The sequence below is a fragment of the Lithobates pipiens genome, unplaced genomic scaffold (assembly GCF_037356315.1).
Source record: "Lithobates pipiens isolate NorthernLeopardFrog02 unplaced genomic scaffold, aLitPip1_a1.2 Scaffold_18, whole genome shotgun sequence".
NCBI classification, from domain to species: domain Eukaryota; kingdom Metazoa; phylum Chordata; class Amphibia; order Anura; family Ranidae; genus Lithobates; species Lithobates pipiens.
The window spans coordinates 30,936,954-30,989,105 of NW_027507758.1; the positions used below are offsets into that span (position 1 = coordinate 30,936,954).

General features: G+C 45.2%; 7 non-coding genes across 7 annotated transcripts; all 7 read left to right on the forward strand.

The window, feature by feature from the left end:
- The first annotated feature begins 7,335 nt into the window (after window positions 1-7,335).
- On the forward strand, window positions 7,336-7,407 carry TRNAN-AUU (transfer RNA asparagine (anticodon AUU)). Its single transcript has one exon. It is a non-coding gene; the product is annotated as a tRNA-Asn (tRNA).
- Window positions 7,408-23,949: 16,542 nt separating this feature from the next.
- TRNAN-AUU (transfer RNA asparagine (anticodon AUU)) lies at window positions 23,950-24,021 on the forward strand. Its single transcript has one exon. It is a non-coding gene; the product is annotated as a tRNA-Asn (tRNA).
- A 2,006-nt stretch (window positions 24,022-26,027) lies between these two features.
- On the forward strand, window positions 26,028-26,099 carry TRNAN-AUU (transfer RNA asparagine (anticodon AUU)). The gene has a single exon. It is a non-coding gene; the product is annotated as a tRNA-Asn (tRNA).
- A 1,982-nt stretch (window positions 26,100-28,081) lies between these two features.
- On the forward strand, window positions 28,082-28,153 carry TRNAN-AUU (transfer RNA asparagine (anticodon AUU)). The gene has a single exon. It is a non-coding gene; the product is annotated as a tRNA-Asn (tRNA).
- A 2,006-nt stretch (window positions 28,154-30,159) lies between these two features.
- On the forward strand, window positions 30,160-30,231 carry TRNAN-AUU (transfer RNA asparagine (anticodon AUU)). Its single transcript has one exon. It is a non-coding gene; the product is annotated as a tRNA-Asn (tRNA).
- A 2,908-nt stretch (window positions 30,232-33,139) lies between these two features.
- Window positions 33,140-33,211, forward strand: TRNAN-AUU (transfer RNA asparagine (anticodon AUU)). Its single transcript has one exon. It is a non-coding gene; the product is annotated as a tRNA-Asn (tRNA).
- Window positions 33,212-42,222: 9,011 nt separating this feature from the next.
- Window positions 42,223-42,294, forward strand: TRNAN-AUU (transfer RNA asparagine (anticodon AUU)). Its single transcript has one exon. It is a non-coding gene; the product is annotated as a tRNA-Asn (tRNA).
- The last annotated feature ends 9,858 nt before the right edge of the window (window positions 42,295-52,152 follow it).

Consider the following 52,152-nt stretch of genomic DNA (forward strand, 5'->3'; position numbering starts at 1 on the left):
TAGCTGACTGTACCTCACTCAACCCTATGTACTGTAGCACCCTAGACCTTACCAGTCCTTATAAGGACCTTTGTGGAGCAAGTAGGTTGTGACTGATTAGCAGACTGTACGTCAGTCCCTATACTGATGAAGGACTGCTGCAGTATAGGGCAGCGGTCAGCAGTAGTGCACTTCAACCCTATGTATTGTGGACCTATACCAGTCCTTATGGAATAGCAGACTGTACCTCACTCAACCCTATGTACTGCAGCACCCTAGACCAAGTTACCAGTCCTTATAAGGACCTTTGTGGAACAAGTAGGTTGTGACTGATTAGCAGACTGTACGTCAGTCCCTATACTGATTAAGGACTGCTGCAGTATAGGGCAGCGGTCAGCAGTAGTGCACCTCAACCCTATGTATTGTGGACCTATACCAGTCCTTATGGAATAGCAGACTGTACCTCACTCAACCCTATGTACTGTAGCACCCTAGACCTTACCAGTCCTTATAAGGACCTTTGTGGAACAAGTAGGTTGTGACTGATTAGCAGACTGTACGTCAGTACCTATACTGATGAAGGACTGCTGCAGTATAGGGCACGTACGCAGTAGCGCTGGGGAAAATCGCATGCTATTCGGACAGGAATCGCACCACATTCCTGTTCGAAACGCATGTGATTCTTTGCAGTGCGATTTCCGCTCATTCATTTTGTATTGATGCGAATCGCACCATAAAGTATTGGTATCGGGAGCATTTGGGCGAGTACTGATACTCACGCAAATGCTTGGTATTGGCACCATTACCTATATCATTGCATTCCTAATAGTAATGATAATAAATAATAATGGTAATATAATCATGATAATAATGATGGTAATATAATATTAACCACTTTGCGCCCGCGCTATGGCCAGAAGACGTCTACAGCGCGGACACTAACTGCCGGGAGGGCGTCCCTGGACGTCCTCCCGTTTACTCCCCCTCTGCTCGCCGCCGCGAACGCACATCAGGGAAGTTCTGTGTCCCTGTGGACACAGCCAATCACAGATCGTGATAAATGGCCAATCACAGCGGCCATTTAGCACTCGGTCGGCGTGTCTAATGAGAGGTGATCTCATATGTAAACATGTGAGATCATCTCTCATCACCGTCTCTCCCTCCTCACACAGAGACAGCGTGTGAGGAGGGACAGATGAACGGCTGCAGCATCATTGAAAAGTAAGAACACACACACACATGCCCACCTGTCCCCAGTGCCACCTGTCAGTGCCATGTGTCTCCAGTGCCACCTATCAGTGTCATCTGTCCCCAGTGCCATGTGTCAGTGTCACCAGTGCCACATATCAGTGCCACCTGTCAGTGCCATCTGTCATCAGTGCCACGTGCCATCAGTGTCTCGTGTCATTGTCCTGGTGCTCCAGGGCCTTCAAAAGTGTAATAGGTAGTCAACAAGTTAGATGTGTCATTTATGCTCCTAGAACACCTGAGTGCGCTCCCTGCATGTTGGGCCTCTCTATGTGGCCAGGCTGTGAAAAAGTCCCACACATGTGGTATTGTAATACTCAGGAGTAGCAGAATTTATTTTGGGGCGTCATTTGTGGTATACACATGCCATGTGAGAGAAATAACCTATTACAATGACAATTTTGTGGGGGGAAAAAAATACATTAAAAAAAATCTTCATTTTGCAAAGAATTGTGGGAAAAAATGACATCAAAAAGCTCACCATGCCTCTTACTAAATACCTTGGAATGTCTACTTTCCAAAAAGGGGTCATTTGGGGGGTATTTGTACTTTCCTGGCTTGTTTGGGTCGCAAGAAATGAGGCCACTGCACCACAACTTGTAGACTCTCTAACTTTCACAAAGACCAAATAATATCCAGGAATTTGTGTTATTTTTACCAAATATATGTAGCAGTATAAATTTTGGCCAAAATTCATGAAAAAAAAATGAATAATTTGCAAAATTTTATCCCAGAAACAAAGAAAAATGCATTTTTTTTTCAAAATATTCTGTATTTTTTCATTTATAGCGCAAAAAATAAAAAACCCAGAGGTGATCAAATACCACCAAATGAAAGCTCTATTTGTATGAAAAAAAAGGACAAAAAATTATTTGGGTACAGTGTTACATGACTGAGTAATTGTCATTCAAAGTGTGAGAGCACCGAAAGCTGAAAATTGGTGTGGGCAGGAGGGGGGTTTAAGTGCCCAGTAGGCAAGTGGTTAATAATGGAATAATAATAATAATAATGGTAATATAATAACAATAATAATGATAATATTAATGGTAATATAATGATAAAATGAATGGTAATAATGATAATATAATAATGGCAATATAATTATGATAATAATAATAATAATGGTAATATAACAATGATATTAATGGTAATGATGATAATATAATAATGGTAATATCATTATGATAATAAAATAATAATAACAATAATGGAAATATAATAATAATGAAAACATAATATGGTAATAATATATTAATAATATGATAATAATGGTATTATAATTATGATAATAATCATGGTAATATAACAATGATAATATTAATGGTAATAATGATAATAATGGTAATATAATTATGATAATAAAATAATAACAATAATGGAAATAAAATAATGGTAATATATTAATAATATTAATGGTAATATAATAATGAAAATATATTAAGTATAATAATGGCAATATAATTATGATAATAATATAACAATGATATTAATGGTAATAATGATAATATAATAATGGTAATATAATTATGATAACAAAATAATAATAACAATAATGGAAATATAATAATAATAATAATGGAAACATAATAATGGTAATATATTAATAATATGATAATAATGGTAATATAATCATGCTAATAATGATGGCAATATAACAATAATAATGGTAATATAATAATAATCATAATATTAATGGTAATATAATGATAATAATAATGGAATAAAATAATGATAATATAATATAATAATGGTATTATAATTATGATAATAATAATCATGGTAATATAACAATTAATGGTAATAATGATAATATAATAATGGTAATATAATTATGATACTAAAATAATAACAATAATGGAAACATAATAATGGTAATATATTAATAATGATGGTAATATAATAATGGAAATATATTAAGTATAATAATAATAATGGCAATATAATTATGATAATATGTATAGTAATGTAATGATAATAATGGAATATAATAATGGTAACATAATATAATAATAATAATGATAATATAATTAATAAAATATAATAATATAATAATGACAATAATAAAATAATAACAATAATGGAAACATAATAATAATGGTAATATATTAATGTAATATAATAATAATAATAATGGTAATATGATAATAATGGAAATATAGTAATGATAATATAATAATAATGTTTATACAATTGTGCTAATATGTATAGTAATGTAATAATAATATTAATGGTAATAACGATAATAATGGAATATAAAATAATAATGGTAATATAATATAATAATGACAATATAGTAATAGTAATATAATAATAATATGAAAATATAATAATAATAATAATAATAATAAATAGGTAATGAAGGGAAATATATAGAATTTGGTACTAAACGGGTTAAATGTCACTTTTTTTTCCCCTCTGGTTTACATTAGAGTCTCTACATCGCCACCTAGTGGTCAGTCCCGGCGAGAACACGTGGCACCCCGCACACGCCGCTATCCCCACACATAGAAAAAGCGGCCCCGCCCCCCGCAGGGTGACACCCAGCTCCTGGAGGTATTCCTGCAGATCATCGCGCAGACTGGCGGACATACTTCCTCTCCACCGGTGTTGTGCCGAGAATGGTTTCCCTGTCGAAATCTGTCCCCCCCCCACCCCCCTCTCGGCTCAGATCGGAACCCCGCCTGTCCCGCCCTCTGCACTGCGGCTCCTCCCACTCTACCCCGAATGCAAATCACACTTCTACCGTCCCCGCCCCGCAACAGTAAGACTCCGCCTTCAGGGCTCAGGGGGAGGAGATACCGAAGACGCTCTCTGGCTGCTCTCTCGCTCCTGCAGGCGGACTCAGAGCGCTGTTGCTAGGCGCGGGGCGGCCATAGCAACCAGTTCGGCAATGTTTATTGCCACAACACCGATCATCCCACCGGGCACTTCTCCTCACACTGCACTCACCGATTGAATCAACTTTATTACACCGCGGACAATGAGTGTACAGGTGAGCGACCAGTATTATGATGTAATGGAAGTGATGTGTGGGACGTCACCCTCATCTGACGGAGCACCGGCGCCATCTTTGTTAAAGGCAATAGCCATTTTAAAATGATAAAATTGAATAAAACGAAATAGATAAATAAAGATCTCCGCACTGTATAAAAGATTCTCCTAATATTTATTGCATCCAATAGGAAACATTCCAGTTGTATCAATATGTAGTATTACAGTCTATAGGATTTCATTATAATGAAGATATCGGATCATTTCCAGTTCTGCTGGATCCCCAAAATCAGATCCATCCTGTGCACAGTGCCTGGCGCAGCCCAGATGATACATTTTGCAGCAGCTGTAAAGTGAAGTTGCTAATTTTGCAGCAGCTGTAAAGTGAAGTTTCTCTCTTGCAGCTTAACAACGCTATGATGTCATAGTGACACTGATGTGGCTATATAAGGAACAGCAGCAGTTGCAGAGTGTCAGTTGGTCTTTGATCTCAGCTGAGACAGGTGTGTCTGGAAGGAGCTCCAGGTATTTTCTCACTGAATTTCAAAGCTTTCTTTTTCCATATTGGTTTTGTTTATTCAAAACCTTCTATTGATAGCGAGCAGCAAGCGCAGATTTCTATCTTTATTTGTTGTAGTAACTAACATTTCTTGTCAGTTACTAATCTTTACAAAAATGAGGAATCAGATCATTGCCGTCATTTTTACTCTACTGTGCACATGGGTAGGAGTACGAGAGGTCACCAAACCCTCTCCAGAGATCTCCATGCCCCTCAAGGAAGAGAACATCAATGCTCCGGTGCAGATAGTGGAGGAATTAGGCAAAGGAATTGAACGTGACCCCCCAGAGATTTATATGAAAGAGGAGGAGACTGTACAGTCAATAGGGGGGCCAGGGGAGAGTTCATGCGTTTTTAAACCATTCTCATGGTCACAAAAGCAAAGAGACTCACAAAAAGAGACAGACATCCACATTCCGGTGGAGGAGTCCAAGATTGAGTCCACAGGGCAGCAAGTGGAAGACTTGGGCAGAGAAACAGATAATGACCCCCCAGAAAGCCACCTTCTGGTGGAGGAGTCTGAGATAAAGTCCACAGGGCAGCAAGTGGACGACTTGGACAGAGAAACAGATAATGACCCCCCAGGAAGCCACCTTCTGGTGGAGGAGTCTGATATAAAGTCCACAGGGCAGCAAGTGGACGAATTGGACAGAGGAAGGGAAAATGACCCTCCAGAGATCCAGGTGGTAGAAGAGGAGACAACAGAGAGGCTAGGGGAAATTCCATGGATTTTCAAAATATTCTATCCATGGTTAGTAAAGAAAAAAGTCTCCCAAAAAACCCCAGATACCCACATTCCGGTGGAGGAGTCCACGGAGCAGCAAGTGGAGGAGTTGGACAGAAAAACTGAAAATGACCACCCGCCAGAGATCTACGTGATAGAAGAGGAGACTGTGAAGACAATGGAGAGACCAGGGGAAATTCCATGGGTTTTTAAAATATTCTATCCATGGTTAGGAAGGCAAAAAGTCCCCCAAAAAATCCCAGATACCCACATTACGATGGAGGAGTCCAAGATCAAGTCCACAGAGCAGCAAGTGGAGGACTTGGACAGAAAAATTGAAAATGACCCCCCAGAGATCTACGTGATAGAAGAGGAGACTGTGAAGACAACGAAGAGGCTAGGGGAAGTTCCATGGGTTTTTAAAATATTATATCCATGGTTAGAAAAGCAAGAAGTCTCCCAAGAAACTCCAAGTACCCACATTCCGGTGGAGGAGTCCAAGATCGAGTCCACGGAGCAGCAAGTGGAGGACTTGGACAGAAAAATTGAAAATGACCCCCCAGAGATCTACGTTATAGAAGAGGAGACTGTGAAGACAACGAAGAGGCTAGGGGAAGTTCCATGGGTTTTTAAAATATTATATCCATGGTTGGAAAAGCAAGAAGTCTCCCAAGAAACTCCAAGTACCCACATTCCGGTGGAGGAGTCCAAGATCGAGTCAACGGAGCAGCAAGTGGAGGACTTGGACAGAAAAATTGAAAATGACCCCCCAGAGATCCATGTGATAGAAGAGGAGACTGTAAAGACAACAGAGAGGCCAGGGGAAATTCCATGGGTTTTTAAAATATTATATCCATGGTTAGGAAAGCAAAAAGTCTCCCAAGAAACCCCAAATACCCACATTCCAGTGGAGGAGTCCAAGATCATGTCCACGGAGCAGCAAGTGTAGGACTTGGACAAAGGAAGGGAGTATAACCCTCCAGAGATCCAGAAGCTAGTGAAGCAGTTACGCAAAAACTCAACAGAGCAGGAAGTGGACGGTATGGTAAAAGGAACGGCAAACGGGCCATCAGAATCCTCCAGCTGGATTTCATTACTGGCCACCAGTGCATTCTGGTGTAAGATAACACTCCTGATAATTATCATCATTCTGAAATACATCCTGCGGAGAAATGACCTGGCCAGGATATTAGGACAATATTTGATTTTCCTGAATCTGATTGAAGTCATTTATGATGGGCTGGGCAACTTCAGCTTTCTATGGGCAAGCGAGTGGGCGGCTTAGTGAATAGAGGACCACCCCTGCTTACAAGCACTGGTGAAGAATATTGTTGGTCAGAACTATTTTCACTTTAAAGAGGTGGGGAAAACAGTTTGGGTTTGCAGTGCACCTATAAGGAGAGAAGGATTAAGTCTGAGCGCCGATGCATTCATAGTTTATAGTGTGTGTGGGGGGGGGGGATGGCTGACATATATGCAGGTTTGTGTGTTTGGGAGGGTGGCTGACATATATGCAGGTTTGTGTGTGTGGGGGGGTGGCTGACCTATATACAGGTGTGTGGGGGGGGTGGCTGACCTATATACATGTGTTTGGGGGGGTGGTTGACCTATATACAGGTGGGGGGTGGGTGGAGAGACACTGCTCTCAGGCACAGCGCTAGATTGAGATCAAGCTCAGGTAAGTGGGTGGGGGGGGGGGGTTGGAGGGTGGGGGGGGTGGAGGGCGGTGGGGGATGGTGGAGGGTGGGGGGGGATGGAGGGCGGTGGGGGGGTGGAGGGTGCTGGGGGGAGCTGCAGATAGTTTTTTTCCCTTCACACTCCAAAGACATGCCTCGCGTTGGTGGTGCAGTGGTGAGCATAGCTGCTTATTCAGCAGCTGACCCGGGTTCGATTCCCGGCCAATGCAATTACCAAGATGGCTGCCTTGACTGCTAACTGCTTTGTGTCCCCAGGGAGAATTCTGCTGTACAATTTAAATCCTGATGGAATAAAATGTAAACCACAGTGAATGTGTCCTATATTTGTATGTATTTTGTTAAACACTTTTGAATACTGTTTTTTGCAGAAAGATATTTTTTTGTATTCTAAATTTCAGCCAGTAGGTAGAACACTTGCCTGTAACCCCAATACTAACCCTCCCTATATGCACAAGAATATTCCCCCTGTAACCCCAATACTAACCCTCTCTATAGCCCCAAGAATAACCCACCCTATAACCCCAATACTAACCCTCCCTATAGCCCCAAGAATAACCCCCCTGTAACCCCAATACTATCTCTCCCTATATCCCCAAGTAGTGATGGACGAACTTCCGACGGGACGTTTCGCGAACGCGGCCGATAGTTAGCGAACCGTAACGTTCGCGGCGGGCCCCATTGACTTCAATGGGAGGCGAACTTTGCAAACCTACAGGTCAAATTTGCAGCCACAAAATAATTAATAGCTGTGCAAACATAGTCCTACCACATGGCCAATGACATAACACATGTATGAGGTGAATCTGGGATCGACAACTACAAACATTCTTTTTTTATATGGGAAATTGTTGTGACAATTAAGGACTGTGGAGCGCATGAAGGCAATGGAGGAGAGGGAAGGTCAGGGTAGGCAAAGAAGAGGGTGCAGGAGATGATCACCAGCAGCGTGACATACAGCAATGACACCTGCACCGTGATAGAGTCATCTGACACCAGCACCGTGCTAGAGAGCACTGACATCAGCAGCGTGACATACAGCAATGACACCTGCACCATGATAGAGAGCACTGACAACAGCACCGTGATAGAGAGCACTGACATCAGCAGCGTGACATAAAGCGCTAACACCAGCACCGTGATATACAGCACTGACAGCAGCACCGTGATAGAGAGCACTGACATCAGCAGCGTGACATACAGCAATGACACCTGCACCGTGATAGAGTGATCTGACAACAGCACCGTGATAGAGAGCACTGACATCAGCAGCATGATATAAAGCACTAACACCAGCACCGTGATATACAGCACTGACAGCAGCACCGTGATATAGAGCACTGACATCAGGAGCGTGACATACAGCAATAACACCTGCACCGTGATAGAGTGATCTGACACCAGCACCGTTATAAAGCACTGACATCAGCAGCGTGACATAAACCACTAACACCAGCACTGTGATATACAGCACTAACAGCAGCACCGTGATAGAGAGTACTGACATCAGCACCGTGATATACAGCACTGACACCTGCACCGTAAGCAGCCCCAGGAGGAAGTCAGCATAGCACAGGGATGGTGGGAGCCCCTCATAATGAGCATAGCACAGGGATGGTGGGAGCCCCTCATAATATGCACAGCAGAGGTACAGCCCCAGGAGGAAGTCAGCACAGCACAGGGATGGTGGGAGCCCCTCATAATAAGCAGCCCCAGGAGGAAGTCAGCATAGCACAGGGATGGTGGGAGCCCCTCATAATGAGCATAGCACAGGGATGGTGGGAGCCCCTCATAATGAGCATAGCACAGGGATGGTGGGAGCCCCTCATAATAAGCATAGCACAGGGATGGTGGGAGCCCCTCATAATATGCACAGCAGAGGTACAGCCCCAGGAGGAAGTCAGCACAGCACAGGGATGGTGGGAGCCCCTCATAATAAGCAGCCCCAGGAGGATGTCAGCATAGCACAGGGATGGTGGGAGCCCCTCATAATAAGCAGCCCCAGGAGGAAGTCAGCACAGCACAGGGATGGTGGGAGCCCCTCATAATAAGCAGCCCCAGTAGAAATATGACACCGCTCAACCTCTTCAAAGAGGAGGGTACGGGCATATAGTACGGTGTGCTTTTTTTGGACGGGAAGGAAGTGAGCCAAATGAAGAAAGAAGGTCTGTGTGCTCGATTAAAAAAATTGTTTATAGACATATACATGGTCTACTGGTCACATGTGTTGAATTCCTCTAAGATACATGCCTCATTCATTTTTAGAAATGTGAGGTAGTTAACACTGTCGTGAGCTAGGCGAGTACGCTTATCGGTCACGATCCCCCCTGCTGCGCTGAACGTCCTTTTGGACAGGACACTGGATGAGGGGCAAGCCAACAGTTCGATTGCAAATTGGGCAAGCTCTGGCCAGAGGTCAAGCCTGCCCACCCAGTAGTCCAGGGGTTCATCACTCCTCAGAGCGTCCACATCGGCCGTTAACCCGATGTAGTCGGACACCTGACGGTCTAGGCGTTCCCTGATGCTGGATCCGGATGACACCTGTCGATGGGTCGGCTGAAAGAATGACCTCATATCCGAAGTCACCAACACATCTTCAAACCGGCCTCTTCTTGCAGGCGCTGTTGGATTGGTACCCACAACTCCTTCTCTGGGAGTGGGAATTGCTCCTCTGCCAGCGCACGCAAAAGCAGAATGCAGCATTTCTCGAAGCAAGGCCTGGAAGTGCTCCATTCTGCCAGCCCTCTGTGACGGCGGTAACATTTCCGCCATTTTGTGTTTGTACCGGGGGTCTAAGTACGTTGCCACCCAGTACTGGTCCTTGACCCTTATGCTTTTTAATAGGGTCCCTATTAAAACACTGGAGCATGAAGGCCCCCATTTGCACTAAACTGGAAGCGGTGTGGTGGCCTGGCTCCTGCTCATCATCCAGGATAATGTCGTCCTCTTCATTCTCCTCTCCCCATCCACGCACAACAACAGGGATCCCAGAAAGGTTTAAAGCATGCTCTTCTTGCTCCTCCTCATCCGCCCCAGCACCATCCTCCTCTGACTCCTCTTCAGACTCCTGTTGTTGACTTGTCTCAGATAGAGTAGCCACCCCTGGGAATTCATCCAGCATTGAGACTTCCTCATCTTCCCGCTCCTGCTCCTCCACAGCTTGATCAATGACACAACGCAATGCACGCTCCATAAAGAAGGCATAAGGTACCATGTCACTGATGGCGCCATGGCTGCGACTGACCAGTTTGGTGATCCAGGTAGTCTGCATGCGTCGCGCATGAGCAGCCACTGGCGCAGTGAAAAAAAAAACAGCTCCCCAGAACCTGTTCTGCCGCAGAGTTCATACAGGTAGACGTTAACTGCACGTTTCTGCTGGAGCAGCCTATCAAGCATATAGAAGGTTGAGTTCCATCGCTTCGGGCAATCGCAAATAAGATGTCTGACCGGCAGATTGTGTCGCCGCTGAATGTCAGCCATGCATGGCACGTGCGTGATTTTGCCCTGTTTCAATGCGCTAAGCAGATTTGCACCGTTGTCACACACCACTTTACCAACTGTCAAATTGAGCGGTGTTAGCCACTGATCTGCCAGTGAACACAAAGCTGAAAGGAGTGCCGGGCCAGTGTGGCTCTTGGCTTCCAGGCACAACAGACGCAGCACGGCATGGCGTCTCACCTGGCATGTCGAATAGGTTCTGGGGAGCTTGGGCAGCGCAGTGGAAGAGACGCTAGCAGCGGAAAAGGAGGAGGAGTCAGCCGAGGAGGAGAGGGAGGAGGATGGAGTAGGAGGAGAAGGAGAAGAAGGGCCAGGCCTGCATGCAATCCGTGGCGGTAAAACCAAATCTACACGGGTTACATGCTTGACGGCCCTCAGAAGGTTCACCCAGTGGGCAGTAAAAGTGATATACCTTCCCTGCCCGTGTTTGCTAGACCACGTGTCTGTGGTCAGATGTATCTTGGCACCGACACTGTGTTCCAGAGATACATTCACTTGCCGCTGAACATGGCCATATAGCTCTGGGATACCCTTCTGTGAGAAATACTTCCTTCCTGGGACCTTCCATTGTGGTGTGCCAATGGCCACAAATTTGCGAAAAGCCTCCGAGTCCACCAGTTTATATGGCAGTAGTAGGTGGGCTATGAGTTCTGACAAGCCAGCCGTCAACCGTTGGGCAATAGGGTTATCCTGCGTCATCATTTTTTTACGCTCGAACATTAGGCCCACGGAAGCCTGCCTTTTTGCAGAAAAACGTGAGCTTGGCGTGATGGAAGGTGGAGTGGAGGACAATTGTGAGGAGAGAGGAGAAGGAGAAGTAGAAGACGAGGCTGGGCGGTGAGAGCCTGGAGTGTGGCTTTGTGTGTTCCGTTGCTCCCACTGGACTCGGTGATGGCTGCTCATGTGCCTTCTTAAGGCGGTCGTCCCTAGGTGAGTGTTGGGCTTACCGCGACTAATGGGTTGACTGCAAAGATTGCAGATGGCAACGCTATAGTCAGCAGCGGACACGTTAAAAAAAGCCCACACTGCGGAGCCATGTGCCAGCGTCCTGGGAGCGCCAGATGTGACCGTACATGGTCGATGACTCGCTCCTGATACATTTGCAGTCTACTTTGTCCCTCCTGTGCAATGTAAGTTATTCCTGCTTCTCCTCCCTATCTGCTGGTCCATATCTCCCTCTGATCTCCCCTCCTCTTCCTCTCTTGTGGGCACCCACGTGACATCACTAGACACGTCATCATCGACGTCACCTTCCCCACCGCTATAGAGATCTTGGAGTAGGCAGCAACACCGGCAACACCGGGGACCAACCTCCTCCTTGGGCTGATCTGGGTACTGTCGTCAGACTGCTGAGTAGCGGTTGTTGCTACCTCCTCTTCCTGATCCAATACCAAGAGTGGCTGCACATCAGAAATGTCTTGATATGGATCGGAAAATAATTCCTGTGACTCAAGCGGAAGGTATGTGGTGGTGGTGGTGTTGTTGGTGGTAGTGTCTCTGGGGGTGCACATAGCAGAGAGTGAAGAAGAGGGTGCAGATCGAGAGGATGAGGAGGGTGCAGAAGAGTAAGGCTGAGTGAGCCACTCAACCAAGTCTGGTGCGTCCTTTAAATGAATTGAACGCACCTTCTGTAACTTCCCACTTTGGCTCAAGCCTGTTGCTCCTGCCCTACCCCTACCACCCCTGCGGAAGGGCCTGCCTCTTCCTCTGCCTGTCATTTTTTAAATGACCCTGTGACAAAACTCTCAGTTCCTATACTGATGAAGGACTGCTGCAGTATAGGGCAGCGGTCAGCAGTAGTGCACCTCAAGCCTATGTATTGTGGACCTATACCAGTCCTTATGGAATAGCAGACTGTACCTCACTCAACCCTATGTACTGTAGCACCCTAGACCTTACCAGTCCTTATAAGGACCTTTGTGGAACAAGTAGGTTGTGACTGATTAGCAGACTGTACGTCAGTCCCTATACTGATGAAGGACTGCTGCAGTATAGGGCAGCGGTCAGCAGTAGTGCACCTCAACCCTATGTATTGTGGACCTATACCAGTCCTTATGGAATAGCATACTGTACCTCACTCAACCCTATGTACTGCAGCACCCTAGACCAAGTTACCAGTCCTTATAAGGACCTTTGTGGAACAAGTAGGTTGTGACTGATTAGCAGACTGTACGTCAGTCCCTATACTGATAAAGGACTGCTGCAGTATAGGGCAGCGGTCAGCAGTAGTGCACCTCAACCCTATGCATTGGGGACCTATACCAGTCCTTATGGAATAGCTGACTGTACCTCACTCAACCCTATGTACTGTAGCACCCTAGACCAAGTTACTAGTCCTTATAAGGACCTTTGTGGAGCAAGTAGGTTGTGACTGATTAGCAGACTGTACGTCAGTCCCTATACTGATGAAGGACTGCTGCAGTATAGGGCAGCGGTCAGCAGTAGTGCACTTCAACCCTATGTATTGTGAACCTATACCAGTCCTTATGGAATAGCAGACTGTACCTCACTCAACCCTATGTACTGCAGCACCCTAGACCAAGTTACCAGTCCTTATAAGGACCTTTGTGGAACAAGTAGGTTGTGACTGATTAGCAGACTGTACGTCAGTCCCTATACTGATGAAGGACTGCTGCAGTATAGGGCAGCGGTCAGCAGTAGTGCACCTCAACCCTATGTATTGTGGACCTATACCAGTCCTTATGGAATAGCAGATTGTACCTCACTCAACCCTATGTACTGTAGCACCCTAGACCTTACCAGTCCTTATAAGGACCTTTGTGGAACAAGTAGGTTGTGACTGATTAGCAGACTGTACGTCAGTCCCTATACTGATGAAGGACTGCTGCAGTATAGGGCACGTATGCAGTAGCAGTGGGGAAAATCGTATGCTATTTGGACAGGAATCACACCACATTCCTGTTCAAAACGCATGTAATTCTTTGCAAGGCGAGGTCCGCTCATTCATTTTGTATTGATGCGAATCGCACCATAAAGTATTGGTATCGGGAGCATTTGGGCGAGTACTGATACTCACGCAAATGCTTGGTATTGGCACCATTACCTATATCATTGCATTCCTAATAGTAATGATAATAAATAATAATGGTAATATAATCATGATAATAATGATGGTAATATAATATTAACCACTTTGCGCCCGCGCTATGGCCAGAAGATGTCTACAGCGCGGACACTAACTGCCGGGAGGGCGTCCCTGGACATCCTCCCGTTTACTCCCCCTCTGCGCGCCGCCGCGGACGCACATCAGGGAAGTTCTGTGTCCCTGTGGACACAGCCAATCACAGATTGTGATAAATGGCCAATCACAGCGGCCATTTAGCACTCGGTCGGCGTGTCTAATGAGAGGTGATCTCATATGTAAACATATGAGATCATCTCTCATCACCGGCTCTCCCTCCTCACACAGAGACAGCGTGTGAGGAGGGACAGATGAACGGCTGCAGCTGCAGCATCATTGAAAAGTAAGAACACACACATGCCCACCTGTCCCCAGTACCACCTATCAGTGCCACCTGTCAGTGCCATGTGTCTCCAGTGCCACCTATCAGTGTCATCTGTCCCCATTGCCATGTGTCAGTGTCACCAGTGCCACATATCAGTGCCACCTATCAGTGCCATCTGTCATCAGAGCCATGTGCCATCAGTGTCTCGTGTCATTGTCCTGGTGCTCCAGGGCCTTCAAAAGTGTAATAGGTAGTCAACAAGTTAGATGTGTCATTTATGCTCCTAGAACACCTGAGTGCGCTCCCTGCATGTTGGGCCTCTCTATGTGGCCAGGCTGTGAAAAAGTCCCACACATGTGGTATTGTAATACTCAGGAGTAGCAGAATTTATTTTGGGGCGTCATTTGTGGTATACACATGCCATGTGAGAGAAATAACCTATTACAATGACAATTTTGTGGGGGGGAAAAAAATACATTAAAAAAAATCTTCATTTTGCAAAGAATTGTGGGAAAAAATGACATCAAAAAGCTCACCATGCCTCTTACTAAATACCTTGGAATGTCTACTTTCCAAAAAGGGGTCATTTGGGGGGTATTTGTACTTTCCTGGCTTGTTTGGGTCGCAAGAAATGAGGCCACTGCACCACAACTTGTAGACTCTAAGGCCGCGTACACACGCGCGGACTGTTCGCCCAACCTTGTCCGCTGAACAGTGTTTGGGCGGACAGTCCGCTCGTGTGTGGGGCTTCAGCGGACAGTTTCAGCGGACAGTTGGACGAACAAGGTCTTACGGAAATTCCGAAAAACTGTCCGCTGAAACAAGGTTTCAGCGGACTGTTCGCTCGTGTGTAGGCTTGTTCGGCCAACTAAGTCTCGCGCATGCTCAGAAAGGATTTCCACGTCGGAAGGTTGCATTGCAGTGTATTGGACGTCGAAATTTTCGATCCGTCGTGCGTGCCGAAACGTCATCGCGCACGGTTTCAGCAAACTGTTCGTCCGTCGTGTGTGGCCATGTCCGTCCATGCTAAGTTTGAGCGGACTGTTTGCCGAAACTGTTGGACGGACAAAGTTGGGCGAACAGTCCGCGCGTGTGTACGCGGCCTAACTTTCACAAAGACCAAATAATATCCAGGAATTTGTGTTATTTTTACCAAATATATGTAGCAGTATAAATTTTGGCCAAAATTCATGAAAAAAAAAAAAAATGAATAATTTGCAAAATTTTATCCCAGAAACAAAGAAAAATGCATTTTTTTTTCAAAATTTTCTGTATTTTTTCATTTATAGCGCAAAAAATAAAAAACCCAGAGGTGATCAAATACCACCAAATGAAAGCTCTATTTGTATGAAAAAAAGGACAAAAAATTATTTGGGTACAGTGTTACATGACTGAGTAATTGTCATTCAAAGTGTGAGAGCACCGAAAGCTGAAAATTGGTGTGGGCAGGAGGGGGGTTTAAGTGCCCAGTAGGCAAGTGGTTAATAATGGAATAATAATAATGGTAATATAATAACAATAATAATGATAATATTAATGGTAATATAATGATAAAATGAATGGTAATAATGATAATATAATAATGGCAATATAATTATTATAATAATAATAATAATGGTAATATAACAATGATATTAATGGTAATAATGATAATATAATAATGGTAATATCATTATGATAATAAAATAATAATAACAATAATGGAAATATAATAATAATGGAAACATAATATGGTAATATATTAATAATATGATAATAATGGTATTATAATTATGATAATAATCATGGTAATATAACAATGATAATATTAATGGTAATAATGATAATAATGGTAATATAATTATGATAATAAAATAATAACAATAATGGAAATAAAATAATGGTAATATATTAATAATATTAATGGTAATATAATAATGAAAATATATTAAGTATAATAATGGCAATATAATTATGATAGGCACAAAGTTAAAAACAGGAGCTGAGCGGGACTTTAAATGAAGTACGGGGTTAAAAAAGACAAATTGGTTAAGGAAAAATTTTATTATTCGTTTTTCTAACAAGACATAATAACATGTATATTGGAGAGGTGCGCGGGCAGACACATTATTGACATTAACATTTTGCTTTATACAATCATCATGACCGATACAGAATAAGTTAAAAAAGCGCACCTCCATTATATACATGGAATAACCAAATATAGTAATAGATTAGACGAATAATACAGTATAGGCAACAACTTTGAATCTATGACTTCTTGGTTGTTGCAATAAATTAGTAAAAAGAACATAATTAATGCAGTATTTCAAAAATTAATGCTGGTTAGAGTTGGGGTACCAAAATGCACGGCAACTATTAGCTCTACGCATTTTGCGGCTTACTGCCGCTCATCAGGAGAAAACTCGTGATTGGTCTGAAAATACAGAATAGTAGTAAATTAATTTTTGCAGTGATGGAACATAGGGAGGTTGAAAAACCCACCTAGTGGTCACTTACACATAGCCATACAGTCAGAGGAGCAGTCTCGAAAGCCACCAGGCACCCAAAGCGATGGTACGGGAGCTGAGGAGGCCCATCCGGCGGCAAAGAGGCCCGCAGAATGCACACACATGCAATCACCGGGACAACAAGGGCGTTTGATAAGTGACAACAGAATCAGCGTGTAAGTATGAGCCTAGTGGGTGAAAAAATACATGATAAGAGATACAGGTGTTATGTAAATTATATGGGGGAAAAGTGCAATAAAAGGAAGTGGGATGGGTATATGTGAGTGTAAGAGGGGTTGGCAGAGGGAAGGGAAGGGGGGGGGGAGGAGTGGCCAATATATACCATGACCCAATCTGAATTCCAAGTGACAGAGTGATAGTGAAAGGAAAGTGAAAAGAAAAAGGGACACTGAAACTATTAGTGCAAAGATACCTTGTGTGTGGAGAAAGCACGGAAACAAGAGGTAGCAATATATGGTAAGTGATTAGCCCCGGTCGTTCCGGTCCCGCCTGCCGCCGCCAACCACGGACACAACCACACCGCCGCCAGAAGGCCCCCAACGTCACACACTCAGAGACACCATGGGGAGGAGTGGAGAACGCCGGACCCGGGATACAAAAACATTCCGAGCCTGCGTCCACACCCACACTCCAGGTGACGTGAGGATGTAAATCAAACTCGCCGGAAAGGCGGCACCCATCAAAGTGATGCCGCACATCCGGCGGTGAAAGTGTGACGCCGATACGCAGTGGGAGAACGCGCCCCGCCCCCAACCAAAAAAATGGATGAGGAGGGCGGAGGGCGTCCCCCAGTGCGCATCGCAGCTCCCGACCCAGGCAAAAGGGGATGCAAAGGGGCCGACGCCACCAACACCACCCGACTGCACAGGTGTGTCAAGGACCAAACAATACACAAAAAATATGATATGTAAAAAAAGAAAAATATGAAAATTTGGAAAAACACTGTAGTAGCTGCTATAACTAAATAAAAATGATGAATGATAGGGTACTTGAAACGATTTGGTCCAAGAATTTAAGCAAAATTAAACAAAAATAAAGTATAAATAACACCCGTCTTCCATCCCTTATATCAATAATCACATAGTGGGGAAGGGGGAAAGGGGAAAATTTGGGACTTTAAATGAGGTCATAGCCTCCATCCCTATCCATTGTAAGGCACAAAGTTAAAAACAGTAGCTGAGCGGGACTTTAAATGAAGTACGGGGTTAAAAAAGACAAATTGGTTAAGGAAAAATTTTATTATTCGTTTTTCTAACAAGACATAATAACATGTATATTGGAGAGGTGCGCGGGCAGACACATTATTGACATTAACATTTTGCTTTATACAATCATCATGACCGATACAGAATAAGTTAAAAAAGCGCACCTCCATTATATACATGGAATAACCAAATATAGTAATAGATTAGACGAATAATACAGTATAGGCAACAACTTTGAATCTATGACTTCTTGGTTGTTGCAATAAATTAGTAAAAAGAACATAATTAATGCAGTATTTCAAAAATTAATGCTGGTTAGAGTTGGGGTACCAAAATGCACGGCAACTATTAGCTCTACGCGTTTCGCGGCTTACTGCCGCTCATCAGGAGCAAACTCGTGATTGGTCTGAAAATACAGAATAGTAGTAAATTAATTTTTGCAGTGATGGAACATAGGGAGGTTGAAAAACCCACCTAGTGGTCACTTACACATAGCCATACAGTCCGAGGAGCAGTCTCCTTTCCCCCCCCCCCCTTCCCTTCCCTCTGCCAACTCCTCTTACACTCACATATACCCATCCCACTTCCTTTTATTGCACTTTTCCCCCATATAATTTACATAACACCTGTATCTCTTATCATGTATTTTTTCACCCACTAGGCTCATACTTACACGCTGATTCTGTTCTCACTTATCAAACACCCTTGTTGTCCCGGTGATTGCCTGTGTGTGCATTCTGCGGGCCTCTTTGCCGCCGGATGGGCCTCCTCAGCTCCCGTACCATCGCTTTGGGTGCCTGGTGGCTTTCGAGACTGCTCCTCTGACTGTATGGCTATGTGTAAGTGACCACTAGGTGGGTTTTTCAACCTCCCTATGTTCCATCACTGCAAAAATTAATTTACTACTATTCTGTATTTTCAGACCAATCACGAGTTTTCTCCTGATGAGCGGCAGTAAGCCGCGAAACACGTAGAGCTAATAGTTGCCGTGCATTTTGGTACCCCAACTCTAACCAGCATTAATTTTTTAAATACTGCATTAATTATGTTCTTTTTACTAATTTATTGCAACAACCAAGAAGTCATAGATTCAAAGTTGTTGCCTATACTGTATTATTCGTCTAATCTATTACTATAGTTGGTTATTCCATGTATATAATGGAGGTGCGCTTTTTTAACTTATTCTGTATCGGTCATGATGATTGTATAAAGCAAAATGTTAATGTCAATAATGTGTCTGTCCGCACACCTCTCCAATATACATGTTATTATGTCTTGTTAGAAAAACGAATAATAAAATTTTTCCTTAACCAATTTGTCTTTTTTAACCCCGTACTTCATTTAAAGTCCCGCTCAGCTCCTGTTTTTAACTTTGTGCCTTACAATGGATAGGGATGGAGGCTATGACCTCATTTAAAGTCTCAAATTTTCCCCTTTCCCCCTTCCCCACTATGTGAATATAATTATGATAATAATATAACAATGATATTAATGGTAATAATGATAATATAATAATGGTAATATAATAATAATGGAAACATAATAATGGTAATATATTAATAATATGATAATAATGGTAATATAATCATGCTAATAATGATGGCAATATAACAATAATAATGGTAATATAATAATAATCATAATATTAATGGTAATATAATGATAATAATAATGGAATAAAATAATGATAATATAATATAATAATGGTATTATAATTATGATAATAATAATCATGGTAATATAACAATTAATGGTAATAATGATAATATAATAATGGTAATATAATTATGATAATAAAATAATAACAATAATGGAAACATAATAATGGTAATATATTAATAATGATGGTAATATAATAATGGAAATATATTAAGTATAATAATAATAATGGCCATATAATTATGATAATATGTATAGTAATGTAATGATAATAATGGAATATAATAATGGTAACATAATATAATAATAATAATGATAATATAATTAATAAAATATAATAATATAATAATGACAATAATAAAATAATAACAATAATGGAAACATAATAATAATGGTAATATATTAATGTAATATAATAATAATAATGATGGTAATATGATAATAATGGAAATATAGTAATGATAATATAATAATAATGTTTATACAATTGTGCTAATATGTATAGTAATGTAATAATAATATTAATGGTAATAACGATAATAATGGAATATAAAATAATAATGGTAATATAATATAATAATGACAATATAGTAATAGTAATATAATAATAATATGAAAATATAATAATAATAATAAATAGGTAATGAAGGGAAATATATAGAATTTGGTACTAAACGGGTTAAATGTCACTTTTTTTTCCCCTCTGGTTTACATTAGAGTCTCTACAGCGCCACCTAGTGGTCAGTCCCGGCGAGAACACGTGGCACCCCGCACACGCCGCTATCCCCACACATAGAAAAAGCGGCCCCGCCCCCCGCAGGGTGACACCCAGCTCCTGGAGGTATTCCTGCAGATCATCGCGCAGACTGGCGGACATACTTCCTCTCCACCGGTGTTGTGCCGAGAATGGTTTCCCTGTCGAAATCTGTCCCCCCCCACCCCCCTCTCGGCTCAGATCGGAACCCCGCCTGTCCCGCCCTCTGCACTGCGGCTCCTCCCACTCTACCCCGAATGCAAATCACACTTCTACCGTCCCCGCCCCCGCAACAGTAAGACTCCGCCTGCAGGGCTCAGGGGGAGGAGATACCGAAGACGCTCTCTGGCTGCTCTCTCGCTCCTGCAGGCGGACTCAGAGCATTGTTGCTAGGCGTGGGGCAGCCATAGCAACCAGTTCGGCAATGTTTATTGCCACAACACCGATCACCCCACCGGGCACTTCTCCTCCTCACACTGCACTCACCGATTGAATCAACTTTATTACACCGCGGACAATGAGTGTACAGGTGAGCGACCCGTATTATGATGTAATGGAAGTGATGTGTGGGACGTCACAAACTCACCCTCATCTGACGGAAGCAGCGGCGCCATCTTTGTTGAAGGCAATAGCCGTTTTAAAATGATAAAATTGAATAAAACGAAATAGATAAATAAAGATCTCCGGACTGTATAAAAGATTCTCCTAATATTTATTGCATCCAATAGGAAACATTCCAGTTGTATCAATATGTAGTATTACAGTCTATAGGATTTCATTATAATGAAGATATCGGATCATTTCCAGTTCTGCTGGATCCCCAAAATCAGATCCATCCTGTGCACAGTGCCTGGCGCAGCCCAGATGATACATTTTGCAGCAGCTGTAAAGTGAAGTTGCTAATTTTGCAGCAGCTGTAAAGTGAAGTTTCTCTCTTGCAGCTTAGCAACGCTATGATGTCATAGTGACACTGATGTGGCTATATAAGGAACAGCAGCAGTTGCAGAGTGTCAGTTGGTCTTTGATCTCAGCTGAGACAGGTGTGTCTGGAAGGAGCTCCAGGTATTTTCTCACTGAATTTCAAAGCTTTCTTTTTCCATATTGGTTTTGTTTATTCAAAACCTTCTATTGATAGCGAGCAGCAAGCGCAGATTTCTATCTTTATTTGTTGTAGTAACTAACATTTCTTGTCAGTTACTAATCTTTACAAAAATGAGGAATCAGATCATTGCCGTCATTTTTACTCTACTGTGCACATGGGTAGGAGTACGAGAGGTCACCAAACCCTCTCCAGAGATCTCCATGCCCCTCAAGGAAGAGAACATCAATGCTCCGGTGCAGATAGTGGAGGAATTAGGCAAAGGAATTGAACGTGACCCCCCAGAGATTTATATGAAAGAGGAGGAGACTGTACAGTCAATAGGGGGGCCAGGGGAGAGTTCATGCGTTTTTAAACCATTCTCATGGTCAGAAAAACAAAGAGACTCACAAAAAGAGACAGACATCCACATTCCGGTGGAGGAGTCCAAGATTGAGTCCACAGGGCAGCAAGTGGAAGACTTGGGCAGAGAAACAGATAATGACCCCCCAGAAAGCCACCTTCTGGTGGAGGAGTCTGAGATAAAGTCCACAGGGCAGCAAGTGGACGACTTGGACAGAGAAACAGATAATGACCCCCCAGGAAGCCACCTTCTGGTGGAGGAGTCTGATATAAAGTCCACAGGGCAGCAAGTGGACGAATTGGACAGAGGAAGGGAAAATGACCCTCCAGAGATCCAGGTGGTAGAAGAGGAGACAACAGAGAGGCTAGGGGAAATTCCATGGATTTTCAAAATATTCTATCCATGGTTAGTAAAGAAAAAAGTCTCCCAAAAAACCCCAGATACCCACATTCCGGTGGAGGAGTCCACGGAGCAGCAAGTGGAGGAGTTGGACAGAAAAACTGAAAATGACCACCCCCCAGAGATCTACGTGATAGAAGAGGAGACTGTGAAGACAATGGAGAGACCAGGGGAAATTCCATGGGTTTTTAAAATATTCTATCCATGGTTAGGAAAGCAAAAAGTCCCCCAAAAAATCCCAGATACCCACATTACGATGGAGGAGTCCAAGATCAAGTCCACAGAGCAGCAAGTGGAGGACTTGGACAGAAAAATTGAAAATGACCCCCCAGAGATCTACGTGATAGAAGAGGAGACTGTGAAGACAACGAAGAGGCTAGGGGAAGTTCCATGGGTTTTTAAAATATTATATCCATGGTTAGAAAAGCAAGAAGTCTCCCAAGAAACTCCAAGTACCCACATTCCGGTGGAGGAGTCCAAGATCGAGTCCACGGAGCAGCAAGTGGAGGACTTGGACAGAAAAATTGAAAATGACCCCCCAGAGATCTACGTTATAGAAGAGGAGACTGTGAAAACAACGAAGAGGCTAGGGGAAGTTCCATGGGTTTTTAAAATATTATATCCATGGTTGGAAAAGCAAGAAGTCTCCCAAGAAACTCCAAGTACCCACATTCCGGTGGAGGAGTCCAAGATCGAGTCAACGGAGCAGCAAGTGGAGGACTTGGACAGAAAAATTGAAAATGACCCCCCAGAGATCCATGTGATAGAAGAGGAGACTGTAAAGACAACAGAGAGGCCAGGGGAAATTCCATGGGTTTTTAAAATATTATATCCATGGTTAGGAAAGCAAAAAGTCTCCCAAGAAACCCCAAATACCCACATTCCAGTGGAGGAGTCCAAGATCATGTCCACGGAGCAGCAAGTGTAGGACTTGGACAAAGGAAGGGAGTATAACCCTCCAGAGATCCAGAAGCTAGTGAAGCAGTTACGCAAAAACTCAACAGAGCAGGAAGTGGACGGTATGGTAAAAGGAACGGCAAACGGGCCATCAGAATCCTCCAGCTGGATTTCATTACTGGCCACCAGTGCATTCTGGTGTAAGATAACACTCCTGATAATTATCATCATTCTGAAATACATCCTGCGGAGAAATGACCTGGCCAGGATATTAGGACAATATTTGATTTTCCTGAATCTGATTGAAGTCATTTATGATGGGCTGGGCAACTTCAGCTTTCTCTGGGCAAGCGAGTGGGCGGCTTAGTGAATAGAGGACCACCCCTGCTTACAAGCACTGGTGAAGAATATTGTTGGTCAGAACTATTTTCACTTTAAAGAGGTGGGGAAAACAGTTTGGGTTTGCAGTGCACCTATAAGGAGAGAAGGATTAAGTCTAAGCGCCGATGCATTCATAGTTTATAGTGTGTGTGTGGGGGGGGGGGGGGGGGGTGGCTGACATATATGCAGGTTTGTGTGTTTGGGAGGGTGGCTGACATATATGCAGGTTTGTGTGTGTGGGGGGGTGGCTGACCTAAATACAGGTGTGTGGGGGGGGGTGGCTGACCTATATACATGTGTTTGGGGGGGGTGGTTGACCTATATACAGGTGGGGGGTGGGTGGAGAGACACTGCTCTCAGGCACAGCGCTAGATTGAGATCAAGCTCAGGTAAGTGGGTGGGGGGGATTGGAGGGTGGGGGGGGTGGAGGGCGGTGGGGGGGGGGTGGAGGGTGGGGGGGGATGGAGGGCGGTGGGGGGGTGGAGGGTGCTGGGGGGAGCTGCAGATAGTTTTTTTCCCTTCACACTCCAAAGACATGCCTCGCGTTGGTGGTGCAGTGGTGAGCATAGCTGCTTATTCAGCAGCTGACCCGGGTTCGATTCCCGGCCAATGCAATTACCAAGATGGCTGCCTTGACTGCTAACTGCTTTGTGTCCCCAGGGAGAATTCTGCTGTACAATTTAAATCCTGATGGAATAAAATGTAAACCACAGTGAATGTGTCCTATATTTGTATGTATTTTGTTAAAAACTTTTGAATACTGTTTTTTACAGAAAGATATTATTTTGTATTCTAAATTTCAGCCAGTAGGTGGAACACTTGCCTGTAACCCCAATACTAACCCTCCCTATATGCACAAGAATATTCCCCCTGTAACCCCAATACTAACCCTCTCTATAGCCCCAAGAATAACCCACCCTATAACCCCAATACTAACCCTCCCTATAGCCCCAAGAATAACCCCCCTGTAACCCCAATACTATCTCTCCCTATATCCCCAAGTAGTGATGGACGAACTTCCGACGGGACGTTTCGCGAACGCGGCCGATAGTTCGCGAACCGTAACATTCGCGGCGGGCCCCATTGACTTCAATGGGAGGCGAACTTTGCAAACCTACAGGTCAAATTTGCAGCCACAAAATAATTAATAGCTGTGCAAACATAGTCCTACCACATGGCCAATGACATAACACATGTATGAGGTAAATCTGGGATCGACAACTACAAGCATTCTTTTTTTATATGGGAAATTGTTGTGACAATTCAGGACTGTGGAGCGCATGAAGGCAATGGAGGAGAGGGAAGGTCAGGGTAGGCAAAGAAGAGGGTGCAGGAGATGATCACCAGCAGCGTGACATACAGCAATGACACCTGCACCGTGATAGAGTTATCTGACACCAGCACCGTGCTAGAGAGCACTGACATCAGCAGCGTGACATACAGCAATGACACCTGCACCATGATAGAGAGCACTGACAACAGCACCGTGATAGAGAGCACTGACATCAGCAGCGTGACATAAAGCGCTAACACCAGCACCGTGATATACAGCACTGACAGCAGCACCGTGATAGAGAGCACTGACATCAGCAGAGTGACATACAGCAATGACACCTGCACCGTGATAGAGTGATCTGACAACAGCACCGTGATAGAGAGCACTGACATCAGCAGCATGACATACAGCACTAACACCAGCACCGTGATATACAGCACTGACAGCAGCACCGTGATATAGAGCACTGACATCAGGAGCGTGACATACAGCAATAACACCTGCACCGTGATAGAGTGATCTGACACCAGCACCGTTATAAAGCACTGACATCAGCAGCGTGACATAAAGCACTAACACCAGCACTGTGATATACAGCACTGACAGCAGCACCGTGATAGAGAGTACCGACATCAGCACCGTGATATACACTGACACCTGCACCGTAAGCAGCCCCAGGAGGAAGTCAGCATAGCACAGGGATGGTGGGAGCCCCTCATAATGAGCATAGCACAGGGATGGTGGGAGCCCCTCATAATGAGCATAGCACAGGGATGGTGGGAGCCCCTCATAATAAGCATAGCACAGGGATGGTGGGAGCCCCTCATAATATGCACAGCAGAGGTACAGCCCCAGGAGGAAGTCAGCACAGCACAGGGATGGTGGGAGCCCCTCATAATAAGCAGCCCCAGGAGGAAGTCAGCATAGCACAGGGATGGTGGGAGCCCCTCATAATGAGCATAGCACAGGGATGGTGGGAGCCCCTCATAATGAGCATAGCACAGGGATGGTGGGAGCCCCTCATAATAAGCATAGCACAGGGATGGTGGGAGCCCCTCATAATATGCACAGCAGAGGTACAGCCCCAGGAGGAAGTCAGCACAGCACAGGGATGGTGGGAGCCCCTCATAATAAGCAGCCCCAGGAGGATGTCAGCATAGCACAGGGATGGTGGGAGCCCCTCATAATAAGCAGCCCCAGGAGGAAGTCAGCACAGCACAGGGATGGTGGGAGCCCCTCATAATAAGCAGCCCCAGTAGAAATATGGAGGGCGGTGGGGGGGTGGAGGGTGCTGGGGGGAGCTGCAGATAGTTTTTTTCCCTTCACACTCCAAAGACATGCCTCGTGTTGGTGGTGCAGTGGTGAGCATAGCTGCTTATTCAGCAGCTGACCCGGGTTCGGTTCCCGGCCAATGCAATTACCAAGATGGCTGCCTTGACTGCTAACTGCTTTGTGTCCCCAGGGAGAATTCTGCTGTACAATTTAAATCCTGATGGAATAAAATGTAAACCACAGTGAATGTGTCCTATATTTGTATGTATTTTGTTAAAAACTTTTGAATACTGTTTTTTACAGAAAGATATTATTTTGTATTCTAAATTTCAGCCAGTAGGTGGAACACTTGCCTGTAACCCCAATACTAACCCTCCCTATATGCACAAGAATATTCCCCCTGTAACCCCAATACTAACCCTCTCTATAGCCCCAAGAATAACCCACCCTATAACCCCAATACTAACCCTCCCTATAGCCCCAAGAATAACCCCCCTGTAACCCCAATACTATCTCTCCCTATATCCCCAAGTAGTGATGGACGAACTTCCGACGGGACGTTTCGCGAACGCGGCCGATAGTTCGCGAACCGTAACGTTCGCGGCGGGCCCCATTGACTTCAATGGGAGGCGAACTTTGCAAACCTACAGGTCAAATTTGCAGCCACAAAATAATTAATAGCTGTGCAAACATAGTCCTACCACATGGCCAATGACATAACACATGTATGAGGTAAATCTGGGATCGACAACTACAAGCATTCTTTTTTTATATGGGAAATTGTTGTGACAATTCAGGACTGTGGAGCGCATGAAGGCAATGGAGGAGAGGGAAGGTCAGGGTAGGCAAAGAAGAGGGTGCAGGAGATGATCACCAGCAGCGTGACATACAGCAATGACACCTGCACCGTGATAGAGTTATCTGACACCAGCACCGTGCTAGAGAGCACTGACATCAGCAGCGTGACATACAGCAATGACACCTGCACCATGATAGAGAGCACTGACAACAGCACCGTGATAGAGAGCACTGACATCAGCAGCGTGACATAAAGCGCTAACACCAGCACCGTGATATACAGCACTGACAGCAGCACCGTGATAGAGAGCACTGACATCAGCAGAGTGACATACAACAATGACACCTGCACCGTGATAGAGTGATCTGACAACAGCACCGTGATAGAGAGCACTGACATCAGCAGCATGACATACAGCACTAACACCAGCACCGTGATATACAGCACTGACAGCAGCACCGTGATATAGAGCACTGACATCAGGAGCGTGACATACAGCAATAACACCTGCACCGTGATAGAGTGATCTGACACCAGCACCGTTATAAAGCACTGACATCAGCAGCGTGACATAAAGCACTAACACCAGCACTGTGATATACAGCACTGACAGCAGCACCGTGATAGAGAGTACCGACACCTGCACCGTAAGCAGCCCCAGGAGGAAGTCAGCATAGCACAGGGATGGTGGGAGCCCCTCATAATGAGCATAGCACAGGGATGGTGGGAGCCCCTCATAATGAGCATAGCACAGGGATGGTGGGAGCCCCTCATAATAAGCATAGCACAGGGATGGTGGGAGCCCCTCATAATATGCACAGCAGAGGTACAGCCCCAGGAGGAAGTCAGCACAGCACAGGGATGGTGGGAGCCCCTCATAATAAGCAGCCCCAGGAGGAAGTCAGCATAGCACAGGGATGGTGGGAGCCCCTCATAATGAGCATAGCACAGGGATGGTGGGAGCCCCTCATAATGAGCATAGCACAGGGATGGTGGGAGCCCCTCATAATAAGCATAGCACAGGGATGGTGGGAGCCCCTCATAATATGCACAGCAGAGGTACAGCCCCAGGAGGAAGTCAGCACAGCACAGGGATGGTGGGAGCCCCTCATAATAAGCAGCCCCAGGAGGATGTCAGCATAGCACAGGGATGGTGGGAGCCCCTCATAATAAGCAGCCCCAGGAGGAAGTCAGCACAGCACAGGGATGGTGGGAGCCCCTCATAATAAGCAGCCCCAGTAGAAATATGGAGGGCGGTGGGGGGGTGGAGGGTGCTGGGGGGAGCTGCAGATAGTTTTTTTCCCTTCACACTCCAAAGACATGCCTCGTGTTGGTGGTGCAGTGGTGAGCATAGCTGCTTATTCAGCAGCTGACCCGGGTTCGGTTCCCGGCCAATGCAATTACCAAGATGGCTGCCTTGACTGCTAACTGCTTTGTGTCCCCAGGGAGAATTCTGCTGTACAATTTAAATCCTGATGGAATAAAATGTAAACCACAGTGAATGTGTCCTATATTTGTATGTATTTTGTTAAAAACTTTTGAATACTGTTTTTTACAGAAAGATATTATTTTGTATTCTAAATTTCAGCCAGTAGGTGGAACACTTGCCTGTAACCCCAATACTAACCCTCCCTATATGCACAAGAATATTCCCCCTGTAACCCCAATACTAACCCTCTCTATAGCCCCAAGAATAACCCACCCTATAACCCCAATACTAACCCTCCCTATAGCCCCAAGAATAACCCCCCTGTAACCCCAATACTATCTCTCCCTATATCCCCAAGTAGTGATGGACGAACTTCCGACGGGACGTTTCGCGAACGCGGCCGATAGTTCGCGAACCGTAACGTTCGCGGCGGGCCCCATTGACTTCAATGGGAGGCGAACTTTGCAAACCTACAGGTCAAATTTGCAGCCACAAAATAATTAATAGCTGTGCAAACATAGTCCTACCACATGGCCAATGACATAACACATGTATGAGGTAAATCTGGGATCGACAACTACAAGCATTCTTTTTTTATATGGGAAATTGTTGTGACAATTCAGGACTGTGGAGCGCATGAAGGCAATGGAGGAGAGGGAAGGTCAGGGTAGGCAAAGAAGAGGGTGCAAGAGATGATCACCAGCAGCGTGACATACAGCAATGACACCTGCACCGTGATAGAGTTATCTGACACCAGCACCGTGCTAGAGAGCACTGACATCAGCAGCGTGACATACAGCAATGACACCTGCACCATGATAGAGAGCACTGACAACAGCACCGTGATAGAGAGCACTGACATCAGCAGCGTGACATAAAGCGCTAACACCAGCACCGTGATATACAGCACTGACAGCAGCACCGTGATAGAGAGCACTGACATCAGCAGAGTGACATACAGCAATGACACCTGCACCGTGATAGAGTGATCTGACAACAGCACCGTGATAGAGAGCACTGACATCAGCAGCATGACATACAGCACTAACACCAGCACCGTGATATACAGCACTGACAGCAGCACCGTGATATAGAGCACTGACATCAGGAGCGTGACATACAGCAATAACACCTGCATCGTGATAGAGTGATCTGACACCAGCACCGTTATAAAGCACTGACATCAGCAGCGTGACATAAAGCACTAACACCAGCACTGTGATATACAGCACTGACAGCAGCACCGTGATAGAGAGTACCGACATCAGCACCGTGATATACACTGACACCTGCACCGTAAGCAGCCCCAGGAGGAAGTCAGCATAGCACAGGGATGGTGGGAGCCCCTCATAATGAGCATAGCACAGGGATGGTGGGAGCCCCTCATAATGAGCATAGCACAGGGATGGTGGGAGCCCCTCATAATAAGCATAGCACAGGGATGGTGGGAGCCCCTCATAATATGCACAGCAGAGGTACAGCCCCAGGAGGAAGTCAGCACAGCACAGGGATGGTGGGAGCCCCTCATAATAAGCAGCCCCAGGAGGAAGTCAGCATAGCACAGGGATGGTGGGAGCCCCTCATAATGAGCATAGCACAGGGATGGTGGGAGCCCCTCATAATGAGCATAGCACAGGGATGGTGGGAGCCCCTCATAATAAGCATAGCACAGGGATGGTGGGAGCCCCTCATAATATGCACAGCAGAGGTACAGCCCCAGGAGGAAGTCAGCACAGCACAGGGATGGTGGGAGCCCCTCATAATAAGCAGCCCCAGGAGGATGTCAGCATAGCACAGGGATGGTGGGAGCCCCTCATAATAAGCAGCCCCAGGAGGAAGTCAGCACAGCACAGGGATGGTGGGAGCCCCTCATAATAAGCAGCCCCAGTAGAAATATGGAGGGCGGTGGGGGGGTGGAGGGTGCTGGGGGGAGCTGCAGATAGTTTTTTTCCCTTCACACTCCAAAGACATGCCTCGCGTTGGTGGTGCAGTGGTGAGCATAGCTGCTTATTCAGCAGCTGACCCGGGTTCGATTCCCGGCCAATGCAATTACCAAGATGGCTGCCTTGACTGCTAACTGCTTTGTGTCCCCAGGGAGAATTCTGCTGTACAATTTAAATCCTGATGGAATAAAATGTAAACCACAGTGAATGTGTCCTATATTTGTATGTATTTTGTTAAAAACTTTTGAATACTGTTTTTTACAGAAAGATATTATTTTGTATTCTAAATTTCAGCCAGTAGGTGGAACACTTGCCTGTAACCCCAATACTAACCCTCCCTATATGCACAAGAATATTCCCCCTGTAACCCCAATACTAACCCTCTCTATAGCCCCAAGAATAACCCACCCTATAACCCCAATACTAACCCTCCCTATAGCCCCAAGAATAACCCCCCTGTAACCCCAATACTATCTCTCCCTATATCCCCAAGTAGTGATGGACGAACTTCCGACGGGACGTTTCGCGAACGCGGCCGATAGTTCGCGAACCGTAACGTTCGCGGCGGGCCCCATTGACTTCAATGGGAGGCGAACTTTGCAAACCTACAGGTCAAATTTGCAGCCACAAAATAATTAATAGCTGTGCAAACATAGTCCTACCACATGGCCAATGACATAACACATGTATGAGGTAAATCTGGGATCGACAACTACAAGCATTCTTTTTTTATATGGGAAATTGTTGTGACAATTCAGGACTGTGGAGCGCATGAAGGCAATGGAGGAGAGGGAAGGTCAGGGTAGGCAAAGAAGAGGGTGCAGGAGATGATCACCAGCAGCGTGACATACAGCAATGACACCTGCACCGTGATAGAGTTATCTGACACCAGCACCATGCTAGAGAGCACTGACATCAGCAGCGTGACATACAGCAATGACACCTGCACCATGATAGAGAGCACTGACAACAGCACCGTGATAGAGAGCACTGACATCAGCAGCGTGACATAAAGCGCTAACACCAGCACCGTGATATACAGCACTGACAGCAGCACCGTGATAGAGAGCACTGACATCAGCAGAGTGACATACAGCAATGACACCTGCACCGTGATAGAGTGATCTGACAACAGCACCGTGATAGAGAGCACTGACATCAGCAGCATGACATACAGCACTAACACCAGCACCGTGATATACAGCACTGACAGCAGCACCGTGATATAGAGCACTGACATCAGGAGCGTGACATACAGCAATAACACCTGCACCGTGATAGAGTGATCTGACACCAGCACCGTTATAAAGCACTGACATCAGCAGCGTGACATAAAGCACTAACACCAGCACTGTGATATACAGCACTGACAGCAGCACCGTGATAGAGAGTACCGACATCAGCACCGTGATATACACTGACACCTGCACCGTAAGCAGCCCCAGGAGGAAGTCAGCATAGCACAGGGATGGTGGGAGCCCCTCATAATGAGCATAGCACAGGGATGGTGGGAGCCCCTCATAATGAGCATAGCACAGGGATGGTGGGAGCCCCTCATAATAAGCATAGCACAGGGATGGTGGGAGCCCCTCATAATATGCACAGCAGAGGTACAGCCCCAGGAGGAAGTCAGCACAGCACAGGGATGGTGGGAGCCCCTCATAATAAGCAGCCCCAGGAGGAAGTCAGCATAGCACAGGGATGGTGGGAGCCCCTCATAATGAGCATAGCACAGGGATGGTGGGAGCCCCTCATAATGAGCATAGCACAGGGATGGTGGGAGCCCCTCATAATAAGCATAGCACAGGGATGGTGGGAGCCCCTCATAATATGCACAGCAGAGGTACAGCCCCAGGAGGAAGTCAGCACAGCACAGGGATGGTGGGAGCCCCTCATAATAAGCAGCCCCAGGAGGATGTCAGCATAGCACAGGGATGGTGGGAGCCCCTCATAATGAGCAGCCCCAGGAGGAAGTCAGCACAGCACAGGGATGGTGGGAGCCCCTCATAATAAGCAGCCCCAGTAGAAATATGACACCGCTCAACCTCTTCAAAGAGGAGGGTACGGGCATATAGTACGGTGTGCTTTTTTTGGACAAGGAAGTGAGCCAAATGAAGAAAGAAGGTCTGTGTGCTCGATTAAAAAAATAGTTTATAGACATATACATGGTCTACTGGTCACATGTGTTGAATTCCTCTGAGATACATGCCTCATTCATTTTTAGAAATGTGAGGTAGTTAACACTGTCGTGAGCTAGGTGAGTACGCTTATCGGTCACGATCCCCCCTGCTGCGCTGAACGTCCTTTTGGACAGGACACTGGATGAGGGGCAAGCCAACAGTTCGATTGCAAATTGGGCAAGCTCTGGCCAGAGGTCAAGCCTGCCCACCCAGTAGTCCAGGGGTTCATCACTCCTCAGAGCGTCCACATCGGCCGTTAACCCGATGTAGTCGGACACCTGACGGTCTAGGCGTTCCCTGATGCTGGATCCGGATGACACCTGTCGATGGGTCGGCTGAAAGAATGACCTCATATCCGAAGTCACCAACACATCTTCAAACCGGCCTCTTCTTGCAGGCGCTGTTGGATTGGTACCCGCAACTCCTTCTCTGGGAGTGGGAATTGCTCCTCTGCCAGCGCACGCAAAAGCAGAATGCAGCATTTCTCGAAGCAAGGCCTGGAAGTGCTCCATTCTGCCAGCCCTCTGTGACGGCGGTAACATTTCCGCCATTTTGTGTTTGTACCGGGGGTCTAAGTACGTTGCCACCCAGTACTGGTCCTTGACCCTTATGCTTTTTATACGGGGGTCCCTATTAAAACACTGGAGCATGAAGGCCCCCATTTGCACTAAACTGGAAGCGGTGTGGTGGCCTGGCTCCTGCTCATCATCCAGGGTGGAGGGCGGTGGGGGGGGGGGTGGAGGGTGGGGGGGATGGAGGGCGGTGGGGGGGTGGAGGGTGCTGGGGGGAGCTGCAGATAGTTTTTTTCCCTTCACACTCCAAAGACATGCCTCGCGTTGGTGGTGCAGTGGTGAGCATAGCTGCTTATTCAGCAGCTGACCCGGGTTCGATTCCCGGCCAATGCAATTACCAAGATGGCTGCCTTGACTGCTAACTGCTTTGTGTCCCCAGGGAGAATTCTGCTGTACAATTTAAATCCTGATGGAATAAAATGTAAACCACAGTGAATGTGTCCTATATTTGTATGTATTTTGTTAAAAACTTTTGAATACTGTTTTTTACAGAAAGATATTATTTTGTATTCTAAATTTCAGCCAGTAGGTGGAACACTTGCCTGTAACCCCAATACTAACCCTCCCTATATGCACAAGAATATTCCCCCTGTAACCCCAATACTAACCCTCTCTATAGCCCCAAGAATAACCCACCCTATAACCCCAATACTAACCCTCCCTATAGCCCCAAGAATAACCCCCCTGTAACCCCAATACTATCTCTCCCTATATCCCCAAGTAGTGATGGACGAACTTCCGACGGGACGTTTCGCGAACGCGGCCGATAGTTCGCAAACCGTAACGTTCGCGGCGGGCCCCATTGACTTCAATGGGAGGCGAACTTTGCAAACCTACAGGTCAAATTTGCAGCCACAAAATAATTAATAGCTGTGCAAACATAGTCCTACCACATGGCCAATGACATAACACATGTATGAGGTAAATCTGGGATCGACAACTACAAGCATTCTTTTTTTATATGGGAAATTGTTGTGACAATTCAGGACTGTGGAGCGCATGAAGGCAATGGAGGAGAGGGAAGGTCAGGGTAGGCAAAGAAGAGGGTGCAGGAGATGATCACCAGCAGCGTGACATACAGCAATGACACCTGCACCGTGATAGAGTTATCTGACACCAGCACCGTGCTAGAGAGCACTGACATCAGCAGCGTGACATACAGCAATGACACCTGCACCATGATAGAGAGCACTGACAACAGCACCGTGATAGAGAGCACTGACATCAGCAGCGTGACATAAAGCGCTAACACCAGCACCGTGATATACAGCACTGACAGCAGCACCGTGATATACAGCACTGACATCAGCAGAGTGACATACAGCAATGACACCTGCACCGTGATAGAGTGATCTGACAACAGCACCGTGATAGAGAGCACTGACATCAGCAGCATGACATACAGCACTAACACCAGCACCGTGATATACAGCACTGACAGCAGCACCGTGATATAGAGCACTGACATCAGGAGCGTGACATACAGCAATAACACCTGCACCGTGATAGAGTGATCTGACACCAGCACCGTTATAAAGCACTGACATCAGCAGCGTGACATAAAGCACTAACACCAGCACTGTGATATACAGCACTGACAGCAGCACCGTGATAGAGAGTACCGACATCAGCACCGTGATATACACTGACACCTGCACCGTAAGCAGCCCCAGGAGGAAGTCAGCATAGCACAGGGATGGTGGGAGCCCCTCATAATGAGCATAGCACAGGGATGGTGGGAGCCCCTCATAATGAGCATAGCACAGGGATGGTGGGAGCCCCTCATAATAAGCATAGCACAGGGATGGTGGGAGCCCCTCATAATATGCACAGCAGAGGTACAGCCCCAGGAGGAAGTCAGCACAGCACAGGGATGGTGGGAGCCCCTCATAATAAGCAGCCCCAGGAGGAAGTCAGCATAGCACAGGGATGGTGGGAGCCCCTCATAATGAGCATAGCACAGGGATGGTGGGAGCCCCTCATAATGAGCATAGCACAGGGATGGTGGGAGCCCCTCATAATAAGCATAGCACAGGGATGGTGGGAGCCCCTCATAATATGCACAGCAGAGGTACAGCCCCAGGAGGAAGTCAGCACAGCACAGGGATGGTGGGAGCCCCTCATAATAAGCAGCCCCAGGAGGATGTCAGCATAGCACAGGGATGGTGGGAGCCCCTCATAATAAGCAGCCCCAGGAGGAAGTCAGCACAGCACAGGGATGGTGGGAGCCCCTCATAATAAGCAGCCCCAGTAGAAATATGACACCGCTCAACCTCTTCAAAGAGGAGGGTACGGGCATATAGTACGGTGTGCTTTTTTTGGACAAGGAAGTGAGCCAAATGAAGAAAGAAGGTCTGTGTGCTCGATTAAAAAAATTGTTTATAGACATACATGGTCTACTGGTCACATGTGTTGAATTCCTCTGAGATACATGCCTCATTCATTTTTAGAAATGTGAGGTAGTTAACACTGTCGTGAGCTGGGCGAGTACGCTTATCGGTCACGATCCCCCCTGCTGCGCTGAACGTCCTTTTGGACAGGACACTGGATGAGGGGCAAGCCAACAGTTCGATTGCAAATTGGGCAAGCTCTGGCCAGAGGTCAAGCCTGCCCACCCAGTAGTCCAGGGGTTCATCACTCCTCAGAGCGTCCACATCGGCCGTTAACCCGATGTAGTCGGACACCTGACGGTCTAGGCGTTCCCTGATGCTGGATCCGGATGACACCTGTCGATGGGTCGGCTGAAAGAATGACCTCATATCCGAAGTCACCAGCACATCTTCAAACCGGCCTCTTCTTGCAGGCGCTGTTGGATTGGTACCCGCAACTCCTTCTCTGGGAGTGGGAATTGCTCCTCTGCCAGCAAAACAAAAGCAGAATGCAGCATTTCTCGAAGCAAGGCCTGGAAGTGCTCCATTCTGCCAGCCCTCTGTGACGGCGGTAACATTTCCGCCATTTTGTGTTTGTACCGGGGGTCTAAGTACGTTGCCACCCAGTACTGGTCCTTGACCCTTATGCTTTTTATACGGGGGTCCCTATTAAAACACTGGAGCATGAAGGCCCCCATTTGCACTAAACTGGAAGCGGTGTGGTGGCCTGGCTCCTGCTCATCATCCAGGATAATGTCGTCCTCTTCATTCTCCTCTCCCCATCTCCCCATCCACGCACAACAGGGATCCCAGAAAGGTTTAAAGCATGCTCTTCTTGCTCCTCCTCATCCGCCCCGGCACCATCCTCCTCTGACTCCTCTTCAGACTCCTGTTGTTGACTTGTCTCAGATAGAGTAGCCACCCCTGGGAATTCATCCAGCATTGCGACTTCCTCATCTTCCCGCTCCTGCTCCTCCACAGCTTGATCAATGACACAACGCAATGCACGCTCCATAAAGAAGGCATAAGGTACCATGTCACTGATGGCGCCATGGCTGCGACTGACCAGTTTGGTGATCCAGGTAGTCTGCATGCGTCGCGCATGAGCAGCCACTGGCGCAGTGAAAAAAAAAACAGCTCCCCAGAACCTGTTCTGCCGCAGAGTTCATACAGGTAGACGTTAACTGCACGTTTCTGCTGGAGCAGCCTATCAAGCATATAGAAGGTTGAGTTCCATCGCTTCGGGCAATCGCAAATAAGATGTCTGACCGGCAGATTGTGTCGCCGCTGAATGTCAGCCATGCATGGCACGTGCGTGATTTTGCCCTGTTTCAATGCGCTAAGCAGATTTGCACCGTTGTCACACACCACTTTACCAACTGTCAAATTGAGCGGTGTTAGCCACTGATCTGCCAGTGAACACAAAGCTGAAAGGAGTGCCGGGCCAGTGTGGCTCTTGGCTTCCAGGCACAACAGACGCAGCACGGCATGGCGTCTCACCTGGCATGTCGAATAGGTTCTGGGGAGCTTGGGCAGCGCAGTGGAAGAGACGCTAGCAGCGGAAAAGGAGGAGGAGTCAGCCGAGGAGGAGAGGGAGGAGGATGGAGTAGGAGGAGAAGGAGAAGAAGGGCCAGGCCTGCATGCAATCCGTGGCGGTAAAACCAAATCTACACGGGTTACATGCTTGACGGCCCTCAGAAGGTTCACCCAGTGGGCAGTAAAAGTGATATACCTTCCCTGCCCGTGTTTGCTAGACCACGTGTCTGTGGTCAGATGTATCTTGGCACCGACACTGTGTGCCAGAGATACATTCACTTGCCGCTGAACATGGCCATATAGCTCTGGGATGCCCTTCTTTTCCCCTTTCCCCCTTCCCCACTATGTGAATATAATTATGATAATAATATAACAATGATATTAATGGTAATAATGATAATATAATAATGGTAATATAATAATAATGGAAACATAATAATGGTAATATATTAATAATATGATAATAATGGTAATAAAATCATGCTAATAATGATGGCAATATAACAATAATAATGGTAATATAATAATAATCATAATATTAATGGTAATATAATGATAATAATAATGGAATAAAATAATGATAATATAATATAATAATGGTATTATAATTATGATAATAATAATCATGGTAATATAACAATTAATGGTAATAATGATAATATAATAATGGTAATATAATTATGATAATAAAATAATAACAATAATGGAAACATAATAATGGTAATATATTAATAATGATGGTAATATAATAATGGAAATATATTAAGTATAATAATAATAATGGCCATATAATTATGATAATATGTATAGTAATGTAATGATAATAATGGAATATAATAATGGTAACATAATATAATAATAATAATGATAATATAATTAATAAAATATAATAATATAATAATGACAATAATAAAATAATAACAATAATGGAAACATAATAATAATGGTAATATATTAATGTAATATAATAATAATAATGATGGTAATATGATAATAATGGAAATATAGTAATGATAATATAATAATAATGTTTATACAATTGTGCTAATATGTATAGTAATGTAATAATAATATTAATGGTAATAACGATAATAATGGAATATAAAATAATAATGGTAATATAATATAATAATGACAATATAGTAATAGTAATATAATAATAAAATGAAAATATAATAATAATAATAAATAGGTAATGAAGGGAAATATATAGAATTTGGTACTAAACGGGTTAAATGTCACTTTTTTTCCCCCTCTGGTTTACATTAGAGTCTCTACAGCGCCACCTAGTGGTCAGTCCCGGCGAGAACACGTGGCACCCCGCACACGCCGCTATCCCCACACATAGAAAAAGCGGCCCCGCCCCGCGCAGGGCGACACCCAGCTCCTGGAGGTATTCCTGCAGATCATCGCGCAGACTGGCGGACATATTTCCTCTCCACCGGTGTTGTGCCGAGAATGGTTTCCCTGTCGAAATCTGTTCCCCCCCCACCCCCCTCTCGGCTCAGATCGGAACCCCGCCTGTCCCGCCCTCTGCACTGCGGCTCCTCCCACTCTAACCCGAATGCAAATCACACTTCTACCGTCCCCGCCCATGCGACAGTAAGACTCCGCCTGCAGGGCTCAGGGGGAGGAGATACCGAAGACGCTCTCTGGCTGCTCTCTCGCTCCTGCAGGCGGACTCAGAGCGCTGTTGCTAGGCGTGGGGCGGCCATAGCAACCAGTTCGGCAATGTTTATTGCCACAACACCGATCACCCCACCGGGCACTTCTCCTCCTCACACTGCACTCACCGATTGAATCAACTTTATTACACCGCGGACAATGAGTGTTCAGGTGAGCGACCCATATTATGATGTAATGGAAGTGATGTGTGGGACGTCACAAACGTCACCCTCATCTGACGGAGCACCGGCGCCATCTTTGTTGAAGGCAATAGCCGTTTTAAAATGATAAAATTGAATAAAACGAAATAGATAAATAAAGATCTCCGCACTGTATAAAAGATTCTCCTAATATTTATTGCATCCAATAGGAAACATTCCAGTTGTATCAATATGTAGTATTACAGTCTATAGGATTTCATTATAATGAAGATATCGGATCATTTCCAGTTCTGCTGGATCCCCAAAATCAGATCCATCCTGTGCACAGTGCCTGGCGCAGCCCAGATGATACATTTTGCAGCAGCTGTAAAGTGAAGTTGCTAATTTTGCAGCAGCTGTAAAGTGAAGTATCTCTCCTGCAGTTTAGCAATACTATGATGTCATAGTGACACTGATGTGGATATATATGGAACAGCAGCAGTTGCAGAGTGTCAGTTGGTCTTTGATCTCAGCTGAGACAGGTGTGTCTGGAAGGAGCTCCAGGTATTTTCTCACTGAATTTCAAAGCTTTCTTTTTCCATATTGGTTTTGTTTATTCAAAACCTTCTATTGATAGCAAGCAGCAAGCGCAGATTTCTATCTTTATTTGTTGTAGTAACTAACATTTCTTGTCAGTTACTAATCTTTACAAAAATGAGGAATCAGATCATTGCCGTCATTTTTACTCTACTGTGCACATGGGTAGGAGTACGAGAGGTCACCAAACCCTCTCCAGAGATCTCCATGCCCCTCAAGGAAGAGAACATCAATGCTCCGGTGCAGATAGTGGAGGAATTAGGCAAAGGAATTGAACGTGACCCCCCAGAGATTTATATGAAAGAGGAGGAGACTGTACAGTCAATAGGGGGGCCAGGGGAGAGTTCATGCGTTTTTAAACCATTCTCATGGTCAGAAAAGCAAAGAGACTCACAAAAAGAGACAGACATCCACATTCCGGTGGAGGAGTCCAAGATTGAGTCCACAGGGCAGCAAGTGGAAGACTTGGGCAGAGAAACAGATAATGACCCCCCAGAAAGCCACGTTCTGGTGGAGGAGTCTGAGATAAAGTCCACAGGGCAGCAAGTGGACGAATTGGACAGAGGAAGGGAAAATGACCCTCCAGAGATCCAGGTGGTAGAAGAGGAGACAACAGAGAGGCTAGGGGAAATTCCATGGATTTTCAAAATATTCTATCCATGGTTAGTAAAGAAAAAAGTCTCCCAAAAAAACCCAGATACCCACATTCCGGTGGAGGAGTCCACGATTGAGTCCACGGAGCAGCAAGTGGAGGAGTTGGACAGAAAAACTGAAAATGACCACCCCCCAGAGATCTACGTGATAGAAGAGGAGACTGTGAAGACAATGGAGAGACCAGGGGAAATTCCATGGGTTTTTAAAATATTCTATCCATGGTTAGGAAAGCAAAAAGTCCCCCAAAAAATCCCAGATACCCACATTACGATGGAGGAGTCCAAGATCAAGTCCACAGAGCAGCAAGTGGAGGACTTGGACAGAAAAATTGAAAATGACCCCCCAGAGATCTACGTGATAGAAGAGGAGACTGTTGTGAAGACAACGAAGAGGCTAGGGGAAGTTCCATGGGTTTTTAAAATATTATATCCATGGTTAGAAAAGCAAGAAGTCTCCCAAGAAACTCCAAGTACCCACATTCCGGTGGAGGAGTCCAAGATCGAGTCCACGGAGCAGCAAGTGGAGGACTTGGACAGAAAAATTGAAAATGACCCCCCAGAGATCCACGTGATAGAAGAGGAGACTGTAAAGACAATGGAGAGACCAGGGGAAATTCCATGGGTTTTTAAAATATTCTATCCATGGTTAGGAAAGCAAAAAGTCCCGCAAAAAATTCCAGATACCCACATTACGATGGAGGAGTCCAAGATCGAGTCCACGGAGCAGCAAGTGGAGGACTTGGACAGAAAAATTGAAAATGACCCCCCAGAGATCTACGTGATAGAAGAGGAGACTGTTGTGAAGACAACGAAGAGGCTAGGGGAAGTTCCATGGGTTTTTAAAATATTATATCCATGGTTAGGAAAGCAAAAAGTCCCCCAAAAAATCCCAGATACCCACATTACGATGGAGGAGTCCAAGATCAAGTCCACAGAGCAGCAAGTGGAGGACTTGGACAGAAAAATTGAAAATGACCCCCCAGAGATCTACGTGATAGAAGAGGAGACTGTTGTGAAGACAACGAAGAGGCTAGGGGAAGTTCCATGGGTTTTTAAAATATTATATCCATGGTTAGGAAAGCAAAAAGTCCCGCAAAAAATTCCAGATACCCACATTACGATGGAGGAGTCCAAGATCGAGTCCACGGAGCAGCAAGTGGAGGACTTGGACAGAAAAATTGAAAATGACCCCCCAGAGATCTACGTGATAGAAGAGGAGACTGTTGTGAAGACAATGGAGAGACCAGGGGAAATTCCATGGGTTTTTAAAATATTCTATCCATGGTTAGGAAAGCAAAAAGTCCCCCAAAAAATTCCAGATACCCACATTACGATGGAGGAGTCCAAGATCGAGTCCACGGAGCAGCAAGTAGAGGACTTGGACAGAAAAATTGAAAATGACCCCCCAGAGATCCATGTGATAGAAGAGGAGACTGTAAAGACAACAGAGAGGCCAGGGGAAATTCCATGGGTTTTTAAAATATTATATCCATGGTTAGGAAAGCAAAAAGTCTCCCAAGAAACCCCAAATACCCACATTCCAGTGGAGGAGTCCAAGATCATGTCCACGGAGCAGCAAGTGTAGGACTTGGACAAAGGAAGGGAGTATAACCCTCCAGAGATCCAGAAGCTAGTGAAGCAGTTACGCAAAAACTCAACAGAGCAGGAAGTGGACGGTATGGTAAAAGGAACAGTAAACGAGCCATTCTGGTGTAAGATAACACTCCTGATAATTATCATCATTCTGAAATACATCCTGCGGAGAAATGACCTGGCCAGGATATTGGGACAATATTTGATTTTCCTGAATCTGATTGAAGTCATTTATGATGGGCTGGGCAACTTCAGCTTTCTCTGGGAAAGCGAGTGGGTGGCTTAGTGAATAGAGGACCACCCCTGCTTACAAGCACTGGTGAAGAATATTGTTGGTCAGAACTATTTTCACTTTAAAGAGGTGGGGAAAACAGTTTGGGTTTGCAGTGCACCTATAAGGAGAGAAGGATTAAGTCTGAGCGCCGATGCATTCATAGTTTATAGTGTGTGTGGGGGGGTGGGGGGGGGGGTGGCTGACATATATGCAGGTTTGTGTGTTTGGGAGGGTGGCTGACATATATGCAGGTTTGTGTGTGTGGGGGGGGTGGCTGACCTATATACAGGTGTGTGTGGGGGGTGGCTGACCTATATACATGTGTTTGGGGGGGGTGGTTGACCTATATACAGGTGGGGGGTGGGTGGAGAGACACTGCTCTCAGGCACAGCGCTAGATTGAGATCAAGCTCAGGTAAGTGGGTGGGGGGGGGTGGAGGGCGGTGGGGGGGAGGGTGGAGGGTGCTGGGGGGAGCTGCAGATAGGTTTTTTCCCTTCACACTCCAAAGACATGCCTCGCGTTGGTGGTGCAGTGGTGAGCATAGCTGCTTATTCAGCAGCTGACCCGGGTTCGATTCCCGGCCAATGCAATTACCAAGATGGCTGCCTTGACTGCTAACTGCTTTGTGTCCCCAGGGAGAATTCTGCTGTACAATTTAAATCCTGATGGAATAAAATGTAAACCACAGTGAATGTGTCCTATATTTGTATGTATTTTGTTAAACACTTTTGAATACTGTTTTTTGCAGAAAGATATTATTTTGTATTCTAAATTTCAGCCAGTAGGTGGAACACTTGCCTGTAACCCCAATACTAACCCTCCCTATATGCACAAGAATATTCCCCCTGTAACCCCAATACTAACCCTCTCTATAGCCCCAAGAATAACCCACCCTATAACCCCAATACTAACCCTCCCTATAGCCCCAAGAATAACCCCCCTGTAACCCCAATACTATCTCTCCCTATATCCCCAAGGAGTGATGGACGAACTTCCGACGGGACGTTTCGCGAACGCGGACCGCGAACGCGGCCGATAGTTCGCGAACCGTAACGTTCGCGGTGGGCCCCATTGACTTCAATGGGAGGCAAACTTTGCAAACCTACAGGTCAAATTTGCAGCCACAAAATAATCAATAGCTGTGCAAACATAGTCCCACCACATGGCCAATGACATAACACATGTATGAGGTGAATCTGGGATCGACAACTACAAGCATTCTTTTTTTATATGGGAAATTGTTGTGACAATTCAGGACTGTGGAGCACATGAAGGCAATGGAGGAGAGGGAAGGTCAGGGTAGGCAAAGAAGAGGGTGCAGGAGATGATCACCAGCAGCGTGACATACAGCAATGACACCTGCACCGTGATAGAGTCATCTGACACCAGCACCGTGATAGAGAGCACTGACATCAGCAGCGTGACATACAGCAATGACACCTGCACCATGATAGAGAGCACTGACAACAGCACCGTGATAGAGAGCACTGACATCAGCAGCATGACATAAAGCGCTAACACCAGCACCGTGATATACAGCACTGACAGCAGCACCGTGATAGAGAGCACTGACATCAGCAGCGTGACATACAGCAATGACACCTGCACCGTGATAGAGTGATCTGACAACAGCACCGTGATAGAGAGCACTGACATCAGCAGCATGACATAAAGCACTAACACCAGCACCGTGATATACAGCACTGACAGCAGCACCGTGATAGAGAGCACTGACATCAGGAGCGTGACATACAGCAATAACACCTGCACCGTGATAGAGTGATCTGACACCAGCACCGTGATAGAGCACTGACATCAGCAGCGTGACATAAAGCACTAACACCAGCACTGTGATATACAGCACTGACAGCAGCACCGTGATAGAGATTACTGACATCAGCACTGTGATATACAGCACTGACACCTGCACCGTAAGCAGCCCCAGGAGGAAGTCAACATAGCACAGGGATGGTGGGAGCCCCTCATAATGAGCATAGCACAGGGATGGTGGGAGCCCCTCATAATAAGCATAGCACAGGGATGGTGGGAGCCCCTCATAATATGCACAGCAGAGGTACAGCCCCAGGAGGAAGTCAGCACAGCACAGGGATGGTGGGAGCCCCTCATAATAAGCAGCCCCAGGAGGAAGTCAGCACAGCACAGAGATGGTGGGAGCCCCTCATAATAAGCATAGCACAGGGATGGTGGGAGCCCCTCATAATATGCACAGCAGAGGTACAGCCCCAGGAGGAAGTCAGCACAGCACAGGGATGGTGGGAGCCCCTCATAATAAGCAGCCCCAGGAGGAAGTCAGCACAGCACAGGGATGGTGGGAGCCCCTCATAATAAGCAGCCCCAGTAGAAATATGACACTGCTCAACCTCTTCAAAGAGGAGGGTACGGGCATATAGTACGGTGTGCTTTTTTTGGACAAGGTAGTGAGCCAAATGAAGAAAGAAGGTCTGTGTGCTCGATTAAAAAAATTGTTTATAGACATATACATGGTCTACTGGTCACATGTGTTGAATTCCTCCGAGATCCATGCCTCATTCATTTTTAGAAATGTGAGGTAGTTAACAATGTCGTGAGCTAGGCGAGTACGCTTATCGGTCACGATCCCCCCTGCTGCGCTGAACGTCCTTTTGGACAGGACACTGGATGAGGGGCAAGCCAACAGTTCGATTGCAAATTGGGCAAGCTCTGGCCAGAGGTCAAGCCTGCCCACCCAGTAGTCCAGGGGTTCATCACTCCTCATAGAGTCCACATCGGCCGTTAACCCGATGTAGTCGGACACCTGACGGTCTAGGCGTTCCCTGATGCTGGATCCGGATGACACCTGTCGATGGGTCGGCTGAAAGAATGACCTCATATCCGAAGTCACCAACACATCTTCAAACCGGCCTCTTCTTGCAGGCGCTGTTGGATTGGTACCCGCAACTCCTTCTCTGGGAGTGGGAATTGCTCCTCTGCCAGCGCACGCAAAAGCAGAATGCAGCATTTCTCGAAGCAAGGCCTTGAAGTGCTCCATTCTGCCAGCCCTCTGTGACGGCGGTAACATTTCCGCCATTTTGTGTTTGTACCGGGGGTCTAAGTACGTTGCCACCCAGTACTGGTCCTTGACCCTTATGCTTTTTATACGGGGGTCCCTATTAAAACACTGGAGCATGAAGGCCCCCATTTGCACTAAACTGGAAGCGGTGTGGTGGCCTGGCTCCTGCTCATCATCCAGGATAATGTCGTCCTCTTCATTCTCCTCTCCCCATCCACGCACAACAGGGATCCCAGAAAGGTTTAAAGCATGCTCTTCTTGCTCCTCCTCATCCGCCCCGGCACCATCCTCCTCTGACTCCTCTTCAGACTCCTGTTGTTGACTTGTCTCAGATAGAGTAGCCACCCCTGGGAATTCATCCAGCATTGCGACTTTCTCATCTTTCCGCTCCTGCTCCTCCACAGCTTGATCAATGACACAACGCAATGCACGCTCCATAAAGAAGGCATAAGGTACCATGTCACTGATGGCGCCATGGCTGCGACTGACCAGTTTGGTGATCCAGGTAGTCTGCATGCGTCGCGCATGAGCAGCCACTGGCGCAGTGAAAAAAAACCCAGCTCCCCAGAACCTGTTCTGCCGCAGAGTTCATACAGGTAGACGTTAACTGCACGTTTCTGCTGGAGCAGCCTATCAAGCATATAGAAGGTTGAGTTCCATCGCGTCGGGCAATCGCAAATAGGATGTCCGGCAGATTGTGTCGCCGCTGAATGTCAGCAAGGCGAGCCATGGCCGTGTAAGATCTTCTGAAATGGGCCGAGATTTTCCTTGCCTGCCGCAAGATCTCCTGGACCCCAGGGTATTTGACAATGAATCGCTGCACGACCAAGTTTAAGACGTGTGCCATGCATGGCACGTGCGTGATTTTGCCCTGTTTCAATGCGCTAAGCAGATTGGCACCGTTGTCACACACCACTTTACCAACTGTCAAATTGAGCGGTGTTAGCCACTGATCTGCCAGTGAACACAAAGCTGAAAGGAGTGCCGGACCAGTGTGGCTCTTGACTTCCAGGCACAACAGACGCAGCACGGCATGGCAACATCTCACCTGGCATGTCGAATAGGTTCTGGGGAGCTTGGGCAGCGCAGTGGAAGAGACGCTAGCAGCGGAAAAGGAGGAGTCAGCCGAGGAGGAGAGGGAGGAGGATGGAGTAGGAGGAGAAGGAGAAGAAGGGCCAGGCCTGCATGCAATCCGTGGCGGTAAAACCAAATCTACACGGGTGCCACGGGTTACATGCTTGACGGCCCTCAGAAGGTTCACCCAGTGGGCAGTAAAAGTGATATACGTTCCCTGCCCGTGTTTGCTAGACCACGTGTCTGTGGTCAGATGTATCTTGGCACCGACACTGTGTGCCAGAGATACATTCACTTGCCACTGAACATGGCCATATAGCTCTGGGATGCCCTTCTGTGAGAAATACTTCCTTCCTGGGACCTTCCATTGTGGTGTTCAAATGGCCACAAATTTGCGAAAAGCCTACGAGTCCACCAGTTTATATGGCAGTAGTTGGTGGGCTATGAGTTCTGACAAGCCAGCCGTCAACCGTTGGGCAAGAGGGTTATCCGGCGTCATCATTTTTTTACGCTCGAACATTAGGCCCACGGAAGCCTGCCTTTTTGCAGAAAAACGTGAGCTTGGCGTGATGGAAGGTGGAGTGGAGGACAATTGTGAGGAGAGAGGAGAAGGAGAAGTAGAAGACGAGGCTGGGCGGTGAGAGCCTGGAGTGTGGCTTTGTGTGTTCCGTTGCTCCCACTGGACTCGGTGATGGCTGCTCATGTGCCTTCTTAAGGCGGTCGTCCCTAGGTGAGCGTTGGGCTTACCGCGACTAATGCGTTGACTGCAAAGATTGCAGATGGCAACGCTATTGTCAGCAGCGGACACGTTAAAAAAAGCCCACACTGCAGAGCCATGTGCCGGTGTCCTGGGAGCGCCAGGTGTGACCGTACATGGTCGATGACTCGCTCCTGATACATTTGCAGTCTACTTTGTCCCTCCTGTGCAATGTAAGTTATTCCTGCTTCTCCTCCCTATCTGCTGGTCCATATCTCCCTCTGAACTCCCCTCCTCTTCCTCTCTTGTGGGCACCCACGTGACATCACTAGACACGTCATCATCGACGTCACCTTCCCCACCGCTATAGAGATCTTGGAGTAGGCAGCAACACCGGGGACCAACCTCCTCCTTGGGCTGATCTGAGTACTGTCGTAAGACTGCTGAGTAGCGGTTGTTGCTACCTCCTCTTCCTGATCCAATACCAAGAGTGGCTGCGCATCAGAAATGTCTTGATATGGATCGGAAAATAATTCCTGTGACTCAAGCGGAAGGTATGTGGTGGTGGTGGTGTTGTTGGTGGTAGTGTCTTTGGGGGTGCACATAGCAGAGAGTGAAGAAGAGGGTGCAGATCGAGAGGATGAGGAGGGTGCAGAAGAGTAAGGCTGAGTGAGCCACTCAACCAAGTCTGGTGCGTCCTTTAAATGAATTGAACGCACCTTCTGCAACTTCCCACTTTGGCTCAAGCCTGTTGCTCCTGCCCTACCCCTACCACCCCTGCGGAAGGGCCTGCCTCTTCCTCTGCCTGTCATTTTTTAAATGACCCTGTGACAAAACTCTCAGTTCCTATACTGATAAAGGACTGCTGCAGTATAGGGCAGCGGTCAGCAGTAGTGCACCTCAACCCTATGTATTGTGGACCTATACCAGTCCTTATGGAATAGCAGACTGTACCTCACTCAACCCTATGTACTGCAGCACCCTAGACCAAGTTACCAGTCCTTATAAGGACCTTTGTGGAACAAGTAGGTTGTGACTGATTAGCAGACTGTACGTCAGTCCCTATACTGATAAAGGACTGCTGCAGTATAGGGCAGCGGTCAGCAGTAGTGCACCTCAACCCTATGTATTGTGGACCTATACCAGTCCTTATGGAATAGCAGACTGTACCTCACTCAACCCTATGTACTGCAGCACCCTAGACCAAGTTACCAGTCCTTATAAGGACCTTTGTGGAACAAGTAGGTTGTGACTGATTAGCAGACTGTACGTCAGTCCCTATACTGATAAAGGACTGCTGCAGTATAGGGCAGCGGTCAGCAGTAGTGCACCTCAACCCTATGTATTGTGGACCTATACCAGTCCTTATGGAATAGCAGACTGTACCTCACTCAACCCTATGTACTGTAGCACCCTAGACCTTACCAGTCCTTATAAGGACCTTTGTGGAGCAAGTAGGTTGTGACTGATTAGCAGACTGTACGTCAGTCCCTATACTGATGAAGGACTGCTGCAGTATAGGGCAGCGGTCAGCAGTACTGCACCTCAACCCTATGTATTGTGGACCTATACCAGTCCTTATGGAATAGCAGACTGTACCTCACTCAACCCTATGTACTGTAGCACCCTAGACCTTACCAGTCCTTATAAGGACCTTTGTGGAACAAGTAGGTTGTGACTGATTAGCAGACTGTACGTCAGTCCCTATACTGATGAAGGACTGCTGCAGTATAGGGCACGTACGCAGTAGCGGTGGGGAAAATCGTATGCTATTTGGACAGGAATCGCACCACATTCCTGTTCAAAATGCAGCCAATCACAGATCGTGATAAATGGCCAATCACAGCGGCCATTTAGCACTCGGTCGGCGTGTCTAATGAGAGGTGATCTCATATGTAAACATATGAGATCATCTCTCATCACCGGCTCTCCCTCCTCACACAGAGACAGCGTGTGAGGAGGGACAGATGAACGGCTGCAGCTGCAGCATCATTGAAAAGTAAGAACACACACACACATGCCCACCTGTCCCCAGTGCCACCTATCAGTGCCACCTGTCAGTGCCATGTGTCTCCAGTGCCACCTATCAGTGTCATCTGTCCCCAGTGCCATGTGTCAGTGTCACCAGTGCCACATATCAGTGCCACCTGTCAGTGCCATCTGTCATCAGTGCCACGTGCCATCAGTGTCTCGTGTCATTGTCCTGGTGCTCCAGGGCCTTCAAAAGTGTAATAGGTAGTCAACAAGTTAGATGTGTCATTTATGCTCCTAGAACACCTGATGGCGCTCCCTGCATGTTGGGCCTCTCTATGTGGCCAGGCTGTGAAAAAGTCCCACACATGTGGTATTGTAATACTCAGGAGTAGCAGAATTTATTTTGGGGCGTCATTTGTGGTATACACATGCCATGTGAGAGAAATAACCTATTACAATGACAATTTTGTGGGGGAAAAAAAAATACATTAAAAAAAATCTTCATTTTGCAAAGAATTGTGGGAAAAAATGACATTAAAAAGCTCACCATGCCTCTTACTAAATACCTTGGAATGTCTACTTTCCAAAAAGGGGTCATTTGGGGGGTATTTGTACTTTCCTGGCTTGTTTGGGTCGCAAGAAATGAGGCCACTGCACCACAACTTGTAGACTCTCTAACTTTCACAAAGACCAAATAATATCCAGGAATTTGTGTTATTTTTACCAAATATATGTAGCAGTATAAATTTTGGCCAAAATTCATGAACAAAAAAAATGAATAATTTGCAAAATTTTATCCCAGAAACAAAGAAAAATGCATTTTTTTTTTCAAAATTTTCTGTATTTTTTCATTTATAGCGCAAAAAATAAAAAACCCAGAGGTGATCAAATACCACCAAATGAAAGCTCTATTTGTATGAAAAAAAGGACAAAAAATTATTTGGGTACAGTGTTACATGACTGAGTAATTGTCATTCAAAGTGTGAGAGCACCGAAAGCTGAAAATTGGTGTGGGCAGGAGGGGGGTTTAAGTGCCCAGTAGGCAAGTGGTTAATAATGGAATAATAATAATGGTAATATAATAACAATAATAATGATAATATTAATGGTAATATAATGATAAAATGAATGGTAATAATGATAATATAATAATGTCAATATAATTATGATAATAATAATAATAATGGTAATATAACAATGATATTAATGGTAATAATGATAATATAATAATGGTAATAATGATAATATAATAGTGGTAATATCATTATGATAATAAAATAATAATAACAATAATGGAAATATAATAATAATGGAAACATAATATGGTAATATATTAATAATATGATAATAATGGTATTATAATTATGATAATAATCATGGTAATATAACAATGATAATATTAATGGTAATAATGATAATAATGGTAATATAATTATGATAATAAAATAATAACAATAATGGAAATAAAATAATGGTAATATATTAATAATATTAATGGTAATATAATAATGAAAATATATTAAGTATAATAATGGCAATATAATTATGATAGGCACAAAGTTAAAAACAGGAGCTGAGCGGGACTTTAAATGAAGTACGGGGTTAAAAAAGACAAATTGGTTAAGGAAAAATTTTATTATTCGTTTTTCTAACAAGACATAATAACATGTATATTGGAGTGGTGCCCGGACAGACACATTATTGACATTAACATTTTGCTTTATACAATCATCATGACCGATACAGAATAAGTTAAAAAAGCGCACCTCCATTATATACATGGAATAACCAAATATAGTAATAGATTAGACGAATAATACAGTATAGGCAACAACTTTGAATCTATGACTTCTTCGTTGTTGCAATAAATTAGTAAAAAGAACATAATTAATGCAGTATTTCAAAAATTAATGCTGGTTAGAGTTGGGGTACCAAAATGCACGGCAACTATTAGCTCTACGCGTTTCGTGGCTTACTGCCGCTCATCAGGAGCCAACTCGTGATTGGTCTGAAAATACAGAATAGTAGTAAATGTATTTTTGCAGTGATGGAACATAGGGAGGTTGAAAAACCCACCTAGTGGTCACTTACACATAGCCATACAGTCAGCCATACTGTGCACCTCTCCAATATACATGTTATTATGTCTTGTTAGAAAAACGAATAATAAAATTTTTCCTTAACCAATTTGTCTTTTTTAACCCCGTACTTCATTTAAAGTCCCGCTCAGCTACTGTTTTTAACTTTGTGCCTTACAATGGATAGGGATGGAGGCTATGACCTCATTTAAAGTCCCAAATTTTCCCCTTTCCCCCTTCCCCACTATGTGAATATAATTATGATAATAATATAACAATGATATTAATGGTAATAATGATAATATAATAATGGTAATATAATAATAATGGAAACATAATAATGGTAATATATTAATAATATGATAATAATGGTAATAAAATCATGCTAATAATGATGGCAATATAACAATAATAATGGTAATATAATAATAATCATAATATTAATGGTAATATAATGATAATAATAATGGAATAAAATAATGATAATATAATATAATAATGGTATTATAATTATGATAATAATAATCATGGTAATATAACAATTAATGGTAATAATGATAATATAATAATGGTAATATAATTATGATAATAAAATAATAACAATAATGGAAACATAATAATGGTAATATATTAATAATGATGGTAATATAATAATGGAAATATATTAAGTATAATAATAATAATGGCCATATAATTATGATAATATGTATAGTAATGTAATGATAATAATGGAATATAATAATGGTAACATAATATAATAATAATAATGATAATATAATTAATAAAATATAATAATATAATAATGGCAATAATAAAATAATAACAATAATGGAAACATATTAATAATGGTAATATATTAATGTAATATAATAATAATAATGATGGTAATATGATAATAATGGAAATATAGTAATGATAATATAATAATAATGTTTATACAATTGTGCTAATATGTATAGTAATGTAATAATAATATTAATGGTAATAACGATAATAATGGAATATAAAATAATAATGGTAATATAATATAATAATGACAATATAGTAATAGTAATATAATAATAATATGAAAATATAATAATAATAATAAATAGGTAATGAAGGGAAATATATAGAATTTGGTACTAAACAGATTAAATGTCACTTTTTTTTCCCCTCTGGTTTACATTAGAGTCTCTACAGCACCACCTAGTGGTCAGTCCCGGCGAGAACACGTGGCACCCCGCACACGCCGCTATCCCCACACATAGAAAAAGCGGCCCCGCAGGGTGACACCCAGCTCCTGGAGGTATTCCTGCAGATCATCGCGCAGACTGGCGGACATACTTCCTCTCCACCGGTGTTGTGCCGAGAATGGTTTCCCTGTCGAAATCTGTCCCCCCCCTCTCGGCTCAGATCGGAACCCCGCCTGTCCCGCCCTCTGCACTGCGGCTCCTCCCACTCTACCCCGAATGCAAATCACACTTCTACCGTCCCCGCCCCGCAACAGTAAGACTCCGCCTTCAGGGCTCAGGGGGAGGAGATACCTAAGACGCTCTCTGGCTGCTCTCTCGCTCCTGCAGGCGGGCTCAGAGC